At 31.4% G+C, this 57,567-nt stretch overlaps 1 protein-coding gene across 3 annotated transcripts; it reads left to right on the top strand.

The window, feature by feature from the left end:
* The first annotated feature begins 20,400 nt into the window (after window positions 1-20,400).
* Window positions 20,401-53,227, top strand: LOC142323038 (ATP-dependent RNA helicase DDX54-like). 3 transcript variants are annotated; one of them, XM_075362130.1, is made up of 3 exons: window positions 20,401-20,550; window positions 21,546-21,728; window positions 52,429-53,227. In XM_075362130.1, exons 2-3 carry the CDS (start codon window positions 21,546-21,548, stop codon window positions 52,675-52,677), a joined length of 432 nt encoding a protein of 143 aa, XP_075218245.1. In that variant the 5' UTR covers window positions 20,401-20,550; the 3' UTR covers window positions 52,678-53,227. The 3 variants fall into 3 exon arrangements, with proteins under 3 accessions (XP_075218245.1, XP_075218246.1, XP_075218247.1); XM_075362131.1 differs by lacking the exon at window positions 52,429-53,227 and adding an exon at window positions 30,751-30,885; XM_075362132.1 differs by lacking the exon at window positions 52,429-53,227 and adding an exon at window positions 23,868-24,972.
* The last annotated feature ends 4,340 nt before the right edge of the window (window positions 53,228-57,567 follow it).

Here is a 57,567-nt window from a genome sequence, read left to right as displayed (position 1 = left end):
AGAACTCCTTAAAAAAAGAATTTTCTAAACCCTTCTACACACATAAATACTTAAATCAGTCATTGTTTTCCAATCTCAATTTTCCAATAACGAGGTTTCATCTAATCTGGACAAAAAGCACAATTCAAGAATCTTTTCTAGTTTACTGTAAGAAGTATGGAAAATGTGAGATAATGTTAAACATATTTAAAAGATATTTATTTATATTAATGTTTTTAGAAGATTAACAATGTTGATATATTTTCCACATCATGAATTTTTATTTATTATTTTCTAAAAACGTTTTTCGATATTAACTTTCCATATTTATATCCATTCAAGAACGGAAACCACTTAACTGTGAACATGTACAGCATCATTGTATCTAATACTCAAAAGCTTATGCAAAATATTTGTGAATTATAAAATATATAAACCATTTATAAAAATGTTTTTTTACAAATATATATTATAATAATTTATAATTAATTGTAGTTATAAAATAATATATTTATTTACCAGTAGTAAAATGTTATGATTTTTACAAGCATATATCTGTAATATGCTGCTGTCTTCAAAGGTTTGGTAATGATGAGCCAACAAACCTACACTGCATACCACAAATCTATGCAGCTCATCAAAACAATCATGTTTCTGACTGGTAAAACACTTTTAAATGTATTAGTTCAATCTATCCCAGAGAATTTTGTTTTAAAAATATATTCTATCATTACTTTTTTCATGTATCTCAGTGTTAGTTTTATGGTATGTAACTGATCCTTGCACTATTTCAATATGTGTTTATATTTTCCATTTTTTATGTAGATGAGTCATTCTTCTGAATTTTAAAACACTTTAAAAGTTACTGGTAATGACGTGTCCCATGAAATAATTCTAAAGGCTGAATTTGAGTATTCAGACAGATTTAAAAAAAATAAATGTCAAATTTAAATTAATTACATTACAGTTTAATTTAAAATGAAAGCTGTAAAAATTTCACCTGTCTCTGATGTTACATTCACTTAATATCAAACTTCTGGAAGTGCTGAGTGTTAAGCCAATTTTCTCTTTCTGTTTAGTTTCCGGAACCACCGTAAGGTATTATACTTAGTGGATGATATGTATGAATGTAAATGAAGTGTAGTCTTGTACAGTCTCAGGTCAACCATTCCTGAAGTGTGTGGTTAATTGAAATCCAGCCACCAAAGAACACCCGTTTCCACGATCTAGTATTCAAATCCGTTCAAAAGTCTACTAGGATTTGAACCTTAGAACTCTCGATTTCAAAATCAGCTGATTTGTGATGACAAGTTAATCGCTAGACCAACCTGCTGGGTTGGTATGCCAATTTGAAGAGCTCAGACTGTACACATTCAAAAAAGATTTTAAGAAAAACCAGCTTTCTGAATAAACAACATATTGATAAAACTTTTCAAACGCATTATGAACAACAATCATCCTTCAAAATCGCTGAATAAACTTTATTTAGTGTTGAAGCTAGGTCAGACTCAGATCAAGTTTTATACCTTTGACCTTGAAGTAAAATATTTGTTAATATAATAACTGTTCCACAAACCAATCCTGAATCAAGTATGTGATAGAAAAGGCCATGTTGAATTAATAATTTGTTATCCAATAATTTTCTTTACAACATTACAGCATAATATGCTAACTTTAGCACATGAATTTTCAGCAGATACGCTTATTAATATATTAATATTAATATTCAAGATAACGCTTTATAATTCTCGAGATCTGAAAACACTTAAGGAAGTAATGTTGAATAATCATTATATGAAGAATTATTTTACTTCTGGTCTAAATATCTCATCTTCAGTTTGAATTTGTTTTTTCTTAGAAAAATTTTCTCTTTACGCAAGATAAAACTCAACCAGTTCTTTTTTACTACTTGCATCTTTCATCATGTCAAACCATTTTATATGAAAAACCAAACAGGATCTGTTAAGAACTAAGGTATTTTAATAAGTGCTTGTTATATTACTTACTTCTTATTACCATACGTAGATGTTATAATTAATAAAGTTAAATAAAATACTTGCCTTACTAGTTTTACTTTACATCTAATTTTTATCAGTTAATTAAAATAATAAACCCAAAATGTTGTATTATCAGTACATCTGAATGTACATGTTACTTATGCTGTTTATTTTCTTTGAAGTACTTGACTCTATCATTTCAGGTTCAGTTGGCCTAAGACTGAATAAGATCAAATGCTGAACTGAATTGGGCCTATAGTTTGTTTTCAGGTCGTATAATTATGTAATAAATAAAATTTAGTTTGATATTACTACTTTTCTTTCACAGAACATCTACTCAGGCATCTATGAAGAACTGGGTAATTATTTTTAGTTAAAATTAATAATAAAAAAAGTAATATTGTATTCTAAATTCATCACTATACTATTTTTAAAAGACAAAACAAATAATTGAGTACTTGTAGCATTATAAAATCAAATAAGAAATAACCTTTGAAAGCAAAATGTCAAATAAATAATAAGGGAATTAAATTTTCTATCTCTAAAACCATTAGAAATTCTTATTTATAGTTAATAAAAAGGGATTTTAAAATTGATGGAACAAAAATAATTTCATGTATCCCTTGCATTTCTACCCTTAATACATCTATATCACACCAGACATACCCAAAACATATTGAAACATTTTAATCATTAACAGAAGGTGAAAATCATAATACTTTAACATTATTAAGTATTAAACAACTTGTTTTCAAATTAATCTATAAATTTTGAATGATACAACTACTTTTGTAAAAGAGATCTTGCAGCAGCAGCAAACATACTAATCACAGATATGCATATGTGATATTATCTACTGGAAATACTTAAAAAAATCTTTATATGGAGCTAAGCATTCTAATATCGACATCAGCAACAAACTTAATCGAGTAAGATGTAAGGACATATAAAAGAGACACAAATCAGTTATTAGCATTGAAAATTAAAAAAAAATTACACTTCTTTCTATAGTTGCGAATTCAATGAGGTAAAATTTATTAATTTAAAAGTGAACATTTTTGTTAAATAACTTTTGTGCTGTAGGTTAGGAAATGACATTGATACTGCCATACTCAAGATGAGATTTTACCTATGGCTTGTACAACAGATTTTATGCAAATTTCATTCGAATACCGATGAATTTAATTATTCTTTAAAGAATAATAATCAAGTTTTCAACAGTAGCCCAAGTAATATTAAAAGTAATTTAAAATAATACTGAAAACATGATCAATCAATGTAGATATTAGTGGCAAATCTACGCTTTTTTAAACAATTTATCAAGATTGTATTGTATACTAATTTTTGGTTTCATTTCTGTTATCTTTAAGTAAAAAATCTTTCTACATAAGTAAAAAATGAGTTCTTGAAAATTATACTATTTCTTTTGCTATTAAATATGGTTCTATAGTACTGTTGTATACCAATACCACAATTTTTGTAAATGGATAGTGCAAGGTTGTTTTTATTCTGTTCATACAAAGAATTTGATAATATTTACCAGAAATAGATAGACAACACTTTTATTAGATTCGGAAATTTTTTTTTTTAGCCATTATCCTTTATAAGTATGCAGGTAAATGAAAATATTCTCCATAGCTGAAAAACAAGATGATCATTCAAGTCAAGCTGACTTTGATCGGCTGACTTTTTATTCTGTTCATACAAAGAATTTGATAATATTTACCAGAAATAGATAGACAACACTTTTATTAGATTCGGAAATTTTTTTTTTAGCCATTATCCTTTATAAGTATGCAGGTAAATGAAAATATTCTCCATAGCTGAAAAACAAGATGATCATTCAAGCCAAGCTGACTTTGATCAGTGAATTTTCTTTTTCTGGCATAGTGATAAGTGTTGAAAGAGGAAAATACAACTAATTAACAGTATCCTATGAACTATTGAGTGAGTGAAGTGAAGCAATAGCTGAGCAAAATTATCTGCAGTGCTTTTGTCCATGAAATCCATAATAATAATTAAACAATATATACATTTTTTTATAAAACAATGAACGAAAATACATTTTTATAATAAAGTAAATTTGGTTGGTTATAAAAATGTTATAACTTCATACTGTTCTGAGACATGATTGTCTTTGTGACCATCATCTGCGACTGGTGCTGCTTTCTCATCCTGGTGTCAGCTGACATTACTGCCAGTAATTTTTTTGAAGTTAGGCCAACTAAATATACATTTTTTAGTTAGATCAAAATTAACTTACCTACTTTTTTAAATTGGAAGATTTAAGCAGATTACTAACTATTATTTACTTAAAAAGATTTATTTTTTTGATGACTTTATTAACAACTAACTGCATTAGAAGATTTTTTTTTAATTTTATGCTATTACCAACAAAACTTTGCCTATCTTTATGCTGAAAATTAAAGATATACTTTGCCTATCTTTATTATTTTTCTATCATTCAGTTGGCTAAAAAAATAAACAATTTTAAAGAAACTTGCAGACTGTTTTTATTTTAACCAATTCTGAGCAATATCATAAAAATTGAAATACTTTTAAAACTCTTAATTTCAAAATTCCACTGTTCTTGTGGTGAAAAATTGTTTTTCATTTTTTTCTTGCTCATGGTAAATTATAATAAAAGTCATAAATTTTTACATGAGTAATGTAAATCCATTTCTTTCACCAAAAGTCTCTTAAAATATTGAGTAGGTGCCCTCCCCGTAAACTGATAATTCCTGAATAATCACATTTTTTATGAGGAAATATGACAGTGGTTTAAGGTACGCTTTACTGAATTTAAAAATGGGAACTAATTGAGATACATTCATACTTATGTCAAAATTACTTACCAATAACTAAGCTCAAACTGTATCCAATTGGCACTTGGCACCAAAGTAAACCAGATGTGAAAAATATTTCACAGATGGCACTTATGTAACCCCCTCCAACCCATGTTGCTAAAAAAGTAATAACAATTAAGGCAATAAATAACATTCATTTATTAGTCTGTACAACTTACATTTATTTATGTAGATCTAGGCTTAATATTTGAATTATTTCGTATTAAATTATAAAAATTGAATAGCAATTACAGCTTATTGCATTAATAGCAGTTATAAATAATATAAAAAATTAATTGGATTATAAGCTTTTAATATCATAAAAATCATTCACAAAACATACAACTTTCTTAAAACTAGCTAAATTAGTTAAAATGTTTTTGCAACATTTTTCAAAAACTCATGTAAGAGTTACTGCTGCATTTAACTATATTTAATGGAAACAATTATATTAACTTTGAGTATAAAAATATTTAAGTAACAAAAGATAAGTAGAATATATGTGTCCTGTTGACTTGTGTCGATGATTTATGTATAATACTTTTCTCAGAAACAATCACTGTTTCTAAACAGAAAAGGTTTATATTTTGTTGCTTTACACTATCAGTTTCACTTTTACTCACGGTTATGATTCTTGTTTGTCATCTAATATAAATGACTAGTCCCTAGTTGGGTACAGTGTGATATCAGTTATAGAAATGGACCGTTTCAGTGCAATTGATGCTCTGTATGGAAATACGCAACAGTATATTCAGTTTAATAAAGAAGGCAGTGAAAAACTCAAACTCTAGTGTATCATTTTCCGGTCATGAGATGTATGTTGTTCTTGTGAACACGTTTGATTTAGATTATTTGCCCATTCCCCCGCTTTTAATTTCACATTTAATGAAAATTCTAAAAATGTTATGTAAAAATTTCAACTTTCTAGTTTTTATAGAATCAAAATGGCGGCTTTCAAATAAAAACATTTTTTATTCATTATAAAATAACTGGGAAAAATGATTAAAAACAGGTGATAATTAAACACAGATAATTATTCACGGTTATGACTAATTATTAACTTGTTTTATTCAATTTCAACACCCATTTAACAGTACATCATCTCTGTTTAAATCTTTTTACCGACTATTTTATAATTAATAAAAATATTGATTTATCTGCAATCGATGTTTCTATTTGAAAGCCACAATTTTGTTTCTATAAATCCTATAGAAATTTTCACAAACATTTTTAGAACCTTCATTAAAAAGTTGATAAATTTTTAATAGAATTTGTGGGGAACGGGCAAGTGATACTAAATCAAAAGTGTATACCTCTTTGGGGTACATGTTGTAAAACATTCATATAATTAAAAAATATAACCCTGATATTTTCAATTTTGGGCAAGCTTTGGAGGTGTAAAATTAGTTACAAAATCTAGCTCATTGGGTTTGATAATTTCACTGGAGCCATATTGCGCTCTCAGTTGTGCATATCTTGTCTCAGATAGATCACTCAAGCAAGTCACTTTTCTTATTTAATTACAATAAATGTGCTATCAGACATTTCTGTTTATAAAAGGAGGTATGTATGTAAGTATGTAGACCGATATAATTTATCGATTCATTAATAATACAGATTCCAAGCAAGTTAATTTAAAAAAATGACTAACACACTGTAACATAAGTATATGTAATTTGTCAGTTAGGAGTGAAATTTTATCGCCTAAATGAAAGCTAGGAATTATTTTTTAAATTATAGGGTAGGAATACACATACCTGAAAATTAAGAGGATAATTTCATTTACTAGTTATTGTTATATATTTGTTATTTAAGGTGTTTATTTTTTGTATTTTTACAGGCATCAACTACTAAGATCCATTAGCCATCGTCACATTCTTTAAAAAGATGTTAGTATCACCATCAGGATCGACATATGTAAGGGTGTAAAGGGCCCTTATATTTTATTTAAAAGCACAAACTTCACAAAAACATTAAGACACAAACACAACACTTACAGGGTGTAAAGGGCCCCGATCTTAAAAATTGAGACAAAATTCTCAACGAACATGAAAATAAAAATATATATCTATACAATACCATTTCCTTCTTCTACCTGTCTCGTTTATTAATTTGTTTAAGCACTCTGGTCACCCCTGGGGCGACCAGAACCGCTGTTAAGCAGTATATAAGTCGTGGCAGTTGACTCCATATAAACAGGCTACAAACATGCATTGCACCCTCAGTCCACCCTTGAGGGTCCCCCATGACATCATTGGACACACCCCGACTCACTGCTCTTGAATGCAGACAAGCCAGGGTGGCCTAGGTAAGAGGGCTACCTCCCGTCTCTATACGTGCCACGCTTCAAGACTCCCATAGAGACTTTTTAACACAGCTTTAAATTTTTCACTTTTACAGAATTCTAACAAGTCCACTGTCGTGTAAAAATGCAACTGTATTTTCTTCATTTCCATTATCCAGATCGGTAGTAATATTATTTCTACGACGGAACCTCTTTCTGAGGTCCTCATATATGGTACACTCTTTTATTAGATGCTTGATTGTCAGTGTTTTATTACAAACACCGCACATTGCTCTCACTTCGCCGGTTAACAAATATGAATTTGTTAATCGCGTGTGACCGATTCTAGGTCTGGTCACCGCTACTTGTTCTTCACGGCGATTCAACTTAAAGTCGCTTTTCCATATATATGGAGAAGTTTTTACTGAGTTTAGTTTTGTATTTAAACTCCTCCATTCAGCATTCCACTTGTTTTTTACTATGTTTGTTAGACGGTTTTTAACATCTGCCACTCTTACAGGAAATGCATCCAAAACATCGCAGACTGTTGCCTTTCTGGCAGCTTCGTCTGCGCTCTCATTACCTGTAATACCAGCATGCCCTGGAGTCCATACAAATACGAATCGCTGTCCTCGTTGATTTAGAACGTTTGAAATTAGGACATCCTTAATGTTCTTGTTCCGAATTGCGACAAGTGCACTTAAAGAATCGGAACATATTAACACTCTCTCTTCGCAATAGTGTTCAGTGTAGCGAAGAGCTTGCTGAATTGCAGTAAGTTCTGCCGTGTAGACACTGGCCATATCTGGCAGTTTCCAAAAGTGGGCTTTTCCATTTACATATATGGAGCATCCAACACCATGTTCGGTTTTAGAGCCGTCAGTATAAATTCTGATATGCTCTTCATAGTCACTGACGGTTGCTAAAAATTCCTGTTGGATGATCACTGCTGGCTTCTTTTTTATTTCTCCCTGAGAGATCCAACCTTGTATTTACCGCTGGCAATAGTCATGGCGGTATTTCTCTTGTGGAAATTGCTAGCGTCTCAGGAATAGTAATTTCGTATTTTCCTCTTAATTCGTGGTACCTTATTCCGGCTGGTCTGGAATAGGTACCACGATGTTCTAATAATGCAGCCATAGGATGATTCGTAAAGAGTTTGTTATTTATATGAGCAGGAAATTCCCATACGTTTGCTGCATATCTTAACAAAAGGACCTCTCTTCTATAATATAGTGGCATTATTCCGGCTTCGGACATTAGACTAGTCGCCGGACTTGTGCGGAAAGCTCCTGTTCTGAGCCCCAATTAATATTCGATAAACATTTTATAATGTTTAGGGCTTTTTGCATCTATCACTCGTCCTATATATGTAATCCCCACGTAAGGGATTTATCCAATACCAGTCCTAAAAATCTCACGCTATCCTTATATTGTATTGGATTATCGCCAATTGTCAACGTAGGACTTTGATGAGGAATTCTCTTCCTACAGAATTGTACACAGCACGTTTTTTCTGGTGAAAATTAGAATTCATTATTCTTGGCAACTTCATTTAGAGCGTTAATCGCCCGTTGCAATTTATATTTCACCATAGCAGTCTTGTTGCTGGCATACACAATTGCCAAATCAACAACATAGACGCTTTTGCTGATTTCTACTGGAATGGCTAATATCAATTTATTAATGGCGATGGTAAACAAGGTACCGCTCAACGGCGAACCTTGTTGTATGCCATTTTCCAACATTCTTTCAGATGAATATTCATTGTTGACACATACTTGGAAGGTACGATCATTCACATAGCTGCTGAGCAATACTGGCAGATTGCCACGAATGCCCCATTCATGTATCTGGAGCATTATTCCATGTCGCCAGGTCATATCGAAAGCCTTCTGAAGATCAAAGAAGACTCCGACACAATGTTTTCTTGTAATAACGCTGTTATATATAATGTTTTCTAAGTTGATCATTTGATCGGTAGTAGAGTGGTATTGTCGAAAACCTGCTTGATATGGTGATATAAGGTTTTCTTTTTCTAAAACACAAACGAGTCGATTATTAATAATTTTTTCTAGTATTTTTCCCATAGCGCACGTCAAGGAGCGCTTTTTCTTTGGTACTGGAACAACATGAGCTTTTTTCCACTGCTGCGGGTACATTCCATCCCGCCATATTTGATTATACAGTTCTGTATAATCAAATCTGGGTTGAGAGAGAGTAGCTGGTTGGTGGACTCGAGACTTGACTGTGATAAAGCAGGCCGTGGACCGACTCAGGAGAGCCGCACAGCGTGCGCGTGATCCTGACCGGCGCGCGGTTCTGTTTGTGGATTATCATCAGAAAAGGAACGAGTATTTTCATAGCATTAGGACTTCGAAGCGAGATTCCTGGCGCTCTTTTGTTCAAGAGCAGGGGAATAAAGACCCTTGGGGTGTTGTTTATCGAGTACTTGGTAACAAGCGGAAAAAGGACAATCTTCTGTCGGCTCTCTCGACCCAAGACAGCGTTGTAGTTGAGAAATATCGTGTTCTATCTCTTCTGATGGACGATCTGCTCCCCGATGATACCGGGGTTGTTGAGACCTCGTATCACCGGAGAGTTCGAGCGGCGGTTGTAGGTTTCGACACAGACTCTTTGTCTTCGGAGATTACTGAAGCGGAAGTCCGTCAAGTAATCTGTAGCCTGGCTAGGATTACCATCAAAGCCCCCCGGATATGATGGTATTACGGTGGAGCTCCTTGTTTGCACCCTGCCTGTGATTCTCGGCCCATTGACTAGGGTGTTCAATAGGTGTTTATTCGCTGGGTATTTCCCGGCTTGCTGGAAGCGTGGTATCTTGAAGCTGTTATTCAAGGGTGGCGACAAGGACCCCACCGTCAGTTCTTTTTACCGTCCTCTGACGCTCTTGCCAGTTGTTGGAAAGGTTTTCGAAAAGGTACTCACCTCCGCATAAATAGTAGGTTGACTTCTAATCACATGCTGATGGACGACCAGTATGGCTTTAGACCCGGCAAGAGTACAGAGGACGTGATTCTTAGGGTCCTGGATCTGGCTTCAGGCAGTGAGTGCAAATATGTATTCGGTGTCTTCTTGGACATATCCGGGGCATTTAATAACTTGTGGTGGCCCTCTGCCTTGTATCAATTGCAGAAGCGTGGTTGCACGCGGAATGAAATTAGCACTCTCTCGAGTTACTTTACAGTTCACGAAGAACTGTTGTCCTTCGTGACGGCAGTTCGCAAGTAGGAAAGACCCTGTCAAAAGGATGCCCACAGGGCAGTGTATTAGATCCACTCGTCTGGACCATCGAGTTCGATTCTCTCATGCGGCTGCGTTTGCCCGGTGGCTGTCGCGTTGTGGCTTACGCCGACGATGGGCTGCTGCTGGTCGAGGGCGGTTCGCATGCTGAGATCGAGCTTAGAGCGGCACAGGCATGTAGGGGTTTGCGGTTGTGGAGTCTTCAGCATAAGATGGTTTTCAGTGCGGAGAAAACCACTATGATGTTTTTGAAGGGCCTGCTAGCTGTAACTTGCCACCCGCGGGTTGTGATGGACGGCCGTTCAATTATGTATGTCACTCTTCAGAAGTATCTGGGTGTTATCCTTGATGAGAGGCTTCTCTTCAAGGAGCAGCTGCAGTATGTGGCGAAGAAGGCAGTTGATGCTTTCTTCGGCGTCCGTAGAGTAATCCATCCCGATTGGGGGTTGAATGCTGCCTCTATATCAATAAAAATAGCCAAAACATATCTGCAGTCGGCGCTTTCCACCTCGGTAAGAGCATTTAAGATGCAATCCTCGGCGCCAACCCGTTTCATTGGCCTCGATTTAGAATACAGCTCATATCAATGCTTTTCTCAAGCCGTTCCACAACCAGCCTTTCCAGCAACTTGCCGAGAACCGGCAAGAGGCTAATGGATCGATAACTGCCGACCTCACCAGGATCCTTTCCAGGTTTCAGGAGTACCCTTACCAAAGCCACCTTTCAGCAAGCCGGAAAGCAGCCCCAGCTTAGGCATCCCGTGAACAGTCTGCCAAGCGGCTCTCTTATGACAGGCAATAGATGGGAAAAAATATCCAGGTCAAGTTGGTCAATCCCCGGTGCCTTCTTCAGTGACATTCGAAAAACCACTCGGTCTATATCATCGGGTCCCACGGTCCGAACGCCAGGGAATGGTGTTTCACTCGCCCTAACGCCGATTTCCGCTTCACCCTCCGGAGCATCTGGAAACAGAGCATCCAGGAACGCCCGGTAAGTCGCCACAAATGTTAAAGTGTGGTCACGACCACCTAACCCGCCATGGACTTGGCTTGTAACAAGTCTTTGCGAGCTGCCAGGAATCGCGCTGCAACTCGCACACGGAGTCTTTACAAAACTTGAGTTTGGCTTCTTTGATGGCGTGAACATATGTGTTACGGGCACACCGGTAGATCCGAAGACGCTCAGCGTGCACGTGATTAACGATATTCCCCGTTAGGGGGCAGTGCTGGTGCCTTATCCGCGCGGACCTAACTCTTGCGCGCAGCACGCTAAGGTCAGAGGACCACCATTTCTTCCCGGGCCTCCGCCTGTCTTCCACAGACGACCCCCCGGAGAATGGGGTCATGACGGCTCCAGGCACGCTCAGATCAGCGGACTGGCTGCTTATGACGGGTCCGTCCATTAGCCTAGGCCGCCGTAGGACCTCGTCACCGCCAGTATTGATGGCCCGGCAGATTAGCTCTGCCATCAATTCCAACTCCTCCCTACACTCCATGCGCTACTGCAATCCTTGTAAGGCAGTATCGCACACACGCCTCAGCCTGTGTCGATCCAGGCCCCTTAGGTTGTAACGACCTGCATTTGGTACCCTAGGACTGCCTCCGTAAGCAGTATCATAGGTTATAAGCCTATGATCGCTCACACTGGCCTCGGGCCAGACAGCCTATCTACCTGTCTTCCGAAGCGAGTCGCCCGTCACCAAAGTGACGTCTATATAACTCTCTCCCAGTTCGCTGGAGAAAGTTGGCGGCTGCTCCGCATCATTAATAAGGTAGAGGTTCCTGGCTTCTGCGAACTGCTCGAGACCAGCACCTCTGGGGTCTGTGAGTGGTGAACCCCAGGCGGTAGACTTGGCATTTGCGTCCAGCGCAACCAACACTCTGGAGCCCGGGAGACTGTCCAGAATCATCCCCAACTTCGCCAGCAAGTCATCGATACTCCATCCAAGTTGGAAGTATCCCGACACAAGTACAACATCGAGCGTACCCCTCGTGATTCGCACGACGGTGACATGCTCATCAGACCACTGAGGAATCCAGAATACACCCAAAGCGTCACAGCTCACCACGACCGCAGAGAGCGGCCGTCCCCCACGAGTATGAATATCTTTCACCCCGTGGAAGCCGACTACCCTATCCGCGACCGTGTACGGCTCCTGGACCAAAAGGACCTCGAGGTTGCACTCCTCAAGGAGCCTCATGGCCTCGCTCGTGGCCGCCCGGGAATGGTGCAATTAATCTGCCCCAGGCGCAGGCGTTCGAACTGGTGAAATATGTCCCCAAGGCCTTCCGGCCGTTCAAGCGTCGCCATAGGCTGTGTTGTTTACAGCTCTAGCCCGTGCTACATCGTACGCCTTACACTGCCGACCTCCTACCCGGTGTCCAGCATTGCTGTCTTTCAGCTGCGAGCAGGCGGTGCACTTCGGGGGCGACAACTTGGCAGGGCAGTTTGTTGCCCTGTGCCCCGGAGCAGCACAGTAGCCACACATCTCCTTCTGCGCTCGGCATCGGAGAGCGGTGTGCCTGAGAGCACTTACACTTGTGGGCAGAAATTTGACATAGACCTTACCAAAAAAAGCCAAAAAAATAGCTTTAGCAGGTAATATTGAGAATTTTACAGCTGACAAAGGTTGGTTTCAAAAATTTATGTGCAAGTTTGTTTTTGACTATAAGAAAACGAACTATTGTTTGTCAAAGATTTGCAGATGCATATAAAGAAAAACTTATACAATTTCAGTGGTATGTTATTGGCTTGAGCAAAAAATTCAGTTTCTATTAAAAATAGGTAACGCTGATCAAACTCCTATACGCTTTGAAATGCTGCAGAATTCGATTATAAGTTTGATCGGTGAAAGAAGAGTTCCTATATGAACTGGTGGTAATAGAGTTTAGCATGTTATTTTAGCAGACGGAACAATATTTCCACCTTTTGTTGTTTTCAGGAGAAAGACTTTGGCCAAAGAAAATCTCCCAAGGGGGATAAATAACGGTTGAAATTAGTTTGGTTTCATAGACACAAATGCTTGCAAAAGGTAAAATCCACTCTCAACCTTGATAGTTTTCAGGGTACAGCATTTAATTGAAAATGTGAAAAATTCATTATCGAAAAATAATTCTGAATTAGTAATTATTCCAGGAAGATTAACTTCTCTCCTTCAACCTTAAGATACATGTATTAAAGCCATTTAAAGAGAGATTGAACGAATTTTATTCTTCTTGGATGGCAAACAATGATCATTAATTTACATTCACTGGACGAATTAAAGACAATTTCTCTCCTTAACCTGTGAATGGATGTTGACCACATTGGAAAATATATCTTCAGAGCTAGTGATTAAAAGCTTTAAAAAGTGTTCAACTTCAAATACTATGGATAGGGTGGAACATAATATCCTCTGGAAAAACAAAAAAGACGAAGACTCTGATTCTGGCTCTGAAAATGGCTACAAAGTCTTCACTTTGTATAAAACATTCCAGAAGTGACTAACTTCTGGAATGTTTTATTTAATTTATAATAAAATTAGTAAATAAAGTTATGAAAAAGTGTTGTTTATTTTTTACTAATATGAAATCTTACATTTATTGAAGTATCTAGGTATAAATGAATATATATTCTAAAGTTTTTTTTCTTTCTCATTAATCTTAAAAGTAGCCTATTTAAAAGTACGCCAGGCAGTCTTATGGGGTGGCAGATCTTACGTGGATAAATATGATATGTCATTTATTTGATTCTCGATTACTATTACACAAAATCTTTACCAATAGTTGTTTATATAATTGTAATTCTAAACATCACTTCTTTAAAATAATCTATAGTTGTGATCCTATTAGAAATTTTACACTTAAATCTAAAATTTAGGGTTTAATTTTGATAAGTCCCATAATAATTATTCAAGATTGTTGAAATTATGTTGATAGATGTTAGAATAGTGTAGATATTATGATAGTCACAATAATTGAAATGTGTAATCAGAATTTTAATTTAATCACTACCTAACACATTTCAAAAATGTACTCTGATATTTTTGGTATCTTGTTCATTTATTACATATGAAAAATAATTATAGCAATGTAACATGCTACAATTAATTTCCTAGTGTTTTCTTATCCTTTTAAATCTATTTTTAGTCTTTGTCTGTAATATCATGCTAAATATTCCTCTTTTCTCTTTATTATTTTTGCACCTGTCGCATTTAGCTTAATAGATTCAAATAAACATTTGGATGGAATTTGGTTAAATTTTCATGGAACGTGGACTTCCCCATCATGTCATGTTTAAAAAGATTTATTTATATTGAAATTTGTGCTACAACAAAAGTGAAGGTATTGCTACTTCATTCACATTCTACTGTTATATTTCATTCACATTATATTTCATTATAAGCATATAGAACCAGTATCAATATACAAACCATATAACATGTAAAATGAGTTACATATTAATATGTATTGCTTTTTCTCAACCAGTTTGTTTCTGCACTACCAGCAGAAAATTGTAGCAACTGACAGAATGCTTGTTAAAAAGAATTAAAACTTCATTATTAAAGAGATCTTTTATATTACCTAATACTAATTAAATTACTATTAATACCTATTTTGTCATTATGTACAGAAATGTAATTTATTTAAATTGTAACAAAAGTATTTTTACAATGTTCAAATCAATGTATTAATATAAGTTGTTTTGTTACACCAGTCTAACAAATGTGTTTTTAATACTTACATGTTCTGTTCAACAGTTGTATACCTATTATCCAGTTCTGTTATATAATTAGTGGAATGTGTATTTTTACATAACTGGTTATAAATTTTGACATTTTAATTGCGATTATATTGTTACACATTGTGTTTTTAAATTTAACTATTTAATATGGAAAAAACTTGTTAATAAAGCAAGCGGTTAATATTTTTTTAAATTGGCAGTATTAGAATTTTTAACGCATTACAATATAATTATTAACATTATAACAATAACATTATTTAATACTGAAAATCCAGAATGCTATAAAAAAACCTACATTTTTCCTATACACTTGAGATGCAGCTTCTTATTTAAAATCGCACAATTATTAACCGTGAATATTTAGCCAAGTAATGCAGTAATTGGTAATATATAAGTATGTTTGTATTCACTGTGTCCTTATGATGATAACAGTTAACCTCTGTTGTAATTTATTAATCAAAACAGGTGACTCTTTTTTAATAAAACTTATATGCATCTGATTTCATAATTAAATTCTAGATGTTTATATTTATAGAATTTTCAGTTTTTTACTAGCACTAAAACATAACTCCTCGTTTCAGAAACTTATCGTGATAACATTTAACTTAAATTTTGAGGAAATAGAAGCAATCTAATTAATTGTGATATTAATAACACTAAGGCGTGGTAGCAGTAGTTAATTATAATTTTGATCATTATTTACATAAAAACAAATACTGTATTATTAATATAGTCAAGCACACTGGGTAAAGAAAATTGTCTAGAATAATCTTTAAAAAAAATCATAAAGTGGGTTAAATGATCAAAAAAGACAGTTATAAAAAATGTAATGTTAATGAAAAGGTATTTATTATATAGAAATAAATAGTTTTAATCACCCGCTTAACAAATTGAATTAAATTAATTATGATGGAAGCAGTTAAATATGGGTTTGCAAGCCATCGGGTCGGTCTAGTGGTGAACACATCTTTCCAAATCAGCTGATTTCAAAGTCGAGAGTTCCAATGTTCAAAAATCCTAGTAATGCAATTTTTTACAGCTGCACCCTTAATTTACCCCTGTACAGGGGGATGTTTGCAAAAGTAATAGTGGAATATTGTACTGTCACCCGATCTTAGTAACTGTGTAAAATTTCATCAATAGGCAATGTCAGAAAGTATGTTAAATTAAGGATGCAAGATTTGAGGACAAACATGAAAAAAAATTGAAAAAAACATTTTGAGTTAATATAAAGCAAGTAAAAATACAATAATTAAATATTAATTAGGTTGTTCATGGAATTTTAAATAGCAATTATGTTCAGCTGTTAAATATAAATACACATTGCACTTGAGGCATTTAACAGATGTTTTCGTTGAACAATTTGCTGTATACCTCCTGTTACAATAGGACCTGCATTCTTCTAATAATTGAAGATAAGGGCAAGCCATTTTTTCTCTGACTTTCTGTAGAATTTGCATCTTCTTCCTTTGTTCCTGCATAGTTTCTTCTATATCATTCTCTTTGATAAGTTTTCCCATATTCCATTTTACATGAGCACAGTTGTACAATATTTTTTTTTTTGTGGAATGTGTTTCTTATTCATCTTATTTGGGATACTGAAGACATGAATTAGATATTGCCAAGTCTAACATGTGGAGTATCACTTTGATGGTCCATTTTTTGGTCTGATTGCGAGGACAGGAAGATAGCATGCGTTTAGCTAAATCAACTCCATAAACATTTTTATTGTAAGACTCTAGACTGTTTAATGAATATAAATTTATTGTCATTTTTTGACCATCTTTTAACTTTACATAATGTAGAGTATGGAGTAATGAAGATCTGTGAGTGAAGAGTATTGTAACTAGTTTATTATTGAATCATTTTGTTACCGCTAATATTCCATCATTACTTACTTTGATATCATAGCTTCCTCTTCCCTTATACTTTAAATTACTGTCAGATTCAAGTAATATCTGTTTTGAAAGATGATTGTTCGTAATAGTACCAGTGGACCTAATGCCACAAAGTAGTAATTGTTCAGCCAATTTAACACTTGAAAAGTACCGATCGAAATGTAATATAAGGCCAGGCACTAATCAGCGAACCAACCGGGTTGGTCTAGTGGTGAATGCGTCTTCCAAAATCAGCTGATTTGGAAGTCCAGAGTTGCAGCGTTCAAGTCCTAGTAAAGCCAGCTATTTTTACACGGACATGAATACTAGATCATGGATACCGGTGATCTTTGGCGGTTGGGTTTCAATTAACCACACATCTCAGGTATGGTCGAACTGAGAATGTACAAGACTACACTTTATTCACACTCATACATATCATCCTCTTAAGTATTATCTAAACGGTAGTTACCGGAGGCTAAACAGGAAAAAGAAAGGCACTAATCAGCGAGACAGATGTAAAACTGCAGCTGTCCCAAGACCAAACCCCTGTTTGACTTCTTCAGGAAAGATAAGTGTACCTTGATATATACTAAAATTATAAATGATTCTATTTGGGTTTGCTTGAACAAAAACTTTTAGCCCAACAGGATTAGGTTTATCTGGAACATTACTAATTTTCTTATTTGTTATCTGAATGTATTAACTTAACTGAGGCCCAATGTTCTTTTAAAAGGATATGATTTTATAAGCATTTATATAACTGGAACCTATTGGACTTTTAAAAGAACATGATTAGTTGGATACATTCACATATTAATGAAAATGTTACGTATGAAAATAGAATAATTTAACTGTCCTTGAAGAACAGTGTTTCTAAGTAGTGGGACGCCATCTTAATTGTTTATTATTAGCAACACTGTGATTGCATAAAAGTGGTTACTCCACTCATCAAAAGCATTGTGAAGAACAGTGCTGCCATCTACACATCAAAGTATGTACTACTTCAAAAGGAAGGAATTTTTAAATATTTCTTTTAAAAGGATACTAGGTCTTAATGACTAAATAACATATCAATTTTCAGGACTCAATACAGTAAATATATCAGTACTTTTAAAAACACTGATGTTAAGTTTAAATTATGATTATGTCTCAGAAGTTTTTGGTCCTACATCAGGCAAGACTTATGTAATAACAGCAATTTTATATAAATAGTGTTATGGTGAATGCTTTTGTGAAGTTGTTTGATAAACCATTTTTTAAAAAAAAAATCTAATAATGTGTTAAACAAAGATGGTACACCAATATATAATACGAAAGGTAAAGTCGATAGATGGGTGGAATATATTGAAGAGTTATACGGAGGAAATGAATTAGAAAATGGTGTTATAGAGGAAGAAGAGTAAGTTGAGGAGGATGAAATGGGAGAAACAATACTGAGATCTGAATTTAAGAGAGCATTAAAAGATTTAAATGGCAGAAAGGCTCCTGGAATAGACGGAATACCTGTAGAATTACTGCGCAGTGCAGGTGAGGAAGCGATTGATAGATTATACAAACTGGTATGTAATATTTATGAAAATGGGGAATTTCCATCAGACTTCAAAAAAAGTGTTATAGTTATGATACCAAAGAAAGCAGGGGCAGATAAATGTGAAGAATACAGAACAATTAGTTTAACTAGTCATGCATCAAAAATCTTAACTAGAATTTTATACAGAAGAATTGAGAGGAGAGTGGAAGAAGTGTTAGGAGAAGACCAATTTGGTTTCAGGAAAAATATAGGAACAAGGGAAGCAATTTTAGGCCTCAGATTAATAGTAGAAGGAAGATTAAAGAAAACCAAACCAACATTCTTGGCGTTTATAGACCTAGAAAAGGCTTTCGATAACATAGAATGGAATAAAATGTTCAGCATTTAAAAAAAATTAGGGTTCAAATACAGAGATAGAAGAACAATTGCTAACATGTACAGGAACCAAACAGCAACAATAACAATTGAAGAACATAAGAAAGAAGCCCTAATAAGAAAGGGAGTCCGACAAGGATGTTCCCTATCTCCGTTACGTTTTAATCTTTACATGGAACTAGCAGTTAATGATGTTAAAGAACAATTTCGATTCGGAGTAACAGTACAAGGTGAAAAGATAAAGATGCTACGATTTGCTGATGATATAGTAATTCTAGCCGAGAGTAAAAAGGATTTAGAAGAAACAATGAACGGCATAGATGAAGTCCTACGCAAGAACTATCGCGTGAAAATAAACAAAACAAAAGTAATGAAATAGTAGAAATAACAAAGATGGACCGCTGAATGTGAAAATAGGAGGAGAAAAGATTATGGAGGTAGAAGAATTTTGTTATTTGGGAAGTAGAATTACTAAAGATGGACGAAGCAGGAGCGATATAAAATGCAGAATAGCACAAGCTAAACGAGCCTTCAGTAAGAAATATAATTTGTTTACATCAAAAATTAATTTAAATGTCAGGAAAAGATTTTTGAAAGTGTATGTTTGGAGTGTCGCTTTATATGGAAGTGAAACTTGGATGATCGGAGTATCTGAGAAGAAAAGATTAGAAGCTTTTGAAATGTGGTGCTATAGGAGAATGTTAAAAATCAGACGGGTGGATAAAGTGACAAATGAATAGGTATTGCGGCAAATAGATGAAGAAAGAAGCATTTGGAAAAATATAGTTAAATGAAGAAGCAGACTTATAGGCCACATACTAAGGCATCCTGGAATAGTCGCTTTAATATTGGAAGGACAGGTAGAAGGACAAAATTGTGTAGGGAGACCACGTTTGGAGTATGTAAAACAAATTGTTGGGGATGTAGGATGTAGAGGGTATACTGAAATGAAACGACTAGCACTAGATAGGGAATCTTGGAGAGCTGCATCAAACCAGTCAAATGACTGAAGACAAAAAAAAAAAAAATCACAACAGTATAAAAATCAAACAACATATTTTGTTTATTTTCTTTTACCTAAACAGGGGGATCTTGCCTCTGAGAATAAAAATTAAAGCCTGAAAGCGGTCTTTCTCCAACGATTTCCTCGTTCTTAACATAGAAGCACTTACCCCCTCATTCACCCCAAGAAGGCTAGGATGGCTTAAAACCTTACCTGAGATAACACAAATGTATCCTGAAGTTTGAAGCAATCCGGTAGGTTGGTTCTCGCATGATACTCTGATACCTCCCTCTTAACCCCACGATTGTTTCGAAAACTATCAACTTTTGTGCAAAGTGCCGGTTCGTGTCATCAGGTCATTTTTAGACCTTTAGGAGAGTATAACATTTATTTTTTCTTGATTTCGTATTTCCATTATACATATAAAAATTTAATTTTTTTAACAGTATAGATCACATATAGAAATGTTCTACAAAGTATCGGTTCAAATCGAACCGTTCATTATAAAACTTGATTTTTGAGGAATGTTGACCATGTGTTTGAGTGAGGTTAATATTTTTTAAATTTTATTCAGATTAGATAATTGAAGTTTTTGATGAAATAGTACATATTTTCTGAAGTTATTTAATTTTTCTTGAACTTTGAATCGACCAGTTTTATTAAGGTTACAATGTGAGTATTCTATTTATTAACAAATGCAGATCCTAGCCGTTATTCCTTACAATTTTAAAACGGCCCTTACAGATTTTTGGTGTTTGGAAGTGTAGATTACTCTTTTTTTAAAGTTAAACAATTGTTTGATTACTGATTTTGATTCACGAGTACATAGTTGTGTACATTATACATTACCCTACTCAGTGTCATCATATCTTATGATGTTATATCTTAAACTTATCTATCTTGAATTCACGAGTGAAGTTTCATGTTTTCTGCCACATATTAGTTACATATATTTTTAACTCTTTTAATGACATAATTGTCCTAATTTCATCATTAAGGCAGTTGAAAATTTAGTTATGTTAAGTTTAACCTAACAAAAGTTATGAAATTTTTGGTGAGGGTACTGTGTAACAAACGAGGGACGTAACTCGTGAAAAGCAATTTCCGACCGAAAAATTTCAATTGTAACGAATTACCTACATCCTAAATAAGGTGTAGTCCAAATTTCATCAAAATTGAAAGTGTGTCCCTAATTGCAAACAATTATCTTTAAGGTTAAATACCAACTTCATTTTAATGGATTTACATACTGGTGTGTAGCAGTATCTTCATTTCAGTAGAAAAGGCACTTTACTTGACACTTTTCTTAATAACCATTGTATAGGATGCTTTTTATTTATAATCATGACCGTGTTATTTTTGGTAGGAACTTGCCATGTCACTTACAACAATTATGGTTATGGTATTTAATTTACATAATACAAAACATATAGTCTGCTATTTTATATTGAAATTTAATGTGCATTTTTAATTTGTAGAATGGTTAAATTATATAAATGAAATCCCACCAAAAATTGTTTTAAAAAAAATTACACTTTGTTTTTCAGTTTGTGATGCATTATATATATATATATATATAAATATATATGTATGTGTGTGCCCGTGTGTTTTTTTAAATCTGACTCAATCAATTCTTGTGTGTCATATTTATTTTTAATAACTTGCAGATGGCACAGATTATTGGTAGCAGTGACAATGGTTTTGGTGATGAGGAATCTGAGAACGACCAGTTTCCAAATGCAAAAAATCTAAAAAAGTTAGGAGGATTTCATACATTTGGTATTAGTTTACCTCTAATTAAAGGTATTGAAAAGAAAGGCTACAAAACTCCTACACCTATTCAAAGAAAGGTATATATTTAAATGTTGAATGGTGAATCTGATTTTGTATGTGTTTTTCTATTCTGTGTCCACATCATTATTTATAACATTACAACGGGTACCACTTTACTCCTTGAGGATGTGAGTTCATATTCTCAGGCCAGATGATTGTTATTATGTAAAGTGAATTTGGTTGAGATGTGTACAATATTTTCCATGTTGAAAATTTAATTAAAAATTTGAACAAAATCATTTTCTGTAAAAGAAAATTTTTTAATTGTTTTTAAATAAGTTGGTGGGATGATGTGCTAAATGGTTTGGAAATTTATCGAAAATAGCAATGATTATAAGGCTTTTTCTTACAAGTAAAAATTTTGTGTTGAATTAACATGAAAGTAGTTTTGATGTCTGGTTTGACAGAGATGATACTTATTTGACTATTCCTATCAAAATCACTTAAATAATTCACAACTCTGACTATTTATAATTTTATGAATAATCTTTTTATTTTGATCAGTATTTAATATTACATTATAATTATATTTGAGGAACGATCAGAAAGTAAGTTCACCCCCTCTATGAAACAAACACATATTTGTAAGACAATTTTTTTTTATTGAATTATAAAGTATGTATTTTTATCTATTTTTCGACATAATCACCAAGTTTTTCTAAACACTTTTCATACCTTGTGACAATTTTTTCAATTCCACTCTCATAAAAATTATGTCCAATTTCCTTCAACCATTTAAGGTCTGCTTCCTTCAGTTCCTCATCATTAGCAAAATGCTGGGCAAGGCAACAAGTCCTGTATGCCTGGTTGAGTGTGTTGATGATTTTGATAATATCCTTGTCCATTCACTGTGGATAGGGAAAGACAGTAAAACTGAAATGTTATTGTAATAATTATAATAATAATGCTGATCTCCATTGCTTGAGTGGTAGTATCTCAGCCTTTCATCTGGGGATCACAGGTTCAAACCCCAATCAGGCATGGCATTTTTATATGCTTCAAAATTCCAGTTCCATATTCTCATATACAAGCTTCAAAGCTAATGTGGTGGATTAATGATTTAATTCATCCAGAAAAAATTGCTACTTCTGGAAAATTTACAGTTATTTTATTTATTACAGTTTAGGAAAAAAAAATGTTCTCAGATATTTATTTTCTTTACTGTGGCATTACTGTTAGGCTACTTTAAGTAAAAATTTTATTTAGGTGATTCATTAGTGTCTAATCTAAAAATATTTTAACCTTAATTTCTAATACATTTCTTCATAAAGAGTATAAAAATGAATAAAAGTAAAGTACAGTGTAACTTCACTTTATGCCAGTCTTACATTCTGGGAAATTTCCACGTATAATGGAATCGCAAAAATTAAGACTCGGCATGTAATGCAGAAATACAGGTTAGGTTCTTGTTAAGTTAAGACAGTAAATGATATACGTAAATTACTGTACTTTATTTACTATTTTATTATTATATTATCATTGTATTATTTTAATGATAATACAGTACAATGTATGTATATAAAAAGGAAAAATGTAAAATGTATACTGTATGTACTATACATAAATCATTTCCACTAACATCATTTAACATTTATCGTGTTTTTTTTCTTCTATTATTTAAAAAATTGGTAATAGTGGATTGTTGAATTTGTTCAGTAAAAGTCTTTGTTCTTCCTAGTATAGTGAAACTATATTTTCTAGTTCCCGTTGAAACTGCAAACTACGTTCCATCACTGGATCTTCAGCATTTATAAATTATTTCAATTCCTCTGTCATTTTTACAAATTTGTCTAAATTTTTTGTTTATTTTTTATCAAAATTTTCTCTTCATTTTCAACACTGTCCTGTACAATTTCATTTTCAATCATCTCCGTAAGTTCCAAGTCACTTAATTCTGCATTTACATTCTGTATAAGTTCATTTACATCCTGTGCCTGTTAACTGTCTGACAACACTGACTATTTCGTTGCAAGTACTCTCTACATCTTTATTTCGTCTCTGTTATGTATGGCTTCATTACTTCCTCTCTTTGAGTAGGCCTTTACCACTTTGGCCCAAAGCTTCTTCCACCAGGTGTTTAATGTTTTCTGTTGTAACTCATCTAACTCATTCTTTTATGTTTCCAATGTAATCAGCAATTGTGTATTTTTTTTCAGCAAATCTAAATTTGCCCTCTTCCATGTCATCAAAAAGTTTTTAAATGTTCAATGAATGTAGTACACATCAAAAGTTTCATTTACAAACTTGTCAAGGAGTTGCAAAAGTGGTGTAGTTTTGGGTAAGAGAAACTCAACTTGGATATTTTCATCAGCTTCTTTCATCATCAGCACCTCTGAGTGAGCCATACAGTTGTCTAAAACAAGCAAAACTTTGTATGCTAGATTTTTGGATGCTAAGTAGTTTTTAACCTCTGGCGTAAAACGTTATTAAATCAATCCATATAGATATCGGTAGTTACCCAAGCACGTTTATTAGCTCGCCAGAAAACTGGAAGGTTATTTTTATTTAATGCGCAAGGATTCAAAAATTTATAAACTAACAACGGTTTAATCAATCAGTCTCCAGACGCATTAACCACAGCAACAACGAAAGACAATCCTTTGTTGCTTTATAATTCAGTGCAGTTTTACGTTCTTTAAAAAGGAATGTACGCTTTGGCATTCTTTTCCAATATACGCCTGTTTCATCTGCATTGAAAATCTATTCTGGTACGTAACCTTTCTCCTTTATGATGCTTAATAATTATGCTGGGTACTGAGCAGCAGCTTTGAAATCTGCAGAAGCTTTTTCACGTTGAAGTTTAGCATTGCGAAAACTGCCTTTTTTAAAATCTTAAAATAAAGCTTAGTTATTTATTTTCTTTATGTAATTGTTGCAACAAGATATTAATTGTGTTATTAGTTGTTGTAATTAAGTATAGTTTTGTTTCTTAAATATAGTTTTAGTTATTAAACCTAATACATAACAAATATTTAAGAAATAATTTGTTCATTAGTTTTTAAATATATAGTTTAATTTTGTTAAATTAATTTTTATAATTGTACTACTATTATAAGTATTAGAAAAAAAAACTAATAATTCTTTAGTATGTCTGTCGACAGACTTAGTTCTGATTGATGATAATGTATGTTTTAAGTTGTAAATAAAATAAAAAATAAATAGATAAATAATGTTAATATACTCGTATATTCACATTATATGTGTATGTGTATATACATAATTATGTCATATGCAGAGAGAAGACAAATTAAATTTTATTTTATAATATAAAAATTATGATTTTGTATATAATTTTGTATATAAAATTTTTTGTATATATAATGTTTATTATACAGAGATTTTAGTATATTTAATTATTTTTATTAACAATTGTCTTCTTCATTTTAAATAATTACTGTAAGCATAAAAAAGTAATTTATTAAAAATAATAAAATTAATAAATTAAAATATATTGAAATGTTGCAAGATCTTTTTAAAATTTATAAATTTTACAACACGATACTCTAAAAATACTCAACTACAGTTGAGTGTTGTATGAATTAACCGTAAAATAAATTTAAAAAACCAATTGATTTATTTAGTTGTGTTATTATTATTATTGTAATTTGCAAACAGAATATAAAATTTTTAAATTAAGATGTTTATGCATGATATATACATTAATACTTTATGTAATTTCAATTTATTAAATTCTTATTATATTGTATATTGAAGTAAATAATTTAAAAAATCATATTTACATCATAAATGGTAAATGTAGATGAATAATAAAAAATAATTATTATATATTTTCTGCAATATTATCAAATTTAGTTTTATTAAATAATGATAATAACTATTACAAAATAAGTTATTATAAAAGAAATTGTTATATTAGATTGAAAAAGATGAGAAATATAGAAATTATATTTGAAATAATATGTTTTTAATAAATATATAAAGTATTTGCATCTCTTATGTTCAAACGTTCTTTCCATCGCATGGTCTTTTCTATAGGTTATTCAATAATAGTACAGCTGTTATTTCTACAAGCGGGGCATTGATGATATTAAATTTTCAGTTGAAAAGGTGATGGGGTGGTGGTACAGGGGGGAGAAACCACATCATCTCCAGATTTTGCGTAATTAAGGTTATATCTTTTTTTGATAATTTTGTAAAATATTAATAAACAACTTATGTAAAAAACGTTTTTTGCTAAATTTAATCCCCACTCCCCTTATACATCCCAACATCCCACTTAGCAGCCGGATTACTGTTGCAGTCGTCTGCTACATTGTCACATCATAGGTGAGCAGTAGAATTAAATAAATCGATATTTAAAGTGACCGCTAGTACCATCACACCCGTGCAAATGAAATACGGTATGTGTGCACGCTTTAGTTAGAATCATTGAATTAAATAAACGAAAAATATTGTATTTAAATAAAATGATAAATATTTTAAATTAAATTGTATGTGTATGAGTGTTTAAGCCGTGCATCAGAAAAAAGCCGCATGATGGGAAAGTCCTACAATTGTGTTGTCAGCTATTTCCTATATCACATATCACATATCTGGTCTTACATCTCATCCTAAATATCAAGACCGATTTTCACTGTACAGGAGTCTTTTTGCATGCAGCATCTCACAAACAGTATTATTCTCCGATATAATATCCTAGGTTGGAATTCGTCTCCTTGGTTTGAACTCGTGAAGAATTATACTATCGGTAAAAAAAAGTTAGTATTATCTTCACCTGGCAGTGAAAATTATGTGGCAGTGGGACATCATCAACTAACTTACACTGTGAGGACTGCATCTTTGTCGCTAATTAATATCTGCAGAATCATATTTCATTATAAGTAGTTGTTGATCTCAGCAGATTCTAGCAAATCAGTGACTCTATATTTTTTTATTCTCCTTCTGCTTATTTGTCAGAAGTTTTGCCAAAAACTTCTAAAACCTAACTGAACTGCAATACCACAAGGAAGAGTGCTTGGTCTCTTGTTTTTTTTTTTGTTTTTAATACATCTCAAAATCCTGACTCATTCATTTTTGCTCTCTTCGCTGATGATACACTACATCTATATCTGAAGATAATTATTGAAAAGGGCGTGAAAATTCTCCCTTAGCTATTATAAAAAATATTTACTGGATGGACTGTACTCACTTTAAGTATGGATAAAACCGTTCCGTTATACTTTTCATTAAGACCATACTTTTCCGTTATACTTTTCATTATATATCATGAGGATATAATTCCCATTATTAATAACAATAGAATTTTCGTTGTCCATTGTGCAAAATTTCTAAGTGTTTTATTAGATGACAAATTCTCTTAGGATTAAATAGATTTTGTTTGCAGCTAAGTCAGATCGTGCTGTTTGTTTTTGAATCACTTTTACAAAACTAAGCTTGCCTTTTAAATATTTATTATGCTTTATGTATATTTCCATATCTTTCCACATTTGAAGTATATAATCAATCTCTTGTAGCTCCCTCAAAAATTCAGGATAAAGTCTGATTAAAACATAAAATTTTAGTAAAATTCAAAATGTAAAAATGCTGCATCAGATAGTTGGATGCCTGTTTGTGTATACACCATTGTACAATCTTTACTAAAAAAAATAATCACTTATTCTTATAAAATAATAGTATCCACTTCTATCGTACTAGGCAACAAAAATAGTGTAACTCAACACAATAGTTTGGCTTACAAGAAAGGATCTTAATATAATTCCACTGCCATTTTTAAAACAGGAAAAAGCCTTTTAAAATATCTTCCAACAATTTATAAAAAAAATAAATAATAATTTTTTAGAAATAACATCACTCTGTCAAAGAGTTTTTAAATAATACTAAGAGATTTTTTTTTAATCTGATTTTCTGCGTCTCCAGTTAACATGCACATAAATATGAACTGAAATAATTTTTATTAACATTTTCTCAATTGTGATTTATAGTTATTTTTAATGTTTATTATCCTTAGTATTTATGTTTCAATTAATTAATATGAGCATTAATCACATTATTACTCATTTTATAATTAATTGTTTATATTTGATATTTATATTTTATTTCTATATTTAATATTTAATATTTTGATCAGCTGCTCTGCTGATTAATACATGGCTTTATCATGATTTCCCTTGATCGATCCAGCAAAATGCTGAAGCATACCAATAACAATTAATTCTTCAACTTAATTCATTCCATTTTATTCTGGCTGACAGTTTTGTAAGAGCTGCTGATGAATTATAATGAAATATATTTTTTGTAGCATTTGAATAAATGCTATGGCTGACTGGGACTCAAACCCAGAAACTTGGATGAAAGGAAGAGATGTTATCATACTGCCATAAAGATCTCAGCAACTTACGAATGGAAAAAATCTCTTCATAATGTAGATAACTTCTTAAAAAATAAATATGTCTGGTTTCAAGCTCATCTCAGCCTCAGGATTCCTTTTTAGTTCTTTTTTTCCTTTTTTAAACTCTTTAGGGTTGAAAATCATAATAATCATGGTTTGCTATTAGTGTTTTTGGTTGTTAGTAACATGTGTACCTACCGATAGTGTCAGGGCAAGCTGATTGCAATCTGTGGCTGTAGTTTAGCATCATATACAGACTCGTTATTTGGTTTTCATTTGCAGTGTATATGGTACAGGTTTCTGCAAACATGTGTACCACCTCACCGCAGCGAAGAGGTGGCAATGCCCCTGTAACGAGTAAGGGAATACTCCCTGCTAGTCCTACTTGCGTTCTTTTCAGAACGAGGGACATAATCCGTGGTTATTTTATAACTGATCCAGAAGCGGCTAAGAGGTACAAAGAGAGACAGGGGAATATCTTAGGTCCCCAGCTGCCCGTACTTTGCTGTGGGCAGTCGTCACAACTGTGGGCTTGCCCAAAGTTTACCTAGGAGGAAGACAGCGAGAATAGCGTTAGTTATGGCTAGTCAGGTCAGGGAATGTTCGGCCATGCAAGAAGCAGTATTCCAAGTTGTAGTAAAGAAGTCTGGGTGGAAGAGGAAGCCGGAGCCTGTTCCTTCGACTTTGTTGGAGGATAAGGTTTCTGACATTGATACAGGGACACCCAACCAGGTTAAACCCAATCCTGTAGTTGAGCTTTTAAGAAAGCGAAGGACAGACCCGGCAGTTCTGTCCTGTTGATCAAGGCACCCCAGGGTGACCTAGACTACCTCATTGAGTTTCTGGAGCTCCCCAGTAGCGTGGGCTCAGGTGCGAGGAAGAATATTCTTCCTCAATTAGTGAAAATTAAGAGGCCCTCTCTGTTGTGCTAGAGGGGTACGAGACCTTGGCCTCCAAACCCAAGGAGGTCAAAGTGCTTCAGAAGCCAGTTTCTGCTCCAGAACAGCCCGGGGCTATGTTGAGGTCGTCTGTGGTAAAAGGGAGGCCAGCCAGACCAAGAAACCCGAGGTGTGTTTTGTCAACAAGCTACACGGTTCCACCAAGACAAATGTCAACATCAAGAAGTACTTACAGGCTGCCCTTCGTGACAGCCGAAAGGGCCTTAAAATTAGGGACATAAAAGAGACCAGCAAGAGTCTAGTTGTGGTCTAGGTTGTGTAGTCTAGGTAGAAGGATTTTGTTATTTGGGAAGTAGAATTACTAAAGATGGACGAAGCAGGAGCGATATAAAATGCCGAATAGCACAAGCGAAACGAGCCTTCAGTAAGAAATATAATTTGTTAACATCAAAAATTAATTTAAATGTCAGGAAAAGATTTTTGGAAGTATATGTTTGGAGTGTCGCTTTATATGCAAGTGAAACTTGGACGATCGGAGTATCTGAGAAGAAAAGATTAGAAGCTTTGAAATGCGGTGCTTTAGGAGAATTTTAAAAATCAGATGGGTGGATAAAGTGACAAATGAAGAGGTATTGCGGCAAATAGATGAAGAAAGAAGCATTTGGAAAAATATAGTTAAAAGAAGAGACAGACTTATAGGCCACATACTCAGGCATCCTGGAATAGTCGCTTTAATATTGGAAGGACAGGTAGAAGGACAAAATTGTGTAGGCAGGCCACGTTTGGAATATGTAAAACAAATTGTTAGGGATGTAGGATGTAGGTGGTATACTGAAATGAAACGACTAGCACTAGATAGGGAACCTTGGAGAACTGCATCAAACCAGTCAAATGACTGAAGACAAAAAAAAATTACAAGGGATGATAAGGAAGTAAGTTACACCCCTCTATAAAACAAACACATTTATTAGACAATTTTTTTTTTTATTGAATAAAAAACCTACATATTTCTATATTTTTCGATATAATCACCAAGCTTTTTCTAAACACATTTCATACTTTGTGACAAGTTTTTCAATTCTACTCATAAAAATTTCATCCAATTTCCTTCAACCGTTGAAGGACTTCTTTCAGTTCATTATCATTAGGGAATTGCTTCCCTCCCCAATCTCACTAGAGAGAACCAAACAGGTGGTAGTTGCAGGTTACTAGGTCAGGGCTGTAAGGCAGATGAGGCCGCACTTCCCACTTGAATTTTTGCAGTAAGTCTTGTGTCACATGTGCTGAATGAGGAGTAACGTTGTCGTGAGGAAAACCGACTCCATCACTCAATTTTCTGTGTCTTTAATAGCTTTACGCAATCTTTTTAAAGACTCACAGTAAGATTCGGCATTGATTGTTGTTCCTTGGGGCATAAATTTACTTTAAATAACTCCTTCAAAATCGAAAAAGACTACCAGCATAAACTTTCGAACACGTGGGGATGTGTTCACTTTTTTGGCTGGGGTGAATTTTTGTGTCTCCATTCATGTGATGCTCAGGAGTGTAATGAAGCATCCAGCTCTCATCCCCTGTGATAATTTGTTTCAAAAATTGTGTACCAGTCCTGGAATAATGTTGAAGAAGAGAAAGAGCAGATTCAAAACATTGATATTTGTGGTTACCGGTCAACAGATGTGGCAACATCGTGCACACATCTTATGGTAACCTAGCTGATTGTGAATAATCACAAACACACTACCATAACTGATGTTAAGTTCACCTACAATCTCTTTAATTTTAATGTTCCAGTTACTCAAGATCATTTCATTCACACATTCCATGTTTCCTGACGTGTTTGCAGTTGAAGGACACCCAGCATGCAGTTCGTCACTCGCATTTGTTTTTCAGTTTCTGAACTTTGGCAACATTTTGTGACCATGGGACATGACATTGCATTCTCACCGTATATCTCAACAGTTTAGTAATGAATTTCACAACAGTTGTAATTTTTTGCCCACAAAAATCAAACTAATGAACACACTTCTATGCTGGATGAAACCTCTAGAGGACATGCCATATTGACAACGACACTACCCACATACTGAGTGTTCTACATAATTACTGCTGGGGGACCGTGAAGACAACAACACAACCAGTGCTCCACCACAAGATATTAATATATCCCTTTCAGTCCAACAACATGGCAAGAGTATAACATATTTTTTGATCCAGCTCTTGTACATTACCAATAAAATATTACAGTATTGGAATCAAGTTCTATATTACAGAGTCCTATGGAATAACAACTTCCACTCAATTTGAAAATAGTTCTTTATCATATCTAATAATTCTTAATTGTAAATATGTACTATTATTCTTCATGTAAACAATTAGCATATCTTCACACAAAATTATTATTCCTGTAGATAATAATTCATGTATACTCAAATTCACTTCACAGAACTTAATTAACAATAAATAAGTTAGTAAATTTTCAGGTAAATTATATAACTTACAAAATGATCAAAGTCATTCTCTTTGATCGTTATCATTTTTTGGTATCACTGTTAAGTATATCTTACAAAAATTTGGACATGATCTTTAAGTAACTAGTATTGTTTATCCTCCATAAAATTGTTGTATTGGAGTTTCTGATAAACTGGTGTTTATGCTGCCTTTAGATGTCTCTTACAAATAAAGACTTAACAATACAACACAGTATCACATTTTTAAATGCAATAATTACATTTCCAAACTACATATTTTGTAAACTACTTTATATTTAGAAAGATTATATAAAGTAACCAATATAAAACAATCATTTAAAAAGTAATAGAAATACCAGTTAGAAAAAAAGTGATTATTTTCTTTATTAGGTAACTAAATAGCATAATTTTTCAGAACTTACTACGTGCCTTTACATTAAATCTGATTAATTTTTTTATGTTGTTTTGTATCAGTGCTAAATGACTCATCTATAAATTTGGAATACTTTCCTGATTGATTTATTGTTTATTTTACTGATCGACTTACTGGAAGTAAAATGTTTGAAGGTGATTCTTTCTTAGCTGTGAGTTCATCTGTTGTTTCACAGGGCTGATTCTGAATGTTTTCCTGACTGTAACCATTTAGAAATTCGTTTGAAGGATAATATCAGAATGCCGTTTAAGTCTTCAAACAAATCCTGATTGTATTTAACACTATAACTATAACACACTATATAATCAGTAGTATGTATATATATATATTATCATTATATATCCCTATATAACACACTATATCACTATAGTCTGTTTAACAGTATATCAATAACATAGTAAAAGTTATAATTTGCTAATTATCAGTCTGTGTGATTCATATTTATAAACCCATGAGGGAGCATTAATAGGTATTATTATATTTAAAACCGGAATATATGTAGTCACAATAAATATTTTACAATCATAAAAATTTAATATTTTATTGAGACATTTTGAAGCAAAAATAGTAGCAAAAAATAAATAGGTACACTAGAATTCATCTTCAAACAAAATAGGAAGCTCCGCAGTACAGGAAACAGTTTTTGTTAATGGGTGTATACTATTTGTGCGATAAGGAACATTAAATCTACCCCTCAAACACAATGTATATTAAAATTTTTACCCACATTTACCTGGTCATATAGGTAAAATTTTAATCGAATACAATTAAATGTCTCTGGTATATGTGTAAGTGTCTCTGATTAGGTCAGTTAGAAAGAATCTTTACCAATTTTGGTTGTTCAAGTTACCAATTTCAGTTAATGTAATTTTACCTTTAAAAAAATTATTAAAGCATATTTCAATTTTATAATGAAATTTACGTTTTGTTTTGCTATTTTGAAATTATACAAGATTTTTTTCTAAAATAGAATTAATTTTTGAAACAAAGAAAATTACGAATATTTTTTCAGCTAATTATTTAATTATTTTTAATCTTTGAATCATTTGATACTGTTATCAATTAAAAATAACATAACTTTAAATATTGTCAAAAATTCAAAGATAAAAAATTAAGTATATTTTCAAGAAAAATTTGAAAATAATTATATAAATTAAGATGCACATTATTTTGCATGATACTCCCGAATTGCATAAAATTATTTTATACCATAGAAGTTCTTATAAATGACTAATTAGGATTTAGAACTAAGAACTAGAGAATGACTACTCATATGATTTGCATTGGGTATTATCATCTTTCAAAAGCAAGTAAAGAAGTAGAACACTCGCTTATGAATAATGAATTGTTATGATTTATGAAGTTTTTTAAAGTATGAAATCAGGCCGGCCATATTCAATCAACATATTTGAGAAAATTTGACAAATTTTTTATGATAAAAATTGTCAAATAAATTGTTGAATTTTGATTTTCGATGTTTTCAATTGACGCCAAGCTCTCGCCAAAACCTTTACAATTTTATTGTTTTGGGAGTTTGGATATCAGTAACAAAGGAAAACATAAGGAAAAATATTTGATTTTATAAGGTTGGTGGCACCTCAAAGCTGAGAAATTTTATCAGTACAATTTTGGAATCTTCTAAGAAGTGTCGAAAATTATTTATTTTTATGTCTTGTTTTCCTTTTTCTTTTAAATATTCATTATTTTAATTAATGTTATCATTTCAGTATTTAAAAAAATTATAAAACACAGTATTATAAGATGCCGCATGTTTGAATCCCATCTAACATGCAATTAACAATTTTATAAATACGTATTGTCAATCGCTTGTTTATTTCCATTCAGTCACCATGTATCTTATTCGTCTTGTGAAAAAAGTTTCAAATGAAAACGATGCTGTTGTGTTATTTTAGGAGCATAGTATTGTACATAATCCACGCATAATTCAACACGGTCACAAAGTAATTTTGGATGCGCATCTTCTTTGCAGCTGATAGGTTGTACGGAATGCTAATAGTTACATTAGGAAATGTTCCTTGCTATGTCCAGATTACCGTTAAGAAAAATTTTGTTTTTCGTTTATTGCTGAGCGAAGAGGCTAACGACCGTGAATTTTGACAGAAAGATCTGGAGATTAACCGTAACACAAAAATTTATTGGTGCAACTGTATACGTGAGGTACAATATTATAAAAAAAATCCCTTAGGGAGGGGAAGGCCGGCTTAACTGTTGAAATGAGAGCTTTCTCTCACGTCAGAAACATAATGTCGGCCGAGTCCTACCTCAGCAGTGAGGTTTCAGGAGTTTCTGACGTCAAACCAAAGAATGTTTTTTCTGGTTGCTATGCAAGACAGAAGTGCAGAAACTCACTGCCTCTCAAAACGAATTATATTCGGTAAATAATGTAGACTAGGGTTGCGTAGCATGGTATTTAAAACCTACTGTGTAATTATAAACAACACCAAACAGTCAATAGCTTGGAAATTCTTGTTGACCCCCAAACAGGAACACACACTCAAACGATAGAAAGTACGTGGAAGTCGGCCAAACAACGTAATAGAATTGAGTAGTGCACTGCTTGAGTTTAAGTTTGTGTGACGCCAACGCTACCATGTTTTAGAAAGTTAAGTTGGCTTATGGTTGTTAACCTGGTTTACAACTGAATAAAAGAACAAATAAACCTTATTTGTTTTATTCCAGTGGCAAGCCAAATACTGTGAGAGACACAGCCATTAATTGTACACATCAAAAGTAACATATATTTCACCAGGGTGTAGAGCGCGTCATAGAATATTTACTCTAACACCTTATTTGTAATATCCATATGATTCATATTTAAGATAGAGAATGTAAATAACTTAAAGTTGGCTGTAACCAATTAAGCCGTTTAGAGTTAAGGTAAGATTAATAGATCTGTAAAAAGAGTTAACTAATTTATTGCAGTTTTAAATTCTGTACAACAATAACAAATTTGTTGGAAATATAAAAAAGTATAACAGAAATATTACTAACTCTTCATTTCTAATTAACAAACAGAGTATATTACTATTGTGTATTGTACTTATAATAAAAGTTTTTGGTGAGGAGGTATGTATTAGATTATATGGCAAAATCTCATTTAAAATTTATTCATAATTTGTTTCAAATCATTAACAAAGTTGTTTTTTTTACTAACAATAAAGAATTTTATTTAATTCTGAAACTGATAATAACATGAAAACTATTCTTTATTGTACTCTGTTCATAAAAGGTGTATGTATTATATTTTTTTTTTAGGGTTATTTCACATAAATTTCATTACAGCTATGGTTTGAACCTCCAGGAGTTTGTCACTGGATTGTATATACTTTTTAGTATGCTGAGTAGTATACATCCATCCTTGACTGGATGAGGTTCAATTTTATTATACATCTCAAATGCTTGGTATGCCCAGCGGTTAACATCTTCAGGGCTTTTTTCAAAACTTGGAGCTAATTTTTCTATGGACGGATTTGTCTGTTGCAGGATAAATATCTGACAATAAAAGATTATAGACTTCAACATCTGAAAGTAAAACCAGATAAACATATATTAGGCATGTGTTTACAATACATTCAAAATATTGTATATCACTGCAAGTGTGTATGTAGAATACTTGCATAATGTCCACAGATATCTAACAGGGAATTCAGTGTTTTAAGTTCTTTAGTTCAATTCTATATAGGATTTTCTATTATTAGCAAAATTGAAGTTTTAATTTCAATTTTTCTTACCTATCATTGAAGCTATGAAATACCTGAATTGAGCAATTTAAATCAGGCAAACAAACAACTCTTTCATCGCAGTAAAAGATTTATTGTTGTTACACTTACCTTTCAGTCCTGATCTCGCACCATCAGCTATTTTTGTTTAGTCCTCAAAGAGTTTTTACAGGGCACAAAGTTTGGCAAAAATGAGCAAGTCAAAAGAGAAGTACAAGAATGGCTCAGACACAGACATGAACAATTCTGTACTACTGGAATAAGAAAGCTCACTGAAAGAAAGAACAAGTACTGAAATGTAGCTGGGAGATTATGTTGCAAAGTAGCATAAGCTTCATTCTCTTTGAATAAATGATAATTTTTCTGCAATTATTTGTCTCTTTAATTATTGAATGATATTATATATATGGAATAAAATGTTCAGCATTTTAAAAAATTAGGGTTCAAATACAGAGATAGAAGAACAATTGCTAACATGTACAGGAACCAAACAGCAACAATAACAATTGAAGAACATAAGAAAGAAGCCCTAATAAGAAAGGGAGTCCGACAAGGATGTTCCCTATCGCCGTTACTTTTTAATCTTTACATGGAATTAGCAGTTAATGATGTTAAAGAACAATTTAGATTCGGAGTAACAGTACAAGGTGAAAAGATAAAGATGCTACGATTTGCTGATGATATAGTAATTCTAGCCGAGAGTAAAAAGGATTTAGAAGAAACAATGAACGGCATAGATGAAGTCCTACGCAAAAACTATCGCGTGAAAATAAACAAGAACAAAACAAAAGTAATGAAATGTAGTAGAAATAACAAAGATGGACCACTGAATGTGAAAATAGGAGGAGAAAAGATTATGGAGGTAGAAGAATTTTGTTATTTGGGAAGTAGAATTACTAAAGATGGACGAAGCAGGAGCGATATAAAATGCCGAATAGCACAAGCTAAACCAGCCTTCAGTAAGAAATATAATTTGTTTACATCAAAAATTAATTTAAATGTCAGGAAAAGATTTTTGAAAGTGTATGTTTGGAGTGTCGCTTTATATGGAAGTGAAACTTGGACGATCGGAGTATCTGAGAAGAAAAGATTAGAAGCTTTTGAAATGTGGTGCTATAGGAGAATGTTAAAAATCAGATGGGTGGATAAAGTGACAAATGAAGAGGTATTGCGGCAAATAGATGAAGAAAGTAGCATTTGGAAAAATATAGTTAAAAGAAGAGACAGACTTATAGGCCACATACTAAGGCATCCTGGAATAGTCGCTTTAATATTGGAAGGACAGGTAGAAGGGAAAAATTATGTAGGCAGGCCACGTTTGGAGTATGTAAAACAAATTGTTGGGGATGTAGGATGTAGAGGGTATACTGAAATGAAACGACTAGCACTAGATAGGGAATCTTGGAGAGCTGCATCAAGCCAGTCAAATGACTGAAGACAAAAAAAAAAAAAAATTATATATATTGTTTTAATTCCATCTATTAATGATAATAAATTTCATTTGTTTATTTCTGTAAACCAAACTAAGGTTTACATGTTGTTGCCATTCGGTATGCTGGTGTGCCAATATATCGCCTAATGATTATAAAACCATATATCCCTTTGAAAATTCTTCCATCGGATGGTTTGCTTTTTTTATAAATGACATTCAAGTACAATTTAAATAAACATATTGACATTATTTTATGGAATATAATTTTAAAAACAAAAAAAAAAAAGTGGCTGGTAGTTTTCAGGACATGATTGTACTGCTTTGATCAATATTAACAATGCTGCTGTGTGTACCGCTGCTAGGCAGCAGCACACCATTTGATATTATCATCAGCTCACCAGTGTATCACTCCATGATAGTTCTCTTAGTACTGCGTTTCATCAGTGGTCTGCACTGGTTGACAGGAGGGGCAATAAAACCTGGTATGAAGCTAGAGGTTGATAAAAGATCTCTTGGAGGGGTGATCTATTTTCTCTCAATATATTCCTCTCAGGTTGCATAAATACGGGTTAAAATGCTATAAATTATGTTTAACATCAGGTTATACACAGTATTTCTTATTTATTATGATAAATTTGCATATTCAAGCAAAGATGTATACAAAATCATAATTAATTTAATGGACGAAGTAAGATTGCTGAATGGAGAGAATTTCTATAATAATTTACCAATTCTTAAAGAATTATTGGAAAAAAAGCATTTTATTATGGAACTCTTCTGGCAAACACGAAAGGCCTACTTGTAGATTTTATTAAAAAATGTAGAAAAAAGGAGGAGTTAACGGTGTCTGCAAATATGGAATGAATGTAATAAAAGGAACAAATAAAAGTTATGATGATGTGTTATAATTTTACAATTTTAATGTGTTTACAACTTCTTTAATATTTACTAGTTTTGCTTCAAAATTTTCATTGTTGTATTATTTTAATAAAATATTACAATTTTTTTTCCACTATCTAAAACACACTTAAGTGTATTTATTTATTATAATATATAGAAGTTAAAGAAGAAAATTAATTATAATAGATTAGAAGTAAATAGAGGTAGTTTGAGCTATTTGTCTTTTTATTATTGTATTTTGTAATAAAAAAGTGCCTTCTGAATGATAAAAAGTCCAAACAAACTCCGTTATGGCTTACAGATATCTCAATTAGCTGAATATACTCAGCACATATCGTTTTAAACTGATTACAGCTGAAGGAAACTGTATTGGACTAGCTTTGTCATTCTCGGCACCTGTGTGCCAGGATGTCCTACAATAATCTTAAGTGCAGTAAGTAGGTGTACTGACTGTGTAGTACCTGATAATTTTATACACCAGGATACCACAACAGCAGCGTGTTAAAAAAAAGAAATGAAGATAGTGAGTTTTCTCTTAGTTCTTGAGAAGAAATATCAACATTCTCACATATTTTGAATAATTCCAAATTTTTGAAGGAGTTAATGAACTTTTAACTCCACTACGTCAAGAAAGAACTGTCAGTGGAAGAACTGACATAAACATCTTGGTAAGGCTATTAAGCTGTAAGTGATTGATTATCAATACTTGAATATACTGTATTTGTTGCTGGAGGAAATTGTGTTGAAAGGTTGACCTCAGGTATCAAGCCTTTCTCTAGAGATACAAATCAGCATTGTATTGCTATATGTCTACACAAATAAAAAATTCTCAGACTTAGTCGGAGGAAAGTCTCCAACCTAGCTCTCTAAATTTTTCCATATTTTACAGAGTTATTCTGTGCAAAGTAATCCCCATTTAATGCTCGAAATGCATTCTGTAAGAGTTTGGCAGTTACTCTTGAATGATTACTTTCGGCAGCAAAGATTTTAAAACAAAGTTAGGGCTTGTTAACTGCTATGTGTTAATATTTGGTTTCAAATACGGGCTTATAACCAGGAGGGAAGTTCTTGGATAGTGTTTGAAAACATTATTTAAAGAAAGATTATATTGAATAATAAGATTTGAAATTTGTTTGCCTTTATTATTAATGATATTGTGATTGGAAATTAAGTTCTTAAAAATATTTAAATCTATTGTTAAACTAAATTACTAGTTTTTGTGAAAATACATCAGTAAAAAAATATATAAATTTGTTGTTTTACATTACAATTCTTCTAGTGATACATACATAAATCATCAAAGGAATAAATGCCACTAATAGATGCTTTCTCTAACAATAATGGTGTTCATTACATTGGCTGTACTAATAATGAACACAGTAAAGATCCCATATAAAAAATTTTAAATAAATATTCTTAAAAGAAAGAATTAGTAATCTACTTGTTTGGACCTTATTTGTTGACACTTTACTAAGTTGGTTGTACATTTGATTTATTTTTACTTTGAATGCTTATCAAATCAAACAAACCTTATATTATTTAAAAGATTGGTAAGTTTGGTTTTGCAAAAAATATAATAAAATCAATTAATAGATTAAATTAACCAATTAATACGTTTAATAACATTTTACTTAAAAAATAAAATTATTACAACAATGCATTAAGTGACAAACTGGTTTTTTGTTAAAGTGGCCTTGTTTGTATGAATCAGATGATATACGTGTCATAATGTTAATAAATAGGCAAACTCTGGTGTAATTACGAAAACTATTACTGTCACATTTTTTTTTATAGATAACATAATGCCCTTGAAAATCTCATTGGAGACAATCTTTTGTAAAGGTTAAAGTCACTATTCTATAATCAGATAAATATTAAAAAATAATTTTTTGTAGTTTAGGAAAACTAGTTTTCTTACAGGTTTTTCTGAAAAATGCGAATTGGAATCAATTTTTTTTATAAAAATAAAGAAAAAATAAATAAATTTTTTTGCAATTGTATTTCATAAACAATATTTTTACTTACCACAGAGACCCTTGATTTTCTTCTCTACCAATTGGCCTTTGTAAACTGGTTCATCACTTGAACGTGTTTCATATGGGTAAGTGCCAAGATCATTTCCTCTGGAGAAAAAAAATTATTCACTCATTTCAAAGAATAAAAAACATCTCAAACAGTTTATTTGCCACTGTATGTTTAAATGGCTGAAATAACTATACTTTTGTGGATAACAATTTTTTTCCAAATTTTATCCGGTTTGATCTTTAATGAATTTAGTTAAAAGATCACAACTTCAAAATAAAATTTTAAGTCTGGCTAACAAATAACTGAACTTAAGTTTTAGTTGTAACTTTTAATCATCATCACAATTAGGAAAAATATAATGTAATGTAATAAATATAATATAATGTATGCAAAAGTTTTTTTACATTAGTTTATTATGAATGTATTATTTTACATTTGAGTAATGCATTATTGAGTAAATTACAGGAAGCCACCAGAAAACGAGTTACTTCTCCCTTTCTTTGGACTTGCAGTTTCAAAGGCCTATAATTTTTACAAAAAAATTGTGTAAAACATAATTCATACAAATTTTTTTCAATTCTGGGGATTATAAGCAAATTTTTTTCTGAGAGATTCTCCAAACATAGTAATGTTATCAAAATAAGTTTTTGATGAAACATTTACATTGTACTGGCGTAGTCTCTTGTGGGTTTGTTTTAAATGTTATTTTATAGTAAATTAACCACATAAATGTGACAAACTGTCAATATCATTTTACAGTAATCTGGCATTATACAGTTTTAATTCATTCACAGTTATTATTCTGAATTTCACTTCATTATAAATTATGAAGCAGAACATTAAACAATGTAAAAGTGGTTTCACAAATATTTAGATATAAAGTATCATACATCTATTGAAAAAAAGATACTTAATTTTTTTTTCTAATTTCATGAAGCAATTTATTTAACTGATTCCGTTATATTGATAAAGCTATGTTTTGAAGTCATATTTATTGCATTTGATTCGTGTTTAGAATATTTAATTTTATCTTTTGAGTCAAATCTTACATTTCAGTGCTTAATGTCCCAAATGAGCTGTTTATTAGTCTATAAAATTTATTTATTATTAAATTTTACATATTTATTAGCCTAATTGTACTTAACATTTTACAACATTAAATGTTTAATAATTAAGAACCTATTCCAAAAGTAAAGTAATTTGTCTCACGCCTACTAAATGTCAGTTTCACAATATTTAATTAACAATTAAACTTTTTATCCTCTCTAAACACCTTAAATGTCATTGAAATTTTTCTTTTTCTTTTTAGTTAAGGATATCTTAAATTTTCTTTAATTATTATTTATATATCAGGTAATCATTTTTACTATTAATTAGTAAAATAAACTATACCAAAAACATTTTGCTAACTGTCATTATGCGACCAATGTTACAATGCATAATTAATCCTTGAACATCCAAAAAAAATAAATAAAAAAATGGCTTAATATTATAGCAAGAAAAATACAATATTTGCATCAAACCTAAAATAATTCATCAATATCTTCCAATTAATATTTTATGATATAATAAAGTAGCAATTTTAAAAGTGTTAATTACAAAATTTTAGAACATATAAAATTAATATGCAAAAAATTACTTAAAACATATATTAAAAACAATATAATCATCATGATGAAATCATTATCATTAAAAATAAATAATAATGCCTTATTATGCTTCAGTCTCCATTTTTTAATAAATTGCTGGTCTGTTTTAAATATCTTTCCGCCAATTTATTTAAAATTGAAAGATTTTCTTTTATAGAACCTATGAATCCAAAATAATTTTAATACTAGGTTTTAGTTAATCAACTCAAATTATATATGTCATTGAAGCGTACAAAAAATTGGGCTAAATTTATTTTCATTAATATTTTCTAAATTTGTGTTCTGTATCTATTTAAAATCTTCATGTATTTGTTTTACTTTTTATTTCATGTATAAACATTTATTCTTACATGAAGGGAGTGTTCTGGGAGGTATTAAAAAAACATGCAGAACTGATCAGGACATGAAAATTTACAAAAACGTTCATATGGACAAACAGATTATCTTACTTAATTTTCTTTCTGTCTACCTTTTTGTGATTTTTCAACATAAATCCATATCTTAAAAATGTATTGAGATATTTTAATGTATATTTAAAGGAATGTATATGTCCCAAGAGAAAATAAAACAAGTACTTTCTTTTTCCTGTTTAGTAACTACCGTTTAGATAATACTTCAGAGGATGAATGAGGATGATATGTATGAGTGTAAATGAAGTGTAGTCTTTGTACATTCTCAGTTCGACCATTCCTGAGATGTGTGGTTAATTGAAACCCAACCACCAAAGAACACCGGCATCCACGATCTAGCATTCAAATCCATGTAAAAATAACTGGCTTTACTAGGACTTGAACGCTGTAACTCTCGACTTCCAAATCAGCTGATTAGGAAGACGCGTTAACCACTAGACCAACCCAGTGGGTTAAATAAAACAAGTACTGCTCCTAGATTGTATAACTTACTTCCTAATCATATAAAAACCAGTAGGAGCCTAAACACTTTCTTAAAGCTACTAATACAATGGCTAATTAATATTGAATATTGATAACACTGAAAGTATGTTCCATGTAATTACAAGATTTATGATTACATATATAATTAATTATAATGCTTTATACTATTGGTCTTTATATAGTAATAGATTTTTTACATATATAACTTAGCGGGTAGCACGGATGAAAGGTTTATTAGTAAACAAATATTTGACTACGATTGATCTTCTCTATACTTAACTGCACAGAAAAGATAAGTTTCCACCAGAGTAAATAATGAATTGAACCAAAACTAATCCTCCTATATAAGGTAAAACTGATTACTTTTCCCCTTACTCTAACTAAAAGAATTAATAGAAAAGGGATGGTGCCACAAAACGAGGAAGACCCTTGTGGACATCTAATCTTTCATCTTTTACAAATAATATAAATTAAGTATAATTAAGTTAAGTAATAAATATTTAATTGTATTAAAAAACAATGTTAAATTAAGTATGATTAAGTTAAGTAATACTATAATTAGTATTAGGATTACTCCATTAATTATTAATTCTGTAAAAATGAAAGAAATAAAAAAAATAATAAAGAATAACTTTGAAATTATAAAATGGCGGCCATGTAGCTTTTTAATCATTAATAGTTACATAAACATTTGTTTTATTAGATGAAAAATTAAGTCTCTTATTATGAACAAAACTAAAATTTATTACTTCAAATCAGCTGAAATTGTTCAAGTGCAAAATTAAACAATTTAAAATTTTTTACTTGTTTTACTAAAAATTGAAATTATTAATTATTTTTAATTCACAAATATTGAAGGAATTGAAAATGGGCACAAAATTGTCAAACTGCATAATTTGTGCAGAGTCCATGTTCTGGTTATTAAATAAGTACTTTTCTGACAAATGTACTATTGTACTGTTACTAAATAAAATTTGAATTTTTCTAACTTTTCTTTTTCTTATTAAATTGACTTACACCATTTTGTTCAGTATTAAATTCTCTATAACTTTTATTTAAAAGTTTTACATGTTTATTACTCATTTTAACAAAGTTATTTTACGTCAAACATAAAAAACAGGACCGTTTTACCCTAATTTGTTGATTTTCACCACAGATGTCTTAAAACCTACTGCAAGTACAGTTCTGAATGTATTTTATTCTATTTTTCAGGTAAAAAATCATAAGAAATTACTAATTCTGCCCCTTAATTAACATTCTAAACATTTCAGTATGATCTCATTTCATTGGGGAAGCTGAAATCCAAGCAAAATCTTTTACTAACTGTAATTCACAAAGGAAGTACTTTAGGACAATGTTTATATGAACTTTTTCAATTATTTTCAGAAGTAGAATAGGTTATGAAAGTCCCAGGAGAACTTTGTGATACATTCTGTACCACAACTAATAATATTCTGTATACTAATAATATGTAGTTTAATAATAATACTGTATATTGTTTAAACATGTATATATATAACATCAGAAATCACATGTCTTCTTTATTCTCCATAACCCTCAGATTGATAACTCATAAATAAGCATTTGTTCTCTTTCCACTAAGTAGATTCTCAAACTCCTAAAGTGGTTACAGTTTGTTTTTTCCACTCTGTTATTTAATTTAATCTATGAACTTTATTTTTAGATTATTCAGTTTATATGTGACAAATATAAAATGTCTTCAAAAAAGTTTTGGTGATAGATTTTTAATGATTTATAAAGTTGAAAATGAAACTGTTTATCTAGACAACATTCTTTTTTATGTACACTAAAAAGAAGTCTAATAAAGACTCCATAAAGAGTTTACTTTTCATTACAGGTGCTTTTACTGTATGTATAATTATATTACGTTTTAATCATTATATACCACATATAATTATTGAATTGAATTAAATATATAAATTTATGCGATAGAATTGTAGTAATAAATGAGTTTAAATTAAAAAGGAGTGAGAATAAATTATATGTAATTCGGGTTATTACAAAAGAGATGCAAGCTGGATTTGAATAAATTGATCATGGTGTGGAGGGGGCCAACAATATAATTGGGGGACCTGGGGACGCCTACTGGTCATCTGGATTCAGATAGTAGAGTGCCTAGGTGATCATTAAGAGGCTGTACATACCATGGCTTTGATCCGGACCCTGCATGATAAGAGGGGAGGTTTTTTAGCAGATGAGAGCCCCGCAGAGCTTTTCCCTCTCCCCATGGAAAAAAAAATTTTAATACGACAATAGTTCAAACTATACATAATAAAATGGTTCCCACAGAGTACAGAAAATTTGTTAGAATATTTTGTTAATGAGCTTAATAGTAGTTTTGGTTAATAACTGTAGTAGCTGATGCCTCAGAAAAATAAAAGTATCATTAAAATACTCATTATCATTGAAAAATACTAAGAATTTTTTTAAACTTCTTAAAATACATGGTTAAATTAGTTACATAAAAAAAAAATTATTACACAAATAAAATTGACTATGAAATGTCAAAACACACATTTTATATCGATAAAAAAACATTTTTTTCCGATAGAAAACTGTGCTTTTAAAAATTCCTGACAATAAAACTTGAAATTACTAGATTTTTTCCATAATAACTATTTTCTGTGACTGTTTTGTAACAGAAATTATATATATTTTTAAATGTTACTGCTATTTACAGACTAAAATTATGTACCAGACGTGCTTTAAAACAAATAATTATTTTAATTAAATATTACTGTAATAATAATAATGTAAACATGAGTACATGTTTTGTATACAGATATACAAAGTAATATCGTACTTTCTATCAGTAATTTATAACAATTACGTGTGACTTTAGAGTAGCAGCAAACCTAATGTTTTGACTGAACAAGGAAACAGATGAACAATAATTTAAATATTAGGTAAGAAACATAATTCTATTACACAGTATTATATTAATCTACTTTGTTCTATTTTTAGACATTATTAAAGGATTTCAACTACTTTCAAACATTTTCTTAATATAAAATAAAATAATATAAAATTTTACACTTGCCATTAATATATATATGTATATATAATTCTTTTTTTAAAGTAAATTCTTTTATGAATCATACTCCTCTGTACTATATACAAATATATTTATTTTATTTTATTAGATTAACCAAAGTACAGAATAAATAAAGTACGATGACACCTTATTCCACTATAAATGCTTTCGAGATTTACTCGCATCATCAGCTACATTACATGTTCATATATTCATCTCAAATTGCATTACAAACATCATAAAAGATAATAACTTATCAATAATTTATTTATTTTATTTAAAATTTAAGCCTAAAATCTTTTTAAGAATTTAAACTTTTATTCAGTTAAATTAAATTTAAAAAAAAAATTTTAAATTAACAAGTTTTTACATATGAAAAAATTTAAACTGTTGAAATCTAAAAACCGAAATTTTTCGCAATCACAATACTTCCTTTACTTCGTACAAGGAAGTAAAAATCAAAGCACCCTTGGTCTCATAAAATTAACACTTATACAAATATGATTAACAGAGCAATCAAATGGACATATAATAATGAAGATAAGTTAAATAATGAAATAAACTTCATAAAACATATACCTCTTGAAAATGGATGTAATACTTTAATTAATAACATTTATAAAAAACAAATATCAAAATACATAATAACAAAATAAGATACAAACAAGTGAAAACATATTCATAAAGTATTTATACATAAATAATAATATTGAAAACATAACTAAAACTTACAATAAAAAAATATTTAGACCAACATACAAACCTAATAACACATAATAAAATATAATAAAATAAACAATATTTGTGTAATTTATAAAATTAAATTCACAGATTTTAATAATTTTTAAATAGGAAAAACAAATAGATCCTTTAAAACTAGGCTTTTTGAACGCTATAGAAATTATAAAAATAATAAATTAGGCTTATCTAATTTGGTGAACCATTTAATGAACAATAATCATTCTATTTCTGATATTAACAAATTTAGGAATATTAAAGATTAATTAAGATGAAATAAAATTAAATATATTACAAAATAATTACATATATATAAATATAAACAAAATTCCAATTTGATATACCATCAGACATTTTGTGTTTGAGGATGATGGTTTATTGAATGAAAAATATGTGCAGCTGTCTTCTACGTATTAGGAAAGTACTGAAATATGAATACCTCATATGAATCAATCATTCAGTCTATAATTATAATTATTATTCATGAAAATGTGTTTGGCACATTAAAAAGATAGTTGAATAAAAATAAACTTACCTTTTCATCCTCCTTCTTCTCACTTTCAAATTCTTCTTCCCAGTCATTATCACACTATTACTATTGCCCTCTTCCTTTGCTACATCAGTATCATTTATTTTAGGTGGCTTCTGTTTTTCATAATTTTCAAATGTTTCACATTTAATGCCATTTTTAACTTTACGTTTTACATCTAGATTGTCTGATTCCTGAAATTAAGCATATTATACCGATTAAAGACCTGTACAAAATAATTTTTACTTTGTTTTATTATCAGAGGTGTAAAATATATAAAACAATGTTGGGTCATATAATTTAAACAAAAACTTAATTTTTTCTTCTTTTTACTTCAACTTTGATTACTTTCTTTTTACCCTTTCATAAAATGATGTAAAATATGTTAAGCAAGTTATTTAGATAATTATATAATTGGTTATCTGATTTTACAGCAAAATATATCAAATTAAAAAAAGAAATGTATCTAGTTGATGTTATTATTTATGAAATGGCAGACATCTCACCTAAAAACCATATTTTTTCCAAACTTTATTCAGCATTACTTCGGTAACTGGTTGTACTAAATTTTTGCTAGATTAGTGAAGAAAGCAAGACAACTTATTAAAATCACACGTATGTGAATAATAATTTAAAGTTTTAATAATTTATAAGGTATCAAACTTTTAAGTTGTGGATAGATAAGTGCTGATGGTTATATATATATATATATATATATATATATATATAAAAAAAAGTTTCTAGATCAAGAACTAATGTACTAGCTCATTTTATTACATAATGTGTAATAATTTAAATTTGCTTAAATTGAACCTGAAATTGATTCCTGGTGCTGAACAATTACAAATTTACATTGAATTTAATTTTTTATTCACTTGATTACTAGTTTTTCAGCCCTGAGTTCCTGAGGTCTGATGAAAAATGGATGGTGGTCTATTTGTACATAAAGAAAAGTGAAAAATGAAGAAATCATATTACAAGAGAATTAAAGATAAAGTAGTGATAATGGAATCTGTGATATTTTGCTTACAACTCTGTTAACATAGAATAAAAAATGTAACCATCAGTTTTTTTTCTTTCCGAGTAGTAAGAACTACTCACAACTGGTAAATCTGTTAAAAAATCTGGTGTGGACACCACATGACTTCCTTGTACACCTATTAAATTACATATACACATTTTTTGCTGCACTTATTTCATTTAAAAATAAGATAAAATATTCCAATTCTTTAATAAAGTGGACAGTTACACAATTGCTGAAATATTAGTTTTGTTAACATCAAATATTTATACGATTATTAATTCAACTATCTTACATGAAATATTAGGATAGAGTAAAAGTCCCTTTATTATTCGTATTACTAGATCAGTATGATTCGTATCTTCGTGAGTTGCTGATTAACAAACTTTTCAGATTTCTTGTGTGTCGTATAAATAAAAGTTAATAATAATTAAATTATTCCGTTTAGCGAACTCCTGTATACTGGTTCCAAATTGTTCATTTTGACCTTACAGTGTAAAATTTCATTTTTATTTTTAGGTTCGGTCAACTAAACGCCCAGGGTGTTTATGTAGTCCAGGTTGAGTTAAGTGAAGTTATGCAACCCCAGTTCGAAGCTGGTTTAAAGTCACCCACGTTTGACAGTCCAGGTCATGTCCTGGAGGTGTTGGAGCTCTGTTTGGGAACCATGGAGGGGGCTCGATAGATGTAGAGTTCAAAAATCCCTTTCTCGATTTCAGTCTCGGAGGGAGTGGTCGCTCCATCTGGTACATTGTATGTCGTGTATCGAAAGATTGTCTGAACCGATCAATGTACTCGGCTTCAGCTCGACGTATTCCAGGTTCCTCCATGCCTGCCGCTCGGTGCAACTTTTTAATAGAAGTGAGTTTCATACATCCCGTTATTAAACGACTGGTCTCGTTCAGCGCTATATCAACCTTTTTGGTGTGTGTTGATCTGTTCCACACAGGACATGCATATTCGCCTGTTGAATAGCACAAAGCTCTAGCTGTCATCGACAGGACGGTTGGCTTAGCACCCCATTTACTGCTTCGGAGTTTCCTCAGGAGATTGTTCCTCGTATTTAATTTCAACATTGTGCTTTGACAGTGAGCCCTATGCGTAAGTGATCTGTCTAATATAACTCCAAGGTACTTTGGCGCTTCTGAGTGTTCCAGCTGCTGATCGTTCCATATAACATTCAATCGTCTTATTGCTTCCCTGATTTTCAGATGGTACGCGCATACAATTGTTTTCGCTGGATTTGGTTTTAAGGATTTTGTTTAATAATACTCAGTTAAACCGTTTAGGGCTGCAGTAAGTCTCTTCTCAACTTCTGGAAAAGTTCGATCTTGAACAGCCAAGGCAAGGTCATCCGCATACAGGAAATGCTCGGCCTCGGGGAAGATAGGTTGATCGTTGGTATACAGGTTGAAAAGTAAGGGTGATAGCACACTGCCCTGAGGCAGTCCATTCCTCTGGTTTCTCCAGCGACTTTTCTTTCCTTCGAAGCTAACATAAAAACGCCTGTTCGGTAGTAATGATTCTACTATTTTAGTTAGTTGGTGATCCCCTGTTGATATAAGTATTTTTTGTAGAAGCAGTCTGTGGTTTACTGTATCGTAAGCCGCCGATAAGTCGACGTATGCAACGCCTGTGATGAGTTTCTCCTAAAAGCCCTGTTCAATATGCTCTGTCAGCTTTAAAACTTGACCTGTAGAGTTTTTGCCCGGTCTAAACCCAGCTTGTTGAGGAATAAGTATCTGATCACTAATCCTAGGGTTATATATTCCCCAACTATTGGTCTTACTCAGAATGTTATCTGTCATCAGAATAACATCATTTCAACTTTCATTCACAAGAGAAAGTCGGTCATCATCCCCGACACCCAAAATCGAGAAAGGGATTTTTGAACTCTACATCTATCGAGCCCCCTCCATGGTTCCCAAACAGTGCTCCAACACCTCCAGGACATGACCTGGACTGGCAAACGTGGGTGACTTTAAACCAGCTTCGAACTGGGGTTGCATAACTTCACTTAACTCAACCTGGACTACATAAACACCCTGGGCGTTTAGTTGACCGAACCTAAAAATAAAAACTGAAATTTTACACTGTAAGGTCAAAATGAACAATTTGGAACCAGTATACAGGAGTTCGCTAAACGGAATAATTTAATTATTATTAACTTTTATTTATACGACACACAAGAAATCTGAAAAGTTTGTTAATCAGCAACTCACGAAGATACGAATCATACTGATCTAGTAATACGAATAATAAAGTGACTTTTACTCTATCCTAATATTTCATGTAAGATAGTTGAATTAATAATCGTATAAATATTTGATGTTAACAAAACTAATATTTCAGCAATTGTGTAACTGTCCACTTTATTAAAGAATTGGAATATTTTATCTTATTTTTAAATGAAATAAGTGCAGCAAAAAATGTGTATATGTAATTTAATAGGTGTACAAGGAAGTCATGTGGTGTCCACACCAGATTTTTTAACAGATTTACCAGTTGTGAGTAGTTCTTACTACCCGGAAAGAAAAAAAACTGATGGTTACATTTTTTATTCTATGTTAACAGAGTTGTAAGCAAAATATCACCGATTCCATTATCACTACTTTATCTTTAATTCTCTTGTAATATGATTTCTTCATTTTTCACTTTTCTTTATGTACAAATAGACCACCATCCATTTTTCATCAGACCTCAGGAACTCAGGGCTGAAAAACTAGTAATCAAGTGAATAAAAAATTAAATTCAATGTAAATTTGTAATTGTTCAGCACCAGGAATCAATTTCAGGTTCAATTTAAGCAAATTTAAATTATTACACATTATGTAATAAAATGAGCTAGTACATTAGTTCTTGATCTAGAAACTTTTTTTTATTTTATATATATATATATATATATATATATATATATAACCATCAGCACTTATCTATCCACAACTTAAAAGTTTGATACCTTATAAATTATTAAAACTTTAAATTATTATTCACATAAATGTGATTTTAATAAGTTGTCTTGCTTTCTTCACTAATCTAGCAAAAATTTAGTACAACCAGTTACCGAAGTAATGCTGAATAAAGTTTGGAAAAAATATGGTTTTTAGGTGAGATGTCTGCCATTTCATAAATAATAACATCAACTAGATACATTTCTTTTTTTAATTTGATATATTTTGCTGTAAAATCAGATAACCAATTATATAATTATCTAAATAACTTGCTTAACATATTTTACATCATTCTATGAAAGGGTAAAAAGAAAGTAATCAAAGTTGAAGTAAAAAGAAGAAAAAATTAAGGATTTGTTTAAATTATATGACCCAACATTGTTTTATATATTTTACACCTCTGATAATAAAACAAAGTAAAAATTATTTTGTACAGGTCTTTAATCGGTATAATATGCTTAATTTCAGGAATCAGACAATCTAGATGTAAAACGTAAAGTTAAAAATGGCATTAAATGTGAAACATTTGAAAATTATGAAAAACAGAAGCCACCTAAAATAAATGATACTGATGTAGAAAAGGAAGAGGGCAATAGTAATAGTGTGATAATGACTGGGAAGAAGAATTTGAAAGTGAGAAGAAGGAGGATGAAAAGGTAAGTTTATTTTTATTCAACTATCTTTTTAATGTGCCAAACACATTTTCATGAATAATAATTATAATTATAGACTGAATGATTGATTCATATGAGGTATTCATATTTCAGTACTTTCCTAATACGTAGAAGACAGCTGCACATATTTTTCATTCAGTGAGTTTATCTGTTGCTTGTTACATTTCTGAATCATCAGCTTCTCAATTAGCAGCAAAATATAACTTTTGCAGCCAGTCCTTAAACTGCAAGCTATTCACATGGAAAGGAAAGCACTATTTTTTTTTTACTCTTGACATAAATAACGATTGTCAACAGTTTGATTAGTATTTTTATAAAAGGAACAACTTTATGTTGTCAGTGACATATGTATTTTGGTACATTTATGCATACTAGTTTTTCTTATTCGTTATGATTTTATACCGGCAAATTATCCAATTAAATATTACTCCATTACATAGTATGACATTATACTACATCAACCTTTCACACCACCTTCTCTAACAGAAAAAACTAACTAATAATTTCACAGAGGAAATACCCTGTTTGTAAAATGTATACAGCATATTCATTATTTCTGGTTCATTTATATTTAAATGCCTCCATTATATTAAAATGACTAATCTAAGAATTATGATGAAATTACAAGTCAATGCAGAATTACTTAGTTTTTATAATCATAATACTAAACATAATCATAATTGTTTTTATAAACATATTGTTTAAAATTTTCATTTAAAAGAATCATTGAAAAACCAATTAAAATGAGAACTGTTATTAATGATTAAGTTCACACATTGGAAATTAAGAACCTATTCTCATGTTATTAAACTTGACAAGTAACCTTGTTTTCAGTATTTGCATGTTACAGGAAATCAATCAATCATCAGTGAGATAAGTTACTTAAAATAGGGAAATTTTGTTTAAAAATTATATCTAACCTTACATCAGCAGTTTTTATTATTATTTTTTATTGTTTTAGGAATCCAGTGATGATATTAATGCATCCAACCAATTATACTTTTGCAGAATTTGTCGGCAGCATTTTCGCTATAAGATTCCTCTAAAACGCCATATGCAAAGAATTCATCAAAAGGAAAAGCCTACTGTCTACAGTTGTAGACCATGTAAGATAGCTCTTTATACACCTCGAAAGTTTTTAGAGCACTTTAAAAGCTGTCCATTTGGATACCCCCAAAATAAAAATATTTACATGTCAGCAGTGCAGTAAGGTATTTGCTATACAGAAACATTTAAATCAACATGAAGCTGCACACGACAAAACTAAACAATCTTTTGCTTGTAGTCTTTGTGGCAAAGAATTTACAAAACAGAGAATACTAACTCATCATATTTCAATGCATAAAAAAGAACTCTGGCAGAGTTGTAAAGTATGTAAAAAGCCATTTAAGAAAGCTAATGATCTCAAAAAGCATATGATAACAAAATACCATATTTTTGCGCAAAATGTAAAAAAGGTTTTCTTGAAAAAAATCAATTTAAGAAGCATAAGAAACGGTTCCACAAGGCAAAAACCAACATGTACTGGATGTTTAATTACTAATCAACTAATATGAACATAAGTTTATGAAAACTACTGACAGCATAAAATCAATAATAGAAGCAACTTTTGAATCAAAATAAGTTAAATTAAAAATTATTCATATTAAAAATTTGTTTAAAGTAAGAGAAATATGTTACAGGAAAATGTTATGTTTAATTAAAAGAATATCTTTTATAATTTTCTTTATTTTAGTAAGATGTAATTATTACTGTGCTTAAAAAACAACTTGATAAATTTGTTTAGAAATATAGAATTTGTTCCATATTGGTCATGTTGACTTTTAAACTTATTTTTACAACCCATATACATTCTATTAATATTTTATTACTGTGCTGTAACTTTTAACAGGTATAGTAACATACAATTTAACCATGCAAGTAAGAAAAACTGATCCAAAAACATGGCAAACTAATAAGAAAAGCAGTTTCACAGAAAAGTAAACAAATTTTTTTTCTTAAATGATTATAACTTTTCATATAAATATTAATAATACTTTACACATTTAACCTAATCAATATGTCATTGATTAATAATTAAGTAGAAATTTCTGAAGAATGGTCTTTTCCAACAAATATATTTTATATTTATAGATGTCTAATTAATCTTTGAACGGAATACCTGCAGAATTACTGTGCAGTGTACGTGAGGAAGAGATAGATACATTATAAAAACTGGTGTGTAATATTTACAAAAAAGGAGAAGTTCCATCCAACTTCAAAAAGTGTTATAGTCATGATACCAAAGAACGCAAGAACAGATAAATGTGAAGAATACAGAAAAATTAGCTTAACAAGTCATGCCTCAAAACTCTTAACTAGAATTCTGTACAGAAGAATTGAAAGGAGACTGGAAGAAGTATTACCAGAAATCCAATTTGGTTCCAGGAAAAGTATAGGAAAAAGGGAAGCAATTTTAGGCCTCAGATTAATAGTAAAAGGAAGATTAAAGAAAAACAAACCAACATACTTGGCATTTATAGACCTAGAAAAGGCATTCGATAACGTAGACTGGAATAAAATGTTCAGCATTTTAAAAAAATTAGGGTTCAAGTACAGAGATAGATGAACAATTGCTAACATTTACAGGAACCAAACAACAACAGCAATAGTTGAAGAACATAAGAAAGTAACTATGTTACATTTTAATGTTTACATAGAACTAATAGTTTATGATGTTAAAGAACAATTTAGATTTGGAGTAACAGTACAAGGTGAAAAGATAAAGATGCTACGATTTGCTGATATAGTAATTCTAGCTGAGAGTAAAAAAGGATTTAGAACAAACAATGAACAGCATAGATGAAGTCCTACACAAGAACTATCGCATGAGAATAAATAAGAACAAAAAGAAAGTAATGAAATCTAGTAGAACTAATGTAGATGAACCACTGAATATAAAAATAGCGAGAGAAAAGATTACGGAGGTAGAAGAATTTTGTTATTTGGGAAGTAGAATTACTAAAGATGGATGAAGCAGGAGCAGTATATAATATTAAATGCCGAATATCACAAGCGAAACAAGCCTTCATTCAGAAATATAATTTGTTTACATTAAAAATTAATTTAAACATCAGGAAAACATTTTTGAAAGTATGTTTGGAGCATAGTTTTATATAGAAGTGAAACTTCATATAAAGATCGGAGGACATGAGAAGAAAAGATTAGAAGTTTTTGAAATGTGGTGCTATAGAAGAATGTTAAAATCAGATGGGTGGCTAAAGTGACAAGTGAAGTGGTGTTGCGTCAAATCGATGAAGAAAGAAGCATTTGGAAAACTATAGTTAAAAGAAGAGACAGACTTACAGGCTACATATTAAGGCATCCTGGAATAGTTGCTTTAATATTGGAAGGACAGGAAGAAGGGAATAGTTGTACAGGCAGGCAATGTTTGGAATACGTAAATCAAATTGTTAGGGATGAAAGATGTAGGGGGTATACCAAAATGAAACGACTAGCACTAGGTAGGGACTCTTGGAGAGCTGCATTAAACCAGTCAATAACTGAAGACAAAAAAAAAATATTAATCTTTAAATACAAATAACAGATAATTCTTTATATAGTAACAATGTAAATAGTTTTTAAAAGTGATGAAATTTTTAAATTAAGTTTACATATTACTGTTGGCAGTGTAGATGTTATAATTCTGAATAAATAACATTACCAGAAACACTGACAGGTTAAAAACAAGAACAACCCTTTTATTATTATATTTTTAAAATATACAACTAATAATCATGAATAATTAGGTGAAATGAACAAAGAAAACAGTTCTAAATGAACATGCAATCCTACTACACAATGCTATGCGTTTCCAAAATTTGCCAAAATTTCTTTATATTATTAATGTTTATATTATCAAAATAAGGTTATATTATTTTAAAAAATACTCTATGCAGTAAAAAGAAATGGTGAGCGAGTGTGAACTTAAATCAAATTGCACTTTCAACAAATGGACAGGATATTTGATCAGTCAAATATGTGGCAAAAAGGTGAATCTCACCAGAAACTATATAAAGTATAAGATAATCAACACAGCTATTATTAACTGTATAGTGTGCTGCTGCTATTAGAGTAAAATAATTAGGCGTGTGGTTGGACAAGCACTGGTCCTTTACTAGACACGTTGAGGAGGTGGTTTTTTTTGTTCATCGTTTTTGTTTTGTTGTTTTATTTATTTATGGTGTTCTGAGTGTTTTGATGTTTAATTTAGTGTTTTACTAGCCATTGCTAAGGTCTGTTGCCAGCCTACCAACCGTAGGCTTTCTGGTAGGCTAACGGTTGGCCTTCCCACCGTAGTTATTCCTTGTCTTTTCGTCACTGGTGATCAGAACTAGATCTCCACCCAAAAGGTTACGGGCGGGACAATGCCATTTGTAGCGTTGTTAAAGATAATCCTTTGACCATCGTTTCCAAATCGATTGTATACATTTTTGGAGTAGTTGCCAACGACCTAATCGTGTAATTTCAACCTTTTGATAACTGGGTTCAGGTAAAGATGTGAGAGGACATCCAATGATAAAATGTCCCAGAGAAAGTGGTACTGGATCTCTTTGGTATGTGGAAATAGCAAAAATAGGCCGAGAATTATGACAAGCCTCAATATGTAAATACAATATAAAATTCCTTAAAGTTAGGAAAATTTGACACTTTTGATTGCACTTTCCAATAGACCACCTAAATGAGGAGATGAAGGAGGAATAAATGATCAACTAATTCCTTATGATGTAGAAAAGGTTTGAATATTTGTTTTAAATTTGTCTAACTTTAAAAGTTGATACAAGTTGTACAAAATATTTCTAGCAGAATGAAAGTTAGCATCGTTATCAGAAAATATTTTAGTAGGTATACCTCTATGTGAAATGAGTCTTTTGAAGGCAGAAATAAACTTTTAATGAATAGCTTTAGTGGCTAAACATATAAAAAGCGCTATGTAAGCCTTAATGTTTTAGATCTCTGTCAGCCTTGACGAATTATAATTGAGTTATTATTATAACTGTGCAAGAAGAGAATGTTATATTGGTATTGAGTTTTTGCATCAAATGTAAAACAAGTTAAACACTTACAAACGATTGACAAAATGATTCTTTTTGAATTTATTATCCAGTATCTCTGTCGCAACGAATGATGTGTTAATTGTATACCAGTGTGTAAGAGTCTTGAGTGCTCAGAGTTGATAATTACATAATGTACGCACTCTAATGTAATACGATAGTATGTTTAATGTGATATTGTAAGAGAGAACATTGAAGTTTGCCACCTATACGGATAAGACCTAAAATCATCCAAAAATGGATCTAGTGAACTAAGCTTACTTTGTTTATCAATGACCTGATTGTTTTTAAGATTCTTTATCTCATTATTGAAATACATGGACTGTGATTGTTGTAGTAAAAAGTAGAGTATGATTTAATTCCTTAGTAGTTAAAGTACTAAAATTACATTCAGACGGTTTTGATTTAATATTGTGAATGAATCTGAAACAGAAATTAATGTTCATAACAAAGCATGTAAAGATGAAAACCTTTGTGTGTAATGGCATGCAACAGTAGATGTACATGAAATTAACATCGTTTTACGCCTTTCTAATAAGCATTCAAGACTTAAACTATCATTGAACAGAATATTAAGATCCGTTGGCCAATAGGAAGAAGATTGTAATAGCCAAGGAGGACCATGCTACCACAGTGAGATATCAAGTAACTTTCTTGGTGATCAATCTCTAGACTATACATCTGCTGTCTTATCAGAGGATATGATGTAATGCCAATTGGTGATTGAAATATTTTGTTAAATTTCAGAAACTCTGTTACCTATAAATACCTTCCAACTCGAAGAATGTCCATGAATCCAACAAGTGCTATGGTGAAATCCATGTATAGTGTATCTCGTCAAAGTATATCTTTAATGCAGTAGATACCTTCACAAATAAACGTGAAAGTAGTAAACAACTACAGAGTTCAAGTCTGGATAATGTGATTTGTTTTTAGGGGGCTAGTTTTGATTTAAAATATAGTAAATTAGATGTATAATTACATATATGGTTGGGAGTATAAAGTGT

The sequence above is a fragment of the Lycorma delicatula genome, chromosome 4 (genome assembly GCF_047948215.1).
Source record: "Lycorma delicatula isolate Av1 chromosome 4, ASM4794821v1, whole genome shotgun sequence".
In the NCBI taxonomy this organism is placed as follows: Eukaryota; Metazoa; Arthropoda; class Insecta; order Hemiptera; family Fulgoridae; genus Lycorma; species Lycorma delicatula.
This window is presented reverse-complemented; position numbering and strand designations above follow the sequence as displayed.

What these genes read in the sequence shown, in the direction of transcription:
- LOC142323038 (XM_075362130.1), top strand. Translation starts at nt 21,546, where the DNA reads ATGGCACAGATTATTGGTAGCAGTGACAATGGTTTTGGTGATGAGGAA. An exon ending in CTACACCTATTCAAAGAAAG is followed by an intron (nt 21,729 to 52,428) that starts GTATATATTTAA and finishes TTATTGTTTTAG; the next exon opens with GAATCCAGTGATGATATTAA.